Genomic DNA, 57431 nt, shown 5'->3' on the forward strand with positions numbered 1-57431 from the left:
CTACACTAATATACACCATGCTACACTAATATACACCATGCTACACTAATATACACCATGCTACACTAATATACACCATGCTACACTAATATACACCATGCTACACTAATATACACCATGCTACACTAATATACACCATGCTACACTAATATACACCATGCTACACTAATATACACCATGCTACACTAATATACACCATGTCACACTAATATACACCATACTACACTAATATACACCATACTACACTAATATACACCATGCTACACTAATATACACCATGCTACACTAATATACACCATGCTACACTAATATACACTATACTACACTAATATACACCATACTACACTAATATACACCATACTACACTAATATACACCATACTACACTAATATACACCATACTACACTAATATACACCATACCACACTAATATACACCATACCACACTAATATACACCATACTACACTAATATACACCATGCTACACTAATATACACCATGCTACACTAATATACACCATGCTACACTAATATACACCATACTACACTAATATACACCATACTACACTAATATACACCATACTACACTAATATACACCATACTAGACTAATATACACTATAGTACACTAATATACACCATACTACACTAATATACACCATACTACACTAATATACACCATACTACACTAATATACACCATACTACACTAATATACACCATGCCACACTTATATACACCATACTACGCTAATATACACCATGCTACACTAATATACACCATGCTACACTAATATACACCATGCCACACTAATATACACCATGCCACACTAATATACACCATGGTACACTAATATACACCATGGTACACTAATATACACCATGCTACACTAATATACACCATGCTACACTAATATACACCATGCTACACTAATATACACCATGCCACACTAATATACACCATACTACACTAATATACACCATGCTACACTAATATACACCATGCTACACTAATATACACCATACCACACTAATATACACCATGCCACAATAATATACACCATACTACACTAATATACACCATGCTACACTAATATACACCATACTACACTAATATACACCATGCTACACTAATATACACCATACTACACTAATATACACCATACTACACTATTATACACCATGCTACACTAATATACACCATGCTACACTAATATACACCATGCTACACTAATATACACCATGCTACACTAATATACACCATGCCACACTAACATACACCATACTACACTAATATACACCATACTACACTAACATACACCATACTACACTAATATACACCATACTACACTAATATACACCATGCTACACTAATATACACCATACTACACTAATATACACCATACTACACTAATATACACCATACTACACTAATATACACCATACTACACTAATATACACCATGCTACACTAATATACACCATACTACACTAATATACACCATACTACACTAATATACACCATACCACACTAATATACACCATGCTACACTAATATACACCATGCTACACTAATATACACCATGCTACACTAATATACACCATGCTACACTAATATACACCATGCTAGACTGTCCTCCTGATTCCATTCCCAGACAGAGCGACGGCGATGACGTCCAGCAAGAGAACAACGATCTTGGGTGGTTGTTGTTGTGGTGGTTGTGGTTGTTGTTGTGGTTGTTGTGGTTGTGGTGGTTGTGGTGGTGGTTGTTGTTGTGGTGGTTGTGGTGGTGGTTGTTGTTGTTGTGGTGGTTGTGGTGGTTGTTGTTGTGGTTCTGGTTGTTGTTGTTGTGGTTCTGGTTGTTGTTGTGGTTGTTGTGGTGGTTGTGGTTGTGGTGGTTGTGGTTCTGGTTGTTGTTGTTGTTGTGGTGGTTGTTGTGGTTGTTGTGGTTCTGGTTGTTGTTTTTGTGGTTGTTGTTATGGTTGTTGTTGTGGTGGTTGTGGTTCTGGTTGTGGTTGTTGTTGTGGTTTTGGTTGTGGTTGTTGTTGTTGTGGTTGTGGTGGTTGTTGTTGTTGTAGTTGTTGTTGTTGTGGTCCACCCACGCCACCTCGTGTGTGTGGGTGCCCACTGAACAACGATCTTGGGTGGTTGTGGTTGTGGTTGTTGTTGTGGTGGTTGTTGTTGTTGTGGTTCTGGTTGTTGTTGTGGTTGTTGTTGTGGTTCTGGTTGTTGTTGTGGTTGTTGTCGTTGTGGTGGTTGTTGTTGTGGTTCTGGTTGTGGTTGTTGTTGTGGTTGTTGTGGTTGTTGTTGTGGTTCTGGTTGTTGTGGTTGTTGTTGTGGTTGTTGTTGTGGTGGTTGTGGTTGTTGTTGTGGTTCTGGTTGTTGTGGTTCTGGTTGTGGTTGTGTTGTAGTGGTGGTTGTGGTTGTTGTGGTTGTTGTGGTTGTTGTGGTTGTTGTGGTGGTTGTGGTGTTTGTTGTGGTTCTGGTTGTTGTTGTTGTGGTTGTTGTTGTTGTTGTTGTGGTCCACCCACGCCACCTCGTGTGTGTGTGCCCAGTACTGCGTTGGCTGCGGATGTTACCGTCCAGAGTTTTCACTTTTTCTTATTCAGTTTCATTTCATTGTTTGTGGAGCCCTGTGAGCAGTTGGGCTCTTGAATGTGGTGCAAACGTGGAAAACCAAAACAAAACAAAACGCGAACGAGAAAACGCATCTTTAGGGCGACTACACGCAAACAGAAAACTCCACCGTACACCACCAACGCTGTGTACACAAATCCCAGTGGGATGCAAAGTCAAACAACAACAACAACAACCACAAGACAACTTCGATTAAGGCCATCGGTCAAACTCTTTGGTTCTATTCGGTAAAGTCACCGCCACGTAGAATGAGAATTAAAATAATAAATTGATCGAATAAAATAACGCAACAAAAATTCTCACGACGTTTCGGGCCGCAACACAAGCGGCCTTCATCAGGTGAAGGGGACGAGACTGTCTGGTAGGACAGCGCCGGGGTGAAAGTTCCCAGCAATGCAGGACAGTCTCGTCCCTTCACCTGATGAAGGCCGCTTGTGTTGCGGCCCGAAACGTCGTGAGAATATTATTGCGTTATGTTATTTTATTTTATCAATTTATTATTTTATTCTCATTCTACGTGGTGGTGGTGACTTTACCGAAAGAACCAAAGAAGATGAATCATTGCAGTCACGAAAGCTTTAAATCGAAATTTAACCGCCTCTGCGGGGAGGGATTCCACACATCCTTAAGATCTAGGAATAGGTTTTACCCTTTTAACTGGCACAAAAACTGACACCTTTATTCAAGGCATCATGTTTGCAATAACCACAACACAAGCAGTCAGAGTTGTCTTTTTTGTTTGCATTTTGACTGCTTGTGTTGTGGTTATTGCAAACACGATGCCTTGAATAAAGGTGTCAGTTTTTGTGTGCCAATTTAAAAGGGTAAAAACCTATTACTATATATCTTGTTACTGGCAAAGGAGGTCTCATAATGTTAATGCTCACCCCGAACCCTCAATACTCTGATAGTGCGCTGTTTTTGAGTTGTACGCCTTTTGGCGTCTTCTGGTCCAACACCAATGGAGACTAGGCTCTAAGAAAAGCTGTCTCGGGTGTGGACCAATCAAATTCAAGGACAGTGCATATTATCAGAGTTGTCTTTTTTGTTTGCATTCTGACTGCTTGTGTTGTGGTTATTGCAAACATGATGCCTTGAATAAAGGTGTCAGTTTTTGTGCCAGTTAAAAGGGTAAAAACCTATTACTATATCTTGTTACTGGCAAAGGAGGTCTCATAATCCTTAAGATCATTCAACAGACTCCGGGATAAGAAGGCTCAACTAATCCAGTCTCTCACCTTTCTGAAGAGATGCCGCGACTCTAAGCTGTCTCTCTCCCCCTCCTCTGTTCCGACCATGGACGAACCTCGTCCGTCTGAACGGGGCCCGTAGCTATCCGTGGTGCTAAAGTTGAGCCTTCAAGGCCGTGATCTGAACGTGGCTCTTTCACTCCAGCGCTGTCCTACCAGACAGTCTCGTCCCCTTCACCTGATGAAGGCCGCTTGTGTTGTGGCCCGAAACGTCGTGAGAATATTATCGTGTCATTTTATCCTATCAATTTATTATTTTGGCTTAACACGTAAGTAGGCTTTCGCGACCAATATTGTTCACAATAAAGGTTTTGGGGGTTTAGATCGCGTTTATTTATAAATGTGTCGTAGCCCTCCACCACCCGACACGGCCAATCAGCAAAAGAAAGTGTCACGTTGACAAAAAGACTCAAAATAGTTCACTACTTTAGCCCACTGGCAAAGACTAATTAGAGAACCCATTGAAATTGAGAGGAACAAGAAAAACTTTAATCGCTCTGACAGCTACAGGCTTAGTGCGGCCTGGAAGCGTATTATTAAATAACACACGGTACATTTAAAGAATTACTAATCTACAACTCATTACTAATCATAACCAATGACTGATTACTAATCGATTATATAATTACAATACCCCCGTCCTCCGCCTCTAATCACTGCACCTGATATGAGTTAAGCGATGACGTCACCCTGCTGCTGCTATATATAAAAACCGGGAGCAAGTGGAGAGGGCTTTACCATTCTGGCGAATTGCCCAATGATGCTGGTGATGTATTTACCAGCGAAACGTCGTACAACTCAAACTGTAAATGTTGTGGATTCACTCTTCAACACACCGGTGGTGGGCTAAAGTAGTGAATTATTTGTCTTTTGTCAACGTGACACTTTTTTTTGCTGATTGGCCGTGTCGGGTGGTGGAGGGTTACGACACATTTATAAATAAACGCGATCCTACCCCAAAAACCTTCATTGTGAATTTATTATTTTATCCGCATTCTACGTGGGCGGTGACTTTACCGAATAGAACCAAAGAGTTTGGATCCTCGCAGGCACGAAAGCTTCAAATCTAGAACCATCGGTCAAACTCCGTACTACAACGAACACGAGCATGGCCAAACCACAACAAAACGTTTTCGAAATCGCCAAAAGTAAAGCCATCAAAGCAAAGTGAGCGAGGCGCTGCTGCTACTGCTGCTGCTGCTACTCGTTACTAATGGGCACACTTGCCCCGGGGATTTTATGTCGGTGATTTCGAAAACGTTGTGTTGGCTTTGGCCACGTTTGTGTTTGTTGCAGTACGGAGTTAAGACCGATGGCCTTAATCTAAGTTGTCCTGTGGTTGTTGTGGATGTTGTGGTAGTTGTTTGACCTGCATCCCACTGAGACTTTTGCACAAAGCGTTGGTGGTGCACGGTGCTATTTTTTGTGGAATATCTTTGCTGTGTTTTTTCCTGGATTTGCTGTTTTGGCACAGTCACGCGCAGTCACTTTAAGATTTAGATTTAAAGCTTTTCGAGACTTGCAGGGATTCATATTCTCGGTTCTTTCGGTAAAGACTTTACCGAAAAACCAAGAATAATAATTTTATCGTTTTATATTTTTATTATTTTATTGTTTCCCTTCTAACGTGGTGGTGACTTTACCCAAAGAACCAAGAATAATAATTTTATTGTTTTACAATAATTTTATTGTTTTATATTTTTATTATTTTGTTTCCCTTCTAACGTGGTGGTGACTTTACCCAAAGAACCAAGAATAATAATTTTATTGTTTTATATTTTTATTATTTTATTGTTTCCCTTCTAACGTGGTGGTGACTTTACCGACAGAACCAAGAATATGAATCCCTGCAGTCACGAAAGCTTTAAATCAAAAAGAATCCATCTAACGTTCGCAAAAGAGGAAGGGGGGAGCCGAAAAAATAACGGATGCGGTCTGAAAGCCACCGTGAACGCGAACAATCGATTGAGACCCGAAATGGTTGATCGAATCCTTCCAATGATTGCTAAGCCCGGAATCCATCTTCGTATTATTTTATTGCTCCCCTTCGCCGACAGGACCAAGGAGGTCCCTTCGAGATGTTTCTCTCGTTCACGCGATTTTATTGTTTTTGTCGGCAGCGGTTCGCACCAGGTTCAAGAGCCGCGTGGCTCACAGGGGGGGGTCCGCCTCCGTGGCAGAAGGAAAGAAACGGAAACTGAGACGAGTCTGCACGGCGGAAGCTCCGTTACAGGTCGCCTGAACAAGCGGAGCGGAGACCGTGGAGGAAGGCTTCGGAAAGATTCGGCAGTAATCACCGCCAGGTGGAGTTGCCCCTCCGGGCTCGGTCGTGGGGGGGGGGGGGGGGGGGGGCCCTCGTCGGAGAACGTTCCAGACGGGAGCGTTTTGACGATGCTCCTGTTAAATTTTGATTTAAAGCTTTCGTGACTGCAGTAATTCATATTCTTAGTTTTTTTCGGTAAAGTCACGTTGAAGAGAAACAGCAAAATAATAAAATATATAATATATATAAATATATTTTATAATTTATATATTTAAAATATATATAAATATATATTTTATAATTTATATATATTTAAAATATATAATATATATTTTATAATTTATATATAAATATATATAATATATATTTTATTATTTTGTTGTTTCTCTTCAACGTGACTTTACCGAAAAAACTAAGAATATAAAGATGCTCCTGTTGTTTGTGGGGCGATTCATGCAGCCGGCCGTGCGGCTCTAGGCTTTGGTGTTACGTGTTATTTATGTGGTTTGTTGTTAAAAATTCGGTCGCAGTTCCCTTGTGATCGCTGTTAACGTTGCATTAACGGCTTTATATTTGGAGATTTCTTAAAAGTTTTTTTTTGGTTTGGCCATGTTTTTGTTTATTGTAGTACGGAGTTAGACTGATGGCCTTAATCTAAGTTGTCTTGTGGTTGTTGTTGTAGTAACGGAGTTAGACTGATGGCCTTAATCTAAGTTGTCTTGTGGTTGTTGTTGTTGTAGTAACGGAGTTAGACTGATGGCCTTAATCTAAGTTGTCTTGTGGTTGTTGTTGTAGTAACGGAGTTAGACTGATGGCCTTAATCTAAGTTGTCTTGTGGTTGTTGTTGTTGTTGTAGTAACGGAGTTAGACTGATGGCCTTAATCTAAGTTGTTGTTGTTGTAGTAACGGAGTTAGACTGATGGCCTTAATCTTAGTTGTCTTGTGGTTGTTGTTGTAGTAACGGAGTTAGACTGATGGCCTTAATCTAAGTTGTCTTGTGGTTGTTGTTGTTGTTGTAGTAACGGAGTTAGACTGATGGCCTTAATCTAAGTTGTCTTGTGGTTGTTGTAGTAACGGAGTTAGACTGATGGCCTTAATCTAAGTTGTCTTGTGGTTGTTGTTGTTGTAGTAACGGAGTTAGACTGACGGCCTTAATCTAAGTTGTCTTGTTGTTGTTGTAGTAGTAACGGAGTTAGACTGACGGCCTTAATCTAAGTTGTCTTGTTGTGGTTGTTGTTGTAGTAACGGAGTTAGACTGATGGCCTTAATCTAAGTTGTCTTGTGGTTGTTGTAGTAACGGAGTTAGACTGATGGCCTTAATCTAAAGTTGTCTTGTGGTTGTTGTTGTAGTAGTAACGGAGTTAGACTGATGGCCTTAATCTAAGTTGTCTTATGGTTGTTGTTGTAGTAGTAACGGAGTTAGACTGATGGCCTTAATCTAAGTTGTCCTGTGGTTGTTGTTGTTGTTGTTGTTGTAGTAACGGAGTTAGACTGATGGCCTTAATCTAAGTTGTCCTGTGGTTGTTGTTGTTGTAGTAACGGAGTTAGACTGATGGCCTTAATCTAAGTTGTCTTGTTGTTGTTGTTGTAGTAACGGAGTTAGACTGATGGCCTTAATCTAAGTTGTCTTGTTGTGGTTGTTGTTGTAGTAACGGAGTTAGACTGATGGCCTTAATCTAAGTTGTCTTGTGGCTGTTGTTGTTGTTGTAGTAACGGAGTTAGACTGATGGCCTTAATCTAAGTTGTCTTGTGGTTGTTGTTGTAGTACGGAGTTAGACTGACGGCCTTAATCTAAAGTTGTCTTGTTGTGGTTGTTGTAGTACGGAGTTAGACTGATGGCCTTAATCTAAGTTGTCTTGTGGTTGCTGTTGTAGTAACGGAGTTAGACTGATGGCCTTAATCTTAGTTGTCTTGTGGTTGTTGTTGTAGTAACGGAGTTAGACTGATGGCCTTAATCTAAGTTGTCTTGTGGTTGTTGTTGTTGTAGTAACGGAGTTAGACTGATGGCCTTAATCTAAGTTGTCTTGTGGTTGTTGTTGTTGTAGTAACGGAGTTAGACTGATGGCCTTAATCTAAGTTGTCTTGTTGTTGTTGTTGTAGTAACGGAGTTAGACTGACGGGCTTAATCTAAGTTGTCTTGTTGTTGTTGTTGTTGTAGTAACGGAGTTAGACTGATGGCCTTAATCTAAGTTGTCTTGTTTTTGTTTATTGTAGTACGGAGTTAGACTGACGGCCTTAATCTAAGTTGTCCTGTGGTTTCGATTTAAAGCTTTCGTGACTGCAAGGATTCATCTTCTTTGGTTCTTTCGGTAAAGTCACGTAGAATGAGGATAAAATAATAAATTAATAAAATAAAATAACACAATAATATTATCACGACGTTTCGGGCCGCAACACAAGCGGCCTTCATCAGGTGAAGGGACGAGACTGTCCTGCATTGCTGGGAACTTTCACCCCGGCGCTGTCCTACCAGACAGTCTCGTCCCCTTCACCTGATGAAGGCCGCTTGTGTTGTGGCCCGAAACGTCGTGAGAATTTTTGTTGCGTTATTTTATTCGATTAATTTATTATTTTAATTCTCATTCTACGTGGCGGTCACTTTACCGAATAGAACCAAAGAGTTTGACCGATGGCCTTAATCGAAGTTGTCTTGTGGTTGTTGTTGTTGTTGTTTGACTTTGCATCCCACTGGGATTTTTTGCACACAGCATTGGTGGTGTACCGGCGCTATTTCAGGAATATTTTGATGGTTTTTTTTTCCCATGGATTTTCTGTTCGCACAGTCAACACACAGTAGTCACTTTAAGACGTTTCTCTTGTTCGTGTTTTAGTTTTTTTTCGCGTGTTGCGGTTGCACCCGATTCAAGGGGCCCGAATGGCTCACAGGGCCCTCAAACCAAACAAGTGAAAACTATGAAACCAAACCATGAAGCGGGCAGAACTCTGCGGACCTCACCAAGCCGCCGACGTCACCATCTTGATTCCAAGTTTCCGTGGCCCGCAGAAATCCACACTCCTTTGGCTCGACGTGGGGCGGACAGACATCACATGCAGCACGCCGTTTCGGGCGAAACCCACGGGGCTCCCGTGAGCTTTTCAAAGCAGTCCGCCTCGGAAGCCGGGAGGGCACGCCCAAAACGTCGTGCCCCATTTGATTTCGGCCCGCCCACGTGACGTTACCGAAAGTACAAAAAGGAGCGGAGAACGGCAGCCTTGGACCACTGCGGGTAACAGCAACAGGGCACCCGTGCACAGATGTTCAACCAAGCGAACGGAAAACCTTCCGCGGTGAACATCGCCACTGCATGAACCGCGCAAGAAGACGAGACAGACAGCGAGGCGCAGACGCGCGGTGAGCCGTGGATGAGGAACAGAGAGAGACACGGCGAAGACTGGGAAGTTAGCGATTGAGAATCCGACACAGACAGAGACAGACACAGCGAAGACTGGAAACTTAGCGATTGAGAATCTGACACAGACAGACAAGGCGAAGACTGGGAACTTAGCGATTGAGAATCCGACACAGACAGAGAGAGACACAGCGAAGACTGGGAACTTAGCGATTGAGAATCCGACACAGACAGAGAGACACAGTGAAGACTGGGAACTTAGCGATTGAGAATCCGACACAGACAGAGAGACACAGTGAAGACTGGGAACTTAGCGATTGAGAATCCGACACAGACAGACAGAGAGAGACACAGCGAAGACTGGGAACTTAGCGACTGAGAATCCGACACAGACAGAGAGAGAGACACAGTGAAGACTGGGAACTTAGCGATTGAGAATCCGACACAGACAGACACAGCGAAGACTGGGAACTTAGCGATTGAGAATCCGACACAGACAGACAGACAGAGACACGGCGAAGACTGGGAACTTAGCGATTGAGAATCCGACACAGACAAACAGAGAGAGACAGCGAAGACTGGGAACTTAGCGATTGAGAATCCGACACAGACAGACACAGCGAAGACTGGGAACTTAGCGATTGAGAATCCGACACAGACAGACAGACAGAGACACGGCGAAGACTGGGAACTTAGCGATTGAGAATCCGACACAGACAGACAGAGACACAGCGAAGACTGGGAACTTAGCGATTGAGAATCCGACACAGACAGAGACAAGGCGAAGACTGGGAACTTAGCGATTGAGAATCCGACACAGACAGAGAGAGACACGGCGAAGACTGGGAACTTAGCGATTGAGAATCCGACACAGACAGACAGAGACACAGCGAAGACTGGGAACTTAGCGATTGAGAATCCGACACAGACAGAGAGACACAGTGAAGACTGGGAACTTAGCGATTGAGAATCCGACACAGACAGACAGAGAGAGACACAGCGAAGACTGGGAACTTAGCGATTGAGAATCCGACACAGACAGAGAGAGAGACACAGTGAAGACTGGGAACTTAGCGATTGAGAATCCGACACAGACAGACACAGCGAAGACTGGGAACTTAGCGATTGAGAATCCGACACAGACAGAGACACAGCGAAGACTGGGAACTTAGCGATTGAGAATCCGACACAGACAGACAGACAGAGACACGGCGAAGACTGGGAACTTAGCGATTGAGAATCCGACACAGACAGACAGAGACACAGCGAAGACTGGGAACTTAGCGATTGAGAATCCGACACAGACAGAGACAAGGCGAAGACTGGGAACTTAGCGATTGAGAATCCGACACAGACAGAGAGAGACACGGCCAAGACTGGGAACTTAGCGATTGAGAATCCGACACAGACAGAGAGACACAGCGAAGACTGGGAACTTAGCGATTGAGAATCCGACACAGACAGACAGAGCGAGACACAGTGAAGACTGGCAACTTAGCGATTGAGAATCCGACACAGACAGACAGAGACACAGCGAAGACTGGGAACTTAGCGATTGAGAATCCGACACAGACAGAGAGACACAGTGAAGACTGGGAACTTAGCGATTGAGAATCCGACACAGACAGAGACACAGTGAAGATTGGGAACTTAGCGATTGAGAATCCGACACAGACAGACAGAGAGAGACACAGCGAAGACTGGGAACTTAGCGATTGAGAATCCGACACAGACAGAGAGAGAGACACAGTAAAGACTGGGAACTTAGCGATTGAGAATCCGACACAGACAGACACAGCGAAGACTGGGAACTTAGCGATTGAGAATCCGACACAGACAGACAGACAGAGACACGGCGAAGACTGGGAACTTAGCGATTGAGAATCCGATACAGACAAACAGAGAGAGACAGCGAAGACTGGGAACTTAGCGATTGAGAATCCGACACAGACAGACACAGCGAAGACTGGGAACTTAGCGATTGAGAATCCGACACAGACAGACAGACAGAGACACGGCGAAGACTGGGAACTTAGCGATTGAGAATCCGACACAGACAGACAGAGACACAGCGAAGACTGGGAACTTAGCGATTGAGAATCCGACACAGACAGAGACAAGGCGAAGACTGGGAACTTAGCGATTGAGAATCCGACACAGACAGAGAGAGACACGGCGAAGACTGGGAACTTAGCGATTGAGAATCCGACACAGACAGACAGAGACACAGCGAAGACTGGGAACTTAGCGATTGAGAATCCGACACAGACAGAGAGACACAGTGAAGACTGGGAACTTAGCGATTGAGAATCCGACACAGACAGACAGAGAGAGACACAGCGAAGACTGGGAACTTAGCGATTGAGAATCCGACACAGACAGAGAGAGAGACACAGTGAAGACTGGGAACTTAGCGATTGAGAATCCGACACAGACAGACACAGCGAAGACTGGGAACTTAGCGATTGAGAATCCGACACAGACAGAGACACAGCGAAGACTGGGAACTTAGCGATTGAGAATCCGACACAGACAGACAGACAGAGACACGGCGAAGACTGGGAACTTAGCGATTGAGAATCCGACACAGACAGACAGAGACACAGCGAAGACTGGGAACTTAGCGATTGAGAATCCGACACAGACAGAGACAAGGCGAAGACTGGGAACTTAGCGATTGAGAATCCGACACAGACAGAGAGAGACACGGCCAAGACTGGGAACTTAGCGATTGAGAATCCGACACAGACAGAGAGACACAGCGAAGACTGGGAACTTAGCGATTGAGAATCCGACACAGACAGACAGAGAGAGACACAGTGAAGACTGGCAACTTAGCGATTGAGAATCCGACACAGACAGACAGAGACACAGCGAAGACTGGGAACTTAGCGATTGAGAATCCGACACAGACAGAGAGAGACACGGCCAAGACTGGGAACTTAGCGATTGAGAATCCGACACAGACAGACAGAGAGACACGGCCAAGACTGGGAAGTTAGCGATTGAGAATCCGACACAGACAGACAGACAGAGACACAGTGAAAACTGGGAACTTAGCGATTGAGAATCTGACACAAACAGACAGACAGAGACACAGCGAAGATTGGGAACTTAGCGATTGAGAATCCGACACAGACAGAGAGACACAGCGAAGACTGGGAACTTAGCGATTGAGAATCCGACACAGACAGACACAGCGAAGACTGGGAACTTAGCGATTGAGAATCCGACACAGACAGACAGATAGAGACACAGCGAAGATTGGGAACTTAGCGATTGAGAATCCGACACAGACAGACAGAGAGAGACACAGCGAAGACTGGGAACTTAGCGATTGAGAATCCGACACAGACAGAGACAAGGCGAAGACTGGGAACTTAGCGATTGAGAATCCGACACAGACAGAGAGAGACACGGCCATGACTGGGAACTTAGCGATTGAGAATCCGACACAGACAGAGAGACACAGTGAAGACTGGGAACTTAACGATTGAGAATCCGACACAGACAGAGAGAGACACGGCCAAGACTGGGAACTTAGCGATTGAGAATCCGACACAGACAGAGAGACACAGCGAAGACTGGGAACTTAGCGATTGAGAATCCGACACAGACAGACAGAGAGAGACACAGTGAAGACCGGCAACTTAGCGATTGAGAATCCGACACAGACAGACAGAGACACAGCGAAGACTGGGAACTTAGCGATTGAGAATCCGACACAGACAGAGAGACACAGTGAAGACTGGGAACTTAGCGATTGAGAATCCGACACAGACAGAGAGACACAGTGAAGACTGGGAACTTAGCGATTGAGAATCCGACACAGACAGACAGAGAGAGACACAGCGAAGACTGGGAACTTAGCGATTGAGAATCCGACACAGACAGAGAGAGAGACACAGTGAAGACTGGGAACTTAGCGATTGAGAATCCGACACAGACAGACACAGCGAAGACTGGGAACTTATCGATTGAGAATCCGACACAGACAGACAGACAGAGACACGGCGAAGACTGGGAACTTAGCGATTGAGAATCCGACACAGACAAACAGAGAGAGACAGCGAAGACTGGGAACTTAGCGATTGAGAATCCGACACAGACAGACACAGCGAAGACTGGGAACTTAGCGATTGAGAATCCGACACAGACAGACAGACAGAGACACGGCGAAGACTGGGAACTTAGCGATTGAGAATCCGACACAGACAGACAGAGACACAGCGAAGACTGGGAACTTAGCGATTGAGAATCCGACACAGACAAAGACAAGGCGAAGACTGGGAACTTAGCGATTGAGAATCCGACACAGACAGAGAGAGACACGGCGAAGACTGGGAACTTAGCGATTGAGAATCCGACACAGACAGACAGAGACACGGCCAAGACTGGGAACTTAGCGATTGAGAATCCGACACAGACAGAGAGACACAGCGAAGACTGGGAACTTAGCGATTGAGAATCCGACACAGACAGACAGAGAGAGACACAGTGAAGACTGGCAACTTAGCGATTGAGAATCCGACACAGACAGACAGAGACACAGCGAAGACTGGGAACTTAGCGATTGAGAATCCGACACAGACAGAGAGAGACACGGCCAAGACTGGGAACTTAGCGATTGAGAATCCGACACAGACAGACAGAGAGACACGGCCAAGACTGGGAAGTTAGCGATTGAGAATCCGACACAGACAGACAGACAGAGACACAGTGAAAACTGGGAACTTAGCGATTGAGAATCTGACACAAACAGACAGACAGAGACACAGCGAAGATTGGGAACTTAGCGATTGAGAATCCGACACAGACAGAGAGACACAGCGAAGACTGGGAACTTAGCGATTGAGAATCCGACACAGACAGACACAGCGAAGACTGGGAACTTAGCGATTGAGAATCCGACACAGACAGACAGACAGAGACACAGCGAAGATTGGGAACTTAGCGATTGAGAATCCGACACAGACAGACAGAGAGAGACACAGCAAAGACTGGGAACTTAGCGATTGAGAATCCGACACAGACAGAGACAAGGCGAAGACTGGGAACTTAGCGATTGAGAATCCGACACAGACAGAGAGAGACACGGCCAAGATTGGGAACTTAGCGATTGAGAATCCGACACAGACAGAGAGACACAGTGAAGACTGGGAACTTAGCGATTGAGAATCCGACACAGACAGAGAGAGACACGGCCAAGACTGGGAACTTAGCGATTGAGAATCCGACACAGACAGAGAGACACAGCGAAGACTGGGAACTTAGCGATTGAGAATCCGACACAGACAGACAGAGAGAGACACAGTGAAGACTGGCAACTTAGCGATTGAGAATTCCACACAGACAGACAGAGACACAGCGAAGACTGGGAACTTAGCGATTGAGAATCCGACACAGACAGAGAGACACAGTGAAGACTGGGAACTTAGCGATTGAGAATCCGACACAGACAGAGAGACACAGTGAAGACTGGGAACTTAGCGATTGAGAATCCGACACAGACAGAGAGAGAGACACAGTGAAGACTGGGAACTTAGCGATTGAGAATCCGACACAGACAGAGAGAGAGACACAGTGAAGACTGGGAACTTAGCGATTGAGAATCCGACACAGACAGACACAGCGAAGACTGGGAACTTAGCGATTGAGAATCCGACACAGACAGACAGACAGAGACACGGCGAAGACTGGGAACTTAGCGATTGAGAATCCGACACAGACAAACAGAGAGAGACAGCGAAGACTGGGAACTTAGCGATTGAGAATCCGACACAGACAGACACAGCGAAGACTGGGAACTTAGCGATTGAGAATCCGACACAGACAGACAGACAGAGACACGGCGAAGACTGGGAACTTAGCGATTGAGAATCCGACACAGACAGAGACACAGCGAAGACTGGGAACTTAGCGATTGAGAATCCGACACAGACAGAGACAAGGCGAAGACTGGGAACTTAGCGATTGAGAATCCGACACAGACAGAGAGACACAGTGAAGACTGGGAACTTAGCGATTGAGAATCCGACACAGACAGACAGAGAGAGACACAGCGAAGACTGGGAACTTAGCGATTGAGAATCCGACACAGACAGAGAGAGAGACACAGTGAAGACTGGGAACTTAGCGATTGAGAATCCGACACAGACAGACACAGCGAAGACTGGGAACTTAGCGATTGAGAATCCGACACAGACAGAGACACAGCGAAGACTGGGAACTTAGCGATTGAGAATCCGACACAGACAGACAGAGACACGGCGAAGACTGGGAACTTAGCGATTGAGAATCCGACACAGACAGACAGAGACACAGCGAAGACTGGGAACTTAGCGATTGAGAATCCGACACAGACAGAGACAAGGCGAAGACTGGGAACATAGCGATTGAGAATCCGACACAGACAGAGAGAGACACGGCCAAGACTGGGAACTTAGCGATTGAGAATCCGACACAGACAGAGAGACACAGTGAAGACTGGGAACTTAGCGATTGAGAATCCGACACAGACAGAGAGAGACACGGCCAAGACTGGGAACTTAGCGATTGAGAATCCGACACAGACAGAGAGACACAGCGAAGACTGGGAACTTAGCGATTGAGAATCCGACACAGACAGACAGAGAGAGACACAGTGAAGACTGGCAACTTAGCGATTGAGAATCCGACACAGACAGACAGAGACACAGCGAAGACTGGGAACTTAGCGATTGAGAATCCGACACAGACAGAGAGAGACACGGCCAAGACTGGGAACTTAGCGATTGAGAATCCGACACAGACAGACAGAGAGACACGGCCAAGACTGGGAAGTTAGCGATTGAGAATCCGACACAGACAGACAGACAGAGACACAGTGAAAACTGGGAACTTAGCGATTGAGAATCTGACACAAACAGACAGACAGAGACACAGCGAAGATTGGGAACTTAGCGATTGAGAATCCGACACAGACAGAGAGACACAGCGAAGACTGGGAACTTAGCGATTGAGAATCCGACACAGACAGACACAGCGAAGACTGGGAACTTAGCGATTGAGAATCCGACACAGACAGACAGACAGAGACACAGCGAAGATTGGGAACTTAGCGATTGAGAATCCGACACAGACAGACAGAGTGAGACACAGCGAAGACTGGGAACTTAGCGATTGAGAATCCGACACAGACAGAGAGAGACACAGCGAAGACTGGGAACTTAGCGATTGAGAATCCGACACAGTCAGACAGAGAGAGACACGGCCAAGACTGGGAACTTAGCGATTGAGAATCCGACACAGACAGACAGAGAGACACGGCCAAGACTGGGAAGTTAGCGATTGAGAATCCGACACAGACAGACAGACAGAGACACAGTGAAAACTGGGAACTTAGCGATTGAGAATCTGACACAAACAGACAGACAGAGACACAGCGAAGATTGGGAACTTAGCGATTGAGAATCCGACACAGACAGACAGAGAGAGACACGGCCAAGACTGGGAACTTTGCGATTGAGAATCCGACACAGACAGACAGAGAGAGACACGGCGAAGACTGGGAACTTAGCGATTGAGAATCCGACACAGACAGACAGAGAGAGACACAGCGAAGACTGGGAACTTAGCGATTGAGAATCTGACACAGACAGAGAGAGACACAGCGAAGACTGGGAACTTAGCGATTGAGAATCCGACACAGACAGACAGACAGAGACACAGTGAAAACTGGGAACTTAGCGATTGAGAATCTGACACAAACAGACAGATAGAGACACAGCGAAGATTGGGAACTTAGCGATTGAGAATCCGACACAGACAAACAGAGAGAGACACGGCCAAGACTGGGAACTTTGCGATTGAGAATCCGACACAGACAGACAGAGAGAGACACGGCGAAGACTGGGAACTTAGCGATTGAGAATCCGACACAGACAGACAGAGACACAGCGAAGACTGGGAACTTAGCGATTGAGAATCCGACACAGACAGAGACACAGCGAAGACTGGGAACTTAGCGATTGAGAATCCGACACAGACAGACACAGCGAAGACTGGGAACTTAGCGATTGAGAATCCGACACAGACAGACAGACAGAGACACAGCGAAGATTGGGAACTTAGCGATTGAGAATCCGACACAGACAGACAGAGAGAGACACAGCGAAGACTGGGAACTTAGCGATTGAGAATCCGACACAGACAGAGAGAGACACAGCGAAGACTGGGAACTTAGCGATTGAGAATCCGACACAGTCAGACAGAGAGAGACACGGCCAAGACTGGGAACTTAGCGATTGAGAATCCGACACAGACAGACAGAGAGACACGGCCAAGACTGGGAAGTTAGCGATTGAGAATCCGACACAGACAGACAGACAGAGACACAGTGAAAACTGGGAACTTAGCGATTGAGAATCTGACACAAACAGACAGACAGAGACACAGCGAAGATTGGGAACTTAGCGATTGAGAATCCGACACAGACAGACAGAGAGAGACACGGCCAAGACTGGGAACTTTGCGATTGAGAATCCGACACAGACAGACAGAGAGAGACACGGCGAAGACTGGGAACTTAGCGATTGAGAATCCGACACAGACAGACAGAGAGAGACACAGCGAAGACTGGGAACTTAGCGATTGAGAATCTGACACAGACAGAGAGAGACACAGCGAAGACTGGGAACTTAGCGATTGAGAATCTGACACAGACAGACAGAGAGAGACACGGCGAAGACTGGGAACTTAGCGATTGAGAATCCGACACAGACAGACAGACAGAGACACAGTGAAAACTGGGAACTTAGCGATTGAGAATCTGACACAAACAGACAGACAGAGACACAGCGAAGATTGGGAACTTAGCGATTGAGAATCCGACACAGACAGACAGAGAGAGACACGGCCAAGACTGGGAACTTTGCGATTGAGAATCCGACACAGACAGACAGAGAGAGACACGGTGAAGACTGGGAACTTAGCGATTGAGAATCCGACACAGACAGACAGAGACACAGCGAAGACTGGGAACTTAGCGATTGAGAATCCGACACAGACAGAGACACAGCGAAGACTGGGAACTTAGCGATTGAGAATCCGACACAGACAGACAGACAGAGACATGGCGAAGACTGGGAACATAGCGATTGAGAATCCGACACAGACAGACAGAGACACAGCGAAGACTGGGAACTTAGCGATTGAGAATCCGACACAGACAGAGACAAGGCGAAGACTGGGAACTTAGCGATTGAGAATCCGACACAGACAGAGAGAGACACGGCCAAGACTGGGAACTTAGCGATTGAGAATCCGACACAGACAGAGAGACACAGTGAAGACTGGGAACTTAGCGATTGAGAATCCGACACAGACAGAGAGAGACACGGCCAAGACTGGGAACTTAGCGATTGAGAATCCGACACAGACAGAGAGACACAGCGAAGACTGGGAACTTAGCGATTGAGAATCCGACACAGACAGACAGAGAGAGACACAGTGAAGACTGGCAACTTAGCGATTGAGAATCCGACACAGACAGACAGAGACACAGCGAAGACTGGGAACTTAGCGATTGAGAATCCGACACAGACAGAGAGAGACACGGCCAAGACTGGGAACTTAGCGATTGAGAATCCGACACAGACAGACAGAGAGACACGGCCAAGACTGGGAAGTTAGCGATTGAGAATCCGACACAGACAGACAGACAGAGACACAGTGAAAACTGAGAACTTAGCGATTGAGAATCTGACACAAACAGACAGACAGAGACACAGCGAAGATTGGGAACTTAGCGATTGAGAATCCGACACAGACAGACAGAGAGAGACACGGCCAAGACTGGGAACTTTGCGATTGAGAATCCGACACAGACAGACAGAGAGAGACACGGCGAAGACTGGGAACTTAGCGATTGAGAATCCGACACAGACAGACAGAGAGAGACACAGCGAAGACTGGGAACTTAGCGATTGAGAATCTGACACAGACAGAGAGAGACACAGCGAAGACTGGGAACTTAGCGATTGAGAATCTGACACAGACAGACAGAGAGAGACACGGCGAAGACTGGGAACTTAGCGATTGAGAATCCGACACAGACAGACAGACAGAGACACAGTGAAAACTGGGAACTTAGCGATTGAGAATCTGACACAAACAGACAGACAGAGACACAGCGAAGATTGGGAACTTAGCGATTGAGAATCCGACACAGACAGACAGAGAGAGACACGGCCAAGACTGGGAACTTTGCGATTGAGAATCCGACACAGACAGACAGAGAGAGACACGGCGAAGACTGGGAACTTAGCGATTGAGAATCCGACACAGACAGACAGAGACACAGCGAAGACTGGGAACTTAGCGATTGAGAATCCGACACAGACAGAGACACAGCGAAGACTGGGAACTTAGCGATTGAGAATCCGACACAGACAGACAGACAGAGACATGGCGAAGACTGGGAACATAGCGATTGAGAATCCGACACAGACAGACAGAGACACAGCGAAGACTGGGAACTTAGCGATTGAGAATCCGACACAGACAGAGACAAGGCGAAGACTGGGAACTTAGCGATTGAGAATCCGACACAGACAGAGAGAGACACGGCCAAGACTGGGAACTTAGCGATTGAGAATCCGACACAGACAGAGAGACACAGTGAAGACTGGGAACTTAGCGATTGAGAATCCGACACAGACAGAGAGAGACACGGCCAAGACTGGGAACTTAGCGATTGAGAATCCGACACAGACAGAGAGACACAGCGAAGACTGGGAACTTAGCGATTGAGAATCCGACACAGACAGACAGAGAGAGACACAGTGAAGACTGGCAACTTAGCGATTGAGAATCCGACACAGACAGACAGAGACACAGCGAAGACTGGGAACTTAGCGATTGAGAATCCGACACAGACAGAGAGAGACACGGCCAAGACTGGGAACTTAGCGATTGAGAATCCGACACAGACAGACAGAGAGACACGGCCAAGACTGGGAAGTTAGCGATTGAGAATCCGACACAGACAGACAGACAGAGACACAGTGAAAACTGGGAACTTAGCGATTGAGAATCTGACACAAACAGACAGAGACACAGCGAAGATTGGGAACTTAGCGATTGAGAATCCGACACAGACAGAGAGACACAGCGAAGACTGGGAACTTAGCGATTGAGAATCCGACACAGACAGACACAGCGAAGACTGGGAACTTAGCGATTGAGAATCCGACACAGACAGACAGACAGAGACACAGCGAAGATTGGGAACTTAGCGATTGAGAATCCGACACAGACAGACAGAGAGAGACACAGCGAAGACTGGGAACTTAGCGATTGAGAATCTGACACAGACAGACAGAGAGAGACACGGCGAAGACTGGGAACTTAGCGATTGAGAATCCGACACAGACAGACAGACAGAGACACAGTGAAAACTGGGAACTTAGCGATTGAGAATCTGACACAAACAGACAGATAGAGACACAGCGAAGATTGGGAACTTAGCGATTGAGAATCCGACACAGACAAACAGAGAGAGACACGGCCAAGACTGGGAACTTTGCGATTGAGAATCCGACACAGACAGACAGAGAGAGACACGGCGAAGACTGGGAACTTAGCGATTGAGAATCCGACACAGACAGACAGAGACACAGCGAAGACTGGGAACTTAGCAATTGAGAATCCGACACAGACAGAGACACAGCGAAGACTGGGAACTTAGCGATTGAGAATCCGACACAGACAGACACAGCGAAGACTGGGAACTTAGCGATTGAGAATCCGACACAGACAGACAGACAGAGACACAGCGAAGATTGGGAACTTAGCGATTGAGAATCCGACACAGACAGACAGAGAGAGACACAGCGAAGACTGGGAACTTAGCGATTGAGAATCCGACACAGACAGAGAGAGACACAGCGAAGACTGGGAACTTAGCGATTGAGAATCCGACACAGTCAGACAGAGAGAGACACGGCCAAGACTGGGAACTTAGCGATTGAGAATCCGACACAGACAGACAGAGAGACACGGCCAAGACTGGGAAGTTAGCGATTGAGAATCCGACACAGACAGACAGACAGAGACACAGTGAAAACTGGGAACTTAGCGATTGAGAATCTGACACAAACAGACAGACAGAGACACAGCGAAGATTGGGAACTTAGCGATTGAGAATCCGACACAGACAGACAGAGAGAGACACGGCCAAGACTGGGAACTTTGCGATTGAGAATCCGACACAGACAGACAGAGAGAGACACGGCGAAGACTGGGAACTTAGCGATTGAGAATCCGACACAGACAGACAGAGAGAGACACAGCGAAGACTGGGAACTTAGCGATTGAGAATCTGACACAGACAGAGAGAGACACAGCGAAGACTGGGAACTTAGCGATTGAGAATCTGACACAGACAGACAGAGAGAGACACGGCGAAGACTGGGAACTTAGCGATTGAGAATCCGACACAGACAGACAGACAGAGACACAGTGAAAACTGGGAACTTAGCGATTGAGAATCTGACACAAACAGACAGACAGAGACACAGCGAAGATTGGGAACTTAGCGATTGAGAATCCGACACAGACAGACAGAGAGAGACACGGCCAAGACTGGGAACTTTGCGATTGAGAATCCGACACAGACAGACAGAGAGAGACACGGCGAAGACTGGGAACTTAGCGATTGAGAATCCGACACAGACAGACAGAGACACAGCGAAGACTGGGAACTTAGCGATTGAGAATCCGACACAGACAGAGACACAGCGAAGACTGGGAACTTAGCGATTGAGAATCCGACACAGACAGACAGACAGAGACATGGCGAAGACTGGGAACATAGCGATTGAGAATCCGACACAGACAGACAGAGACACAGCGAAGACTGGGAACTTAGCGATTGAGAATCCGACACAGACAGAGACAAGGCGAAGACTGGGAACTTAGCGATTGAGAATCCGACACAGACAGAGAGAGACACGGCCAAGACTGGGAACTTAGCGATTGAGAATCCGACACAGACAGAGAGACACAGTGAAGACTGGGAACTTAGCGATTGAGAATCCGACACAGACAGAGAGAGACACGGCCAAGACTGGGAACTTAGCGATTGAGAATCCGACACAGACAGAGAGACACAGCGAAGACTGGGAACTTAGCGATTGAGAATCCGACACAGACAGACAGAGAGAGACACAGTGAAGACTGGCAACTTAGCGATTGAGAATCCGACACAGACAGACAGAGACACAGCGAAGACTGGGAACTTAGCGATTGAGAATCCGACACAGACAGAGAGAGACACGGCCAAGACTGGGAACTTAGCGATTGAGAATCCGACACAGACAGACAGAGAGACACGGCCAAGACTGGGAAGTTAGCGATTGAGAATCCGACACAGACAGACAGACAGAGACACAGTGAAAACTGGGAACTTAGCGATTGAGAATCTGACACAAACAGACAGACAGAGACACAGCGAAGATTGGGAACTTAGCGATTGAGAATCCGACACAGACAGACAGAGAGAGACACGGCCAAGACTGGGAACTTTGCGATTGAGAATCCGACACAGACAGACAGAGAGAGACACGGCGAAGACTGGGAACTTAGCGATTGAGAATCCGACACAGACAGACAGAGACACAGCGAAGACTGGGAACTTAGCGATTGAGAATCCGACACAGACAGAGACACAGCGAAGACTGGGAACTTAGCGATTGAGAATCCGACACAGACAGACAGACAGAGACATGGCGAAGACTGGGAACATAGCGATTGAGAATCCGACACAGACAGACAGAGACACAGCGAAGACTGGGAACTTAGCGATTGAGAATCCGACACAGACAGAGACAAGGCGAAGACTGGGAACTTAGCGATTGAGAATCCGACACAGACAGAGAGAGACACGGCCAAGACTGGGAACTTAGCGATTGAGAATCCGACACAGACAGAGAGACACAGTGAAGACTGGGAACTTAGCGATTGAGAATCCGACACAGACAGAGAGAGACACGGCCAAGACTGGGAACTTAGCGATTGAGAATCCGACACAGACAGAGAGACACAGCGAAGACTGGGAACTTAGCGATTGAGAATCCGACACAGACAGACAGAGAGAGACACAGTGAAGACTGGCAACTTAGCGATTGAGAATCCGACACAGACAGACAGAGACACAGCGAAGACTGGGAACTTAGCGATTGAGAATCCGACACAGACAGAGAGAGACACGGCCAAGACTGGGAACTTAGCGATTGAGAATCCGACACAGACAGACAGAGAGACACGGCCAAGACTGGGAAGTTAGCGATTGAGAATCCGACACAGACAGACAGACAGAGACACAGTGAAAACTGGGAACTTAGCGATTGAGAATCTGACACAAACAGACAGAGACACAGCGAAGATTGGGAACTTAGCGATTGAGAATCCGACACAGACAGAGAGACACAGCGAAGACTGGGAACTTAGCGATTGAGAATCCGACACAGACAGACACAGCGAAGACTGGGAACTTAGCGATTGAGAATCCGACACAGACAGACAGACAGAGACACAGCGAAGATTGGGAACTTAGCGATTGAGAATCCGACACAGACAGACAGAGAGAGACACAGCGAAGACTGGGAACTTAGCGATTGAGAATCCGACACAGACAGAGAGAGACACAGCGAAGACTGGGAACTTAGCGATTGAGAATCCGACACAGTCAGACAGAGAGAGACACGGCCAAGACTGGGAACTTAGCGATTGAGAATCCGACACAGACAGACAGAGAGACACGGCCAAGACTGGGAAGTTAGCGATTGAGAATCCGACACAGACAGACAGACAGAGACACAGTGAAAACTGGGAACTTAGCGATTGAGAATCTGACACAAACAGACAGACAGAGACACAGCGAAGATTGGGAACTTAGCGATTGAGAATCCGACACAGACAGACAGAGAGAGACACGGCCAAGACTGGGAACTTTGCGATTGAGAATCCGACACAGACAGACAGAGAGAGACACGGCGAAGACTGGGAACTTAGCGATTGAGAATCCGACACAGACAGACAGAGAGAGACACAGCGAAGACTGGGAACTTAGCGATTGAGAATCTGACACAGACAGAGAGAGACACAGCGAAGACTGGGAACTTAGCGATTGAGAATCTGACACAGACAGACAGAGAGAGACACGGCGAAGACTGGGAACTTAGCGATTGAGAATCCGACACAGACAGACAGACAGAGACACAGTGAAAACTGGGAACTTAGCGATTGAGAATCTGACACAAACAGACAGACAGAGACACAGCGAAGATTGGGAACTTAGCGATTGAGAATCCGACACAGACAGACAGAGAGAGACACGGCCAAGACTGGGAACTTTGCGATTGAGAATCCGACACAGACAGACAGAGAGAGACACGGCGAAGACTGGGAACTTAGCGATTGAGAATCCGACACAGACAGACAGAGAGAGACACAGCGAAGACTGGGAACTTAGCGATTGAGAATCTGACACAGACAGAGAGAGACACAGCGAAGACTGGGAACTTAGCGATTGAGAATCTGACACAGACAGACAGAGAGAGACACGGCGAAGACTGGGAACTTAGCGATTGAGAATCCGACACAGACAGACAGAGAGAGACACAGCGAAGACTGGGAACTTAGCGATTGAGAATCCGACACAGACAGACAGAGAGAGACACGGCGAAGACTGGGAACTTAGCGATTGAGAATCCGACACAGACAGAGAGACACGGCCAAGACTGGGAACTTAGCGATTGAGAATCCGACACAGACAAACAGAGACACAGTGAAGACTGGGAACTTAGCGATTGAGAATCCGACACAGACAGACAGAGACACAGCGAAGACTGGGAACTTAGCGATTGAGAATCCGACACAGACAGACAGAGAGAGACACAGCAAAGACTGGGAACTTAGCGATTGAGAATCTGACACAGACAGAGAGAGAAAGTGAAGACTGGGAACTTAGCGATTGAGAATCCGACACAGACAGACAGAGAGAGACACAGCAAAGACTGGGAACTTAGCGATTGAGAATCCGACACAGACAGAGAGACAGAGACAGACACAGCGAAGACTGGGAACTTAGCGATTGAGAATCCGACACAGACAGACAGAGAGACAGCGAAGACTGGGAACTTAGCGATTGAGAATTCGACACATACAGAGAGAGACACAGCCAAGACTGGGAACTTAGCGATTGAGAATCCGACACAGACAGACAGACACAGCGAAGACTGGGAACTTAGCGATTGAGAATCCGACACAGACAGACAGAGAGAGACACAGCGAAGACTGGGAACTTAGCGATTGAGAATCCGACACAGACAGACAGAGAGAGACACAGCGAAGACTGGGAACTTAGCGATTGAGAATCCGACACAGACAGACAGAGCGAAGACTGGGAACTTAGCGATTGAGAATCAGACACAGACAGAGAGACACGGCGAAGACTGGGAACTTAGCAATTGAGAATCCGACACAGACAGAGAGAGACACGGTGAAGATTGGGAACTTAGCGATTGAGAATCCGACACAGACAGACAGAGAGAGACACGGCGAAGACTGGGAACTTAGCAATTGAGAATCCGACACAGACAGAGACACAGCGAAGACTGGGAACTTAGCGATTGAGAATCCGACACAGACAGACAGACACAGCGAAGACTGAGAACTTAGCGATTGAGAATCCGACACAGACAGACAGAGACACAGCGATAACTGGGAACTTAGTGATTGAGAATCCGACACAGACAGACAGAGAGAGACACAGGGAAGACTGGGAACTTAGCGATTGAGAATCCGACACAGTCAGACAGAGAGGACACAGCGAAGACTGGGAACTTAGCGATTGAGAATCCGACACAGACAGAGAGAGACACAGCGAAGACTGGGAACTTAGCGATTGAGAATCTGTCACAGACAGACAGAGACACAGTGAAGACTGGGAACTTAGCGATTGCGAATCCGACACAGACAGAGACACAGCGAAGACTGGGAACTTAGCGATTGAGAATCCGACACAGACAGAGACACAGCGAAGACTGGGAACTTAGCGATTGAGAATCCGACACAGACAGACAGAGAGACACAGTGAAGACTGGGAACTTATTGATTGAGAATCCGACACAGACAGACAGAGAGAGACACAGCGAAGACTGGGAACTTAGCGATTGAGAATCCGACACAGACAGACAGAGACACAGTGAAGACTGGGAACTTAGCGATTGAGAATCCGACACAGACAGAGAGACAGACACAGTGAAGACTGGGAACTTAGCGATTGAGAATCCGACACAGACAGATAGAGAGACAGAAACAGACACAGCGAAGACTGATAACTTAGCAATTGAGAATCCGACACAGACAGAGACACAGCGAAGACTGGGAAATTAGCGATTGAGAATCCGACACAGACAGAGAGACACAGTGAAGACTGGGAACTTAGTGATTGAGAATCCGACACAGACAGACAGAGAGAGACACAGCGAAGACTGGGAACTTAGCGATTGAGAATCCGACACAGACAGACAGAGACACAGTGAAGACTGGGAACTTAGCGATTGAGAATCCGACACAGACAGAGAGACAGAGACAGACACAGTGAAGACTGGGAACTTAGCGATTGAGAATCCGACACAGACAGATAGAGAGACAGAAACAGACACAGCGAAGACTGATAACTTAGCAATTGAGAATCCGACACAGACAGAGACACAGCGAAGACTGGGAACTTAGCGATTGAGAATCCGACACAGACAGAGAGACACAGTGAAGACTGGGAACTTAGTGATTGAGAATCCGACACAGACAGACAGAGACACAGCGAAGACTGGGAACTTAGCGATTGAGAATCTGACACAGACAGACAGAGACACAGTGAAGACTGGGAACTTAGCGATTGAGAATCCGACACAGACAGACAGACAGAGACACAGCGAAGACTGGGAATTTAGCGATTGAGAATCCGACACAGACAGAGACACAGCGAAGACTGGGAACTTAGCGATTGAGAATCTGACACAGACAGAGACAAGGCGAAGACTGGGAACTTAGCGATTGAGAATCCGACATAGACAGACAGAGACAGACACAGCGAAGACTGGGAACTTAGCGATTGAGAATCCGACACAGACAGACAGACAGAGACACAGCGAAGACTGGGAACTTAGCGATTGAGAATCCGACACAGACAGAGACACAGCAAAGACTGGGAACTTAGCGATTGAGAATCCGACACACACAGACAGAGAGACAGAGAGAGACACAGTGAAGACTGGGAACTTAGCGATTGAGAATCCGACACAGACAGAGACACAGTGAAGACTGGGAACTTAGCGATTGAGAATCCGACACAGACAGAGACACAGTGAAGACTGGGAACTTATCGATTTAGAATCCGACACAGACAGAGAGAGACAGCGAAGACTGGGAACTTAGCGATTGAGAATCTGACACAGACAGACAGAGAGAGACACGGCGAAGACTGGGAACTTAGCGATTGAGAATCCGACACAGACAGACAGACAGAGACACAGCGAAGACTGGGAACTTAGCGATTGAGAATCCGACACAGACAGAGAGAGACACAGCGAAGACTGGGAAGTTAGCGATTGAGAATCCGACACAGACAGAGAGACAGAGACAGACACAGCGAAGACTGGGAACTTAGCGATTGAGAATCCGACACAGACAGAGACACGGCGAAGACTGGGAACTTATCGATTTAGAATCCGACACAGACAGAGAGAGACACGGCGAAGACTGGGAACTTAGCGATTGAGAATCCGACACAGACAGACAGAGAGACACAGCGAAGACTGGGAACTTAGCGATTGAGAATCTGACACAGAGAGAGACACAGCGAAGACTGGGAACTTAGCGATTGAGAATCCGACACAGACAGAGACAGACACAGTGAAGACTGGGAACTTAGCGATTGAGAATCCGACACAGACAGACAGAGAGAGACACAGCGAAGACTGGGAACTTAGCGATTGAGAATCCGACACAGACAGACAGAGAGAGACACAGCGAAGACTGGGAACTTAGCGATTGAGAATCCGACACAGACAGACAGAGAGACACAGTGAAGACTGGGAACTTAGCGATTGAGAATCCGACACAGACAGATAGAGAGACAGAAACAGACACAGCGAAGACTGATAACTTAGCGATTGAGAATCTGACACAGACAGAGACAAGGCGAAGACTGGGAACTTAGCGATTGAGAATCCGACACAGACAGACAGAGAGAGACACGGCAAAGACTGGGAACTTAGCGATTGAGAATCCGACACAGACAGACAGAGAGAGACACAGCGAAGACTGGGAACTTAGCGATTGAGAATCCGACACAGACAGACAGAGAGACAGCGAAGACTGGGAACTTAGCAATTGAGAATCCGACACAGACAGAGAGACACAGCGATGACTGGGAACTTAGCGATTGAGAATCCGACACACACAGACAGAGAGAGACACGGCAAAGACTGGGAACTTAGCGATTGAGAATCCGACACAGACAGACAGAGAGACACGGCGAAGACTGAGAACTTAGCGATTGAGAATCCGACATAGACAGAGACACAGCGAAGACTGGGAACTTAGCGATTGAGAATCCGACACAGACAGAGACACAGCGAAGACTGGGAACTTAGCGATTGAGAATCCGACACAGACAGAGAGACACAGTGAAGACTGGGAACTTAGTGATTGAGAATCCGACACAGACAGACAGAGACACAGCGAAGACTGGGAACTTAGCGATTGAGAATCCGACACAGACAGACAGAGACACAGTGAAGACTGGGAACTTAGCGATTGAGAATCCGACACAGACAGACAGAGACACAGCGAAGACTGGGAATTTAGCGATTGAGAATCCGACACAGACAGAGACACAGCGAAGACTGGGAACTTAGCGATTGAGAATCTGACACAGACAGAGACAAGGCGAAGACTGGGAACTTAGCGATTGAGAATCCGACATAGACAGACAGAGACAGACACAGCGAAGACTGGGAACTTAGCGATTGAGAATCCGACACAGACAGACAGACAGAGACACAGCGAAGACTGGGAACTTAGCGATTGAGAATCCGACACAGACAGAGACACAGCAAAGACTGGGAACTTAGCGATTGAGAATCCGACACACACAGACAGAGAGACAGAGAGAGACACAGTGAAGACTGGGAACTTAGCGATTGAGAATCCGACACAGACAGAGACACAGTGAAGACTGGGAACTTAGCGATTGAGAATCCGACACAGACAGAGACACAGTGAAGACTGGGAACTTATCGATTTAGAATCCGACACAGACAGAGAGAGACAGCGAAGACTGGGAACTTAGCGATTGAGAATCTGACACAGACAGACAGAGAGAGACACGGCGAAGACTGGGAACTTAGCGATTGAGAATCCGACACAGACAGACAGACAGAGACACAGCGAAGACTGGGAACTTAGCGATTGAGAATCCGACACAGACAGAGAGAGACACAGCGAAGACTGGGAAGTTAGCGATTGAGAATCCGACACAGACAGAGAGACAGAGACAGACACAGTGAAGACTGGGAACTTAGCGATTGAGAATCCGACACAGACAGAGACACAGTGAAGACTGGGAACTTAGCGATTGAGAATCCGACACAGACAGAGACACAGTGAAGACTGGGAACTTATCGATTTAGAATCCGACACAGACAGAGAGAGACAGCGAAGACTGGGAACTTAGCGATTGAGAATCTGACACAGACAGACAGAGAGAGACACGGCGAAGACTGGGAACTTAGCGATTGAGAATCCGACACAGACAGACAGACAGAGACACAGCGAAGACTGGGAACTTAGCGATTGAGAATCCGACACAGACAGAGAGAGACACAGCGAAGACTGGGAAGTTAGCGATTGAGAATCCGACACAGACAGAGAGACAGAGACAGACACAGCGAAGACTGGGAACTTAGCGATTGAGAATCCGACACAGACAGAGAGAGACACGGCGAAGACTGGGAACTTAGCGATTGAGAATCCGACACAGACAGACAGAGAGACACAGCGAAGACTGGGAACTTAGCGATTGAGAATCTGACACAGAGAGAGACACAGCGAAGACTGGGAACTTAGCGATTGAGAATCCGACACAGACAGAGACAGACACAGTGAAGACTGGGAACTTAGCGATTGAGAATCCGACACAGACAGACAGAGAGAGACACAGCGAAGACTGGGAACTTAGCGATTGAGAATCCGACACAGACAGACAGAGAGAGACACAGCGAAGACTGGGAACTTAGCGATTGAGAATCCGACACAGACAGACAGAGAGACACAGTGAAGACTGGGAACTTAGCGATTGAGAATCCGACACAGACAGATAGAGAGACAGAAACAGACACAGCGAAGACTGATAACTTAGCGATTGAGAATCTGACACAGACAGAGACAAGGCGAAGACTGGGAACTTAGCGATTGAGAATCCGACACAGACAGACAGAGAGAGACACGGCAAAGACTGGGAACTTAGCGATTGAGAATCCGACACAGACAGACAGAGAGAGACACAGCGAAGACTGGGAACTTAGCGATTGAGAATCCGACACAGACAGACAGAGAGACAGCGAAGACTGGGAACTTAGCAATTGAGAATCCGACACAGACAGAGAGACACAGCGATGACTGGGAACTTAGCGATTGAGAATCCGACACACACAGACAGAGAGAGACACGGCAAAGACTGGGAACTTAGCGATTGAGAATCCGACACAGACAGACAGAGAGACACGGCGAAGACTGAGAACTTAGCGATTGAGAATCCGACATAGACAGAGACACAGCGAAGACTGGGAACTTAGCGATTGAGAATCCGACACAGACAGAGACACAGCGAAGACTGGGAACTTAGCGATTGAGAATCCGACACAGACAGAGAGACACAGTGAAGACTGGGAACTTAGTGATTGAGAATCCGACACAGACAGACAGAGACACAGCGAAGACTGGGAACTTAGCGATTGAGAATCCGACACAGACAGACAGAGACACAGTGAAGACTGGGAACTTAGCGATTGAGAATCCGACACAGACAGACAGACAGAGACACAGCGAAGACTGGGAATTTAGCGATTGAGAATCCGACACAGACAGAGACACAGCGAAGACTGGGAACTTAGCGATTGAGAATCTGACACAGACAGAGACAAGGCGAAGACTGGGAACTTAGCGATTGAGAATCCGACATAGACAGACAGAGACAGACACAGCGAAGACTGGGAACTTAGCGATTGAGAATCCGACACAGACAGACAGACAGAGACACAGCGAAGACTGGGAACTTAGCGATTGAGAATCCGACACAGACAGAGACACAGCAAAGACTGGGAACTTAGCGATTGAGAATCCGACACACACAGACAGAGAGACAGAGAGAGACACAGTGAAGACTGGGAACTTAGCGATTGAGAATCCGACACAGACAGAGACACAGTGAAGACTGGGAACTTAGCGATTGAGAATCCGACACAGACAGAGACACAGTGAAGACTGGGAACTTATCGATTTAGAATCCGACACAGACAGAGAGAGACAGCGAAGACTGGGAACTTAGCGATTGAGAATCTGACACAGACAGACAGAGAGAGACACGGCGAAGACTGGGAACTTAGCGATTGAGAATCCGACACAGACAGACAGACAGAGACACAGCGAAGACTGGGAACTTAGCGATTGAGAATCCGACACAGACAGAGAGAGACACAGCGAAGACTGGGAAGTTAGCGATTGAGAATCCGACACAGACAGAGAGACAGAGACAGACACAGCGAAGACTGGGAACTTAGCGATTGAGAATCCGACACAGACAGAGACACGGCGAAGACTGGGAACTTATCGATTTAGAATCCGACACAGACAGAGAGAGACACGGCGAAGACTGGGAACTTAGCGATTGAGAATCCGACACAGACAGACAGAGAGACACAGCGAAGACTGGGAACTTAGCGATTGAGAATCTGACACAGAGAGAGACACAGCGAAGACTGGGAACTTAGCGATTGAGAATCCGACACAGACAGAGACAGACACAGTGAAGACTGGGAACTTAGCGATTGAGAATCCGACACAGACAGACAGAGAGAGACACAGCGAAGACTGGGAACTTAGCGATTGAGAATCCGACACAGACAGACAGAGAGAGACACAGCGAAGACTGGGAACTTAGCGATTGAGAATCCGACACAGACAGACAGAGAGACACAGTGAAGACTGGGAACTTAGCGATTGAGAATCCGACACAGACAGATAGAGAGACAGAAACAGACACAGCGAAGACTGATAACTTAGCGATTGAGAATCTGACACAGACAGAGACAAGGCGAAGACTGGGAACTTAGCGATTGAGAATCCGACACAGACAGACAGAGAGAGACACGGCAAAGACTGGGAACTTAGCGATTGAGAATCCGACACAGACAGACAGAGAGAGACACAGCGAAGACTGGGAACTTAGCGATTGAGAATCCGACACAGACAGACAGAGAGACAGCGAAGACTGGGAACTTAGCAATTGAGAATCCGACACAGACAGAGAGACACAGCGATGACTGGGAACTTAGCGATTGAGAATCCGACACACACAGACAGAGAGAGACACGGCAAAGACTGGGAACTTAGCGATTGAGAATCCGACACAGACAGACAGAGAGACACGGCGAAGACTGAGAACTTAGCGATTGAGAATCCGACATAGACAGAGACACAGCGAAGACTGGGAACTTAGCGATTGAGAATCCGACACAGACAGAGAGAGAGACACAGTGAAGACTGGGAACTTAGCGATTGAGAATCCGACACAGACAGACAGAGAGAGACACAGCGAAGACTGGGAACTTAGCGATTGAGAATCCGACACAGACAGAGAGACAGAGACACAGCGAAGACTGGGAACTTAGCGATTGAGAATCTGACACAGACAGAGACAAGGCGAAGACTGGGAACTTAGCGATTGAGAATCCGACACAGACAGAGAGACAGAGACACGGCGAAGACTGGGAACTTAGCGATTGAGAATCCGACACAGACAGACAGAGAGACACAGTGAAGACTGGGAACTTAGCGATTGAGAATCCGACACAGACAGACAGAGACACAGCGAAGACTGGGAACTTAGCGATTGAGAATCCGACACAGACAGACAGAGACACAGCGAAGACTGGGAACTTAGCGATTGAGAATCCGACACAGACAGAGAGACACAGCCAAGACTGGGAACTTAGCGATTGAGAATCCGACACAGACAGACAGACAGAGACACAGCGAAGACTGGGAACTTAGCGATTGAGAATCCGACACAGACAGAGACACGGCGAAGACTGGGAACTTAGCGATTGAGAATCCGACACAGACAGACAGAGAGAGACACAGCGAAGACTGGGAACTTAGCGATTGAGAATCCGACACAGACAGACAGAGAGACAGCGAAGACTGGGAACTTAGCAATTGAGAATCCGACACAGACAGAGAGACACAGCGATGACTGGGAACTTAGCGATTGAGAATCCGACACACACAGACAGAGAGAGACACGGCAAAGACTGGGAACTTAGCGATTGAGAATCCGACACAGACAGACAGAGAGACACGGCGAAGACTGAGAACTTAGCGATTGAGAATCCGACATAGACAGAGACACAGCGAAGACTGGGAACTTAGCGATTGAGAATCCGACACAGACAGAGAGAGAGACACAGTGAAGACTGGGAACTTAGCGATTGAGAATCCGACACAGACAGACAGAGAGAGACACAGCGAAGACTGGGAACTTAGCGATTGAGAATCCGACACAGACAGAGAGACAGAGACACAGCGAAGACTGGGAACTTAGCGATTGAGAATCTGACACAGACAGAGACAAGGCGAAGACTGGGAACTTAGCGATTGAGAATCCGACACAGACAGAGAGACAGAGACACGGCGAAGACTGGGAACTTAGCGATTGAGAATCCGACACAGACAGACAGAGAGACACAGTGAAGACTGGGAACTTAGCGATTGAGAATCCGACACAGACAGACAGAGACACAGCGAAGACTGGGAACTTAGCGATTGAGAATCCGACACAGACAGACAGAGACACAGCGAAGACTGGGAACTTAGCGATTGAGAATCCGACACAGACAGAGAGACACAGCCAAGACTGGGAACTTAGCGATTGAGAATCCGACACAGACAGACAGACAGAGACACAGCGAAGACTGGGAACTTAGCGATTGAGAATCCGACACAGACAGAGACACGGCGAAGACTGGGAACTTAGCGATTGAGAATCCAACACAGACAGACAGAGAGAGACACAGTGAAGACTGGGAACTTAGCGATTGAGAATCCGACACAGACAGACAGAGAGACACAGTGAAGACTGGGAACTTAGCGATTGAGAATCCGACACAGACAGACAGAGAGAGACACAGCGAAGACTGGGAACTTAGCGATTGAGAATCCGACACATACAGACAGAGAGAGACACAGCGAAGACTGGGAACTTAGCGATTGAGAATCCGACACATACAGACAGAGACACGGCGAAGACTGGGAACTTAGCGATTGAGAATCCGACACAGACAGACAGAGAGAGACACAGCGAAGACTGGGAACTTAGCGATTGAGAATCCGACACAGACAGACAGAGAGACACAGCGAAGACTGGGAACTTAGCGATTGAGAATCCGACACAGACAAGAGACACAGCGAAGACTGGGAACTTAGCGATTGAGAATCCGACACAGACAGACAGAGAGAGACACGGCGAAGACTGGGATCTTAGCGATTGAGAATCCGACACAGACAGACAGAGACACAGCGAAGACTGGGAACTTAGCGATTGAGAATCCGACACAGACAGACAGAGAGAGACACGGCGAAGACTGGGAACTTAGCGATTGAGAATCCGACACAGACAGACAGAGAGAGACACACAGAAGCGTGGTGAGCGATGGACGAGGAACAGAGAGAGGGGGACACACACAGAAGCGTGGTGAGATTGAGCGATGCGAGAATACTGAAGGGATCAGCGGCCCAGCGAGCTGGTGGCCACCTTTGTCCCAGGGCGGATTTCCGGGTCAGCGGCGGTCGCAGGGAACGGTTTGACCCCGATCCGGAACGGAGTTCTGTCCGCTTCGGGAGGAGCGCGAGGGAGCTGCAGACGGCCAGGCGGGGGGGCGTGGATTCAATCTTTTATTTCTCCTCTCTGTTAAAGGCCTCGGAGGGCGTCATCGGCACCACCACCGCTACCATCACCCACCGCCACCATCACCCATCGCCACCACCGCCATCGCCATCACCACTGCCATCGCCACCACCACCCATCGCCACCACCGCCATCGCCACCATCGCCACCACTACCATCGCCACCATCGCCACCACCACCAACACCACCATCACCACCATCGCCATCGCCACCATCGCCACCACTACCATCGCCACCACTACCATCGCCACCACCGCCATCGCCACCACCACCAACACCACCATCGCCACCATCGCCACCATCGCCATCGCCACCATCGCCACCATCGCCACCACCGCCATCGCCACCATCGCCACCACCACCATCGCCACCATCGCCACCACTACCATCGCCACCACCACCATCACCACCATCGCCACCATCGCCACCACCACCGCCACCACCACCACCACCACCTCCTCCATTCTCTCCGGCCACCAAAGTGTTGCCGGTCACGGAAGCCAAACGTACCGAACGTGAAGAGCTGTTGAGACCACCCCCCCTGTACTCAGAGTCACTCATAGTCACTCATAGTCATAGTCACTCATAGTCACTCATAGTCACTCATAGTCACCCATAGAAACCCACAGACTCATAGTCACTCATAGAAACTCAGAGACTCAGAGACTTACAGAGACCCACAGAGACCCACAAAGACTTAGACACCCACAGAGACTCACAGAGATTCATAGTCACTCATAGAGACGCACAGAGACCCATAGAGACTCAGTGACTCACAGAAACCCATAGAGACCCATAGAGACTCAGTGACTCACAGAGACCCATAGAGACTCAGTGACTCACAGAGACCCATAGAGACTCACAGAGACCCATAGAGACTCAGTGACTCACAGAGACCCATAGAGACCCATAGAGACTCAGAGACTCACAGAGACCCATAGAGACTCAGTGACTCACAGAGACCCATAGAGACTCACAGAGACCCATAGAGACTCAGAGACTCACAGAGACCCATAGAGACTCAGAGACTCACAGAGACCCATAGAGACTCACAGAGACCCATAGAGACTCAGTGACTCACAGAGACCCATAGAGACCCATAGAGACTCAGAGACTCACAGAGACCCATAGAGACTCAGTGACTCACAGAGACCCATAGAGACTCACAGAGACCCATAGAGACTCAGAGACTCACAGAGACCCATAGAGACTCAGAGACTCACAGAGACCCATAGAGACTCACAGAGACCCATAGAGACTCAGTGACTCACAGAGACCCATAGAGACCCATAGAGACTCAGAGACTCACAGAGACCCATAGAGACTCAGTGACTCACAGAGACCCATAGAGACTCAGTGACTCACAGAGACCCATAGAGACTCACAGAGACCCATAGAGACCCATAGAGACTCAGAGACTCAGAGACCCATAGAGACTCAGTGACTCACAGAGACCCATAGAGACTCACAGAGACCCATAGAGACTCAGTGACTCACAGAGACCCATAGAGACTCAGAGACTCACAGAGACCCATAGAGACTCAGAGACTCACAGAGACCCATAGAGACTCACAGAGACCCATAGAGACTCAGTGACTCACAGAGACCCATAGAGACCCATAGAGACTCAGAGACTCACAGAGACCCATAGAGACTCAGTGACTCACAGAGACCCATAGAGACTCAGTGACTCACAGAGACCCATAGAGACTCACAGAGACCCATAGAGACCCATAGAGACTCAGAGACTCACAGAGACCCATAGAGACTCAGTGACTCACAGAGACCCATAGAGACTCACAGAGACCCATAGAGACTCAGTGACTCACAGAGACCCATAGAGACCCATAGAGACTCAGAGACTCACAGAGACCCATAGAGACTCAGTGACTCACAGAGACCCATAGAGACTCACAGAGACCCATAGAGACCCATAGAGACTCAGAGACTCACAGAGACCCATAGAGACTCAGTGACTCACAGAGACCCATAGAGACTCACAGAGACCCATAGAGACTCAGTGACTCACAGAGACCCATAGAGACTCAGAAACTCACAGAGACCCATAGAGACTCAGAGACTCACAGAGACCCATAGAGACTCACAGAGACCCATAGAGACTCAGTGACTCACAGAGACCCATAGAGACCCATAGAGACTCAGAGACTCACAGAGACCCATAGAGACTCAGTGACTCACAGAGACCCATAGAGACTCAGTGACTCACAGAGACCCATAGAGACTCACAGAGACCCATAGAGACCCATAGAGACTCAGAGACTCACAGAGACCCATAGAGACTCAGTGACTCACAGAGACCCATAGAGACTCAGTGACTCACAGAGACCCATAGAGACTCACAGAGACCCATAGAGACTCAGTGACTCACAGAGACCCATAGAGACTCAGAGACTCACAGAGACCCATAGAGACTCAGTGACTCACAGAGACCCATAGAGACTCACAGAGACCCATAGAGACTCAGTGACTCACAGAGACCCATAGAGACCCATAGAGACACCCGTACTCATAGAGACCCACGGAGATTCAGAGACTCGTACAGAACCACAGAGATTCATAGATGCAGCGAGCCACTCATCGAGACCCACACTAAAACTAAACTAAGTTCATGTCTTGATTTAAAGCTTTCGTGTCTGCAGGGATTAATATTATTGGTTCTTTGAGTAAAGTCACCACCACGTTTAGAAGGGGAAACAATAAAATAAAAAGAATATAAAACAATAAAATAATTGTAAAACATTAAAATTATTATTCATGGTTCTTTCGGTAAAGTCACCACCGCGTTAGATAGGGAAACAATAAAATAATAAAAATATAAAACAATAAAATTATTATTCTTGGTTCTTTCGGCAAAGTCACCGCCGCGTTAGAAGGGGAAACAATAAAATAATAAAAATATAAAACAATAAAATTCTCACGACGTTTCGCCTGCAACACAAGAAGCAATCATCATCAGGTGGTGAAAACCACGGCAAGAACAATTTGAAAAAAGTGGCGGGGTTTCATTAAAGAAGTAGGTTTTATTAAACTGCTGGTAGTTTTTATTTTATTTTATTCACTTTAATAAAATAAAAAATAGTAACTACTAGTAGTTTTAATTTAAAAAAACACTAGAAGTAGTTTTATAAGAGTAAATAAACTAAAAACGACTAATAGTAGGCCCCTAAAGAGACCCACAGGTACCCATAGAGACCCATAGAGACCCACAGGTACCCATAGAGACCCACAGGTACCCATAGAGACCCACAGGTACCCATAGAGACCCATAGAGACCCACAGGTACCCATAAAGATCCACAGGTACCCATAGAGACCCACAGGTACCCACAAAGACCCATAGAGACGCACAGAGACCCACAGGTACCCATAGAGATCCACAGGATACCCATAGAGACCCACAGGTACCCATAGAGACCCAAAGGTACCCATAGAGACCCACAGGTGCCCATAGAGACCCATAGAGAGACCCACAGGTACCCACAGAGACCCATAGAGACCCACAGAGACCCACAGGGACCCACAGAGACCCACAGGTACCCATAGAGACCCACAGGTACCCATAGAGACCCACAGGTACCCATAGAGCCCCATAGAGAGACCCACAGGTACCCACAGAGACCCACAGGTACCCATAGAGACCCACAGGGACCCACAGAGACCCACAGGTACCCATAGAGACCCACAGGGACCCACAGAGACCCACAGGTACCCAGAGACCCACAGGGACCCACAGGTACCCATAGAGACCCATAAAGAGACCCATAAAGACCCACAGGTACCCACAGGTACCCAGAGACCCACAGGTACCCATAGAGACATGGAGGGGGGAGGGGGAACGGAGGAGTTGGAGTCAAATCCACTCAACCACTCCAGAGATACAGCGGCAGCATCGTCAGGGTCAACCTCCTGTACACCAGGCGAGGTGGTCAACATATCAACGTCTAGCCCACGACCTCCTGTACACCAGGCGAGGTGGTCAACATCTCAACATTGAACCCACGACTCTCCTGTACACCAGGCGAGGTAGTCAACATCTCAGCATTGAACCCACGACCTCCTGTACACCAGGCGAGGTAGTCAACATCTCAGCATTGAACCCACGACCTCCTGTACACCAGGCGAGGTAGTCAACATCTCAACATTGAACCCACGACCTCCTGTACACCAGGCGAGGTAGTCAACATCTCAGCATTGAACCCACGACCTCCTGTAGACCAGGCGAGGTAGTCAACATCTCAGCATTGAACCCACGACCTCCTGTAGACCAGGCGAGGTAGTCAACATCTCTCCTGGCTACCGAGCCAGGAGAACCGCCACCACCTCCATCACATTTCTCCTTCACCGCCACCATCATCATCGCCATCATCATCACCAACATCATCATCACCATCATCATCATCACCATCATCATCACCGCCATCGCCATCATCACCGCCACCATCATCACCGCCATCTTCTTCTGTCTCGTGTCCCCCTCCTCCCCCTTTGACTCCTCCTCCGTGACTCCTCCCCCTTTGTCTCCTCCTCCGTGGCTCCTCCCCCTTTGTCTCCACCATGGCTCCTCCCCCTTTGTCTCCTCCTCCGTGGCTCCTCCCCCTTTCTCTCCTCCGTGGCTCCTCCCCCTTTGTTTCCTCCGTGGCTCCTCCCCCTTCGTCTCCTCCGTGGCTCCTCCTCCTCCGTGGCTTCTCCCCCATTGCTTTCCTCCGTGGCTCCTCCTCCCTTGGCTCCTCCTCCGTGGCTCCTCCTCCTCCGTGGCTCCTCCCCCATTGTCTCCTCCGTGGCTCCTCCTCCTCCTCCTCCTCCGTGTCTCATTTCCGGTCCGCCCCTCCTTGTGGTGCCAACGTGGATCAACGTCGCCCGCCGCTACCGCAGCCGCCACCTCCTTCCTCCTCCTCCTCCTCTCCTTCCTCCTCCTCCTCTCCTTCCTCCTCCTCTCCTTCCCCTCCTTCCTCTCCTTCATCTCCGCTGTCTCCGCTGTCTCCGATGTCTCCATCGTCTCCATCGTCTTCCTCCTCCTCCTCCTCTTCCTCCTCCTCCTCCGTCTCTCCTCGTCCTGCGGCCTCTCCGTCAGCGGCAGTCCGGCTCCCCTCGGCATCCGCCACTTTCCTCAGCTCCTCCTCCTTCTCCTCCTCCTCCTCCTTCACCTCCTTCTCCTCCTTCTCCTCCTCCTTCTCCTCCTTCACCTCCTTCTCCTTCATCTCCACCTCCTCCTTCACCTCCCCACCCCCCACCTCGCCGACGCCGACGGCGTGGCGCTTGCGGTGCCGCGCTAGCGCCCTCGCGTGCCCGAAGCCCTTGCCGCACTCGCCGCAGCGGAAGGGCCGGTCGGGCGCGTGCACGGCCCCGTGGCGCCGCAGGTGGGACGACGCGGCGAAGGCGCGGCCGCACTCGGCGCAGCCGAAGGGCCGGTCGCCCGTGTGGGTCCGCTGGTGCCGCTTGAGGTTGCCCAGCTGGGTGAAGGCGCGGCCGCAGGCGGCGCACTTGAAGGGCTGCTCGCTGGTGTGCGTGCGCTGGTGCCGCTGCAGGCTGCCCAGCTGCGTGAACTCCTTCCAGCAGACGGTGCACACGAAGGGCCGCTCGCCCGTGTGCACGCGCAGGTGGATGCGCATGTGCGCCTTCCGGCGGGTGCCGTACGGGCAGCGGCCGCACTGGTGCCACTTGGTCGCGGTGGCACCGACGCCGACGGCGGCACCACCGGCAACGCTGGCACCGGAGGAGGCGGCGGTGCCGGTGGCGGTGCCGGGAGGGCGGCGACGGCGCTCCATGGCGGGGACGCTGGACGTCGCTGGGGGGGGGGGAAGGGTTGGCGGGAAGGGGCGGGGAGGGGGGGGGACGTTGTAGCGGGAACTGTGGGGAGGAGGGGGGGGGACGTTGTAGCGGGAACGGTGGGAGGGGGGGGACGTTGTAGCGGGAACGGTGGGGAGGGGGGGGACGTTGTAGCGGGAACTGTGGGGAGGGGGGGGACGTTGTAGCGGGAACGGTGGGGAGGGGGGGGACGTTGTAGCGGGAACGGTGGGGAGGGGGAGGTGGGGACGTTGTAGCGGGAACGGTGGGAGGGGGGGGACGTTGTAGCGGGAACGGTGGGGAGGGGGGGGACGTTGTAGCGGGAACGGTGGGAGTGGGGGGACGTTGTAGCGGGAACGGTGGGAGGGGGGGGACGTTGTAGCGGGAACGGTGTGGAGGGGGACGTTGTAGCGGGAACGGTGGGAGGGGGGGGACGTTGTAGCGGGAACGGTGGGAGGGGGGGGGGACGTTGTAGCGGGAACGGTGGGGAGGGGAGGGACGTTGTAGCGGGAACGGTGGGGAGGGGGGGGACGTTGTAGCGGGAACGGTGGGAGGGGGGGGGACGTTGTAGCGGGAACGGTGGGAGGGGGGGGGACGTTGTAGCGGGAACGGTGGGGAGGGGGGGGACGTTGTAGCGGGAACGGTGGGGAGGGGGGGGACGTTGTAGCGGGAACGGCGGGAGGGGAGGGACGTTGTAGCGGGAACGGTGGGGAGGGGGGGGACGTTGTAGCGGGAACGGTGGGGAGGGGGGGGACGTTGTAGCGGGAACGGTGGGAGTGGGGGGACGTTGTAGCGGGAACGGTGGGAGGGGGGGGACGTTGTAGCGGGAACGGTGGGGAGGGGGGGGACGTTGTAGCGGGAACGGTCCTACGCGGAAATACGAGGAGGAGGGGGGGGAGGAAGAAGATTTCCGGTGTTTTTATCCCAAGGAAGTTGCGGTGAACACTCAGACGCACGCCGGCGGCATTGGACACGAGCCGCCGTGCGGGCGGCCGGATCGGCTCTGCTGCGAGCATCAACGACGGGAATCGAGCGTTCTACCCTTGCTGGCAGCAATGAGACGGGGGTTGCGTTGAGATGTTCAATCGTCAAATGGATTATAGCTCTTGCAAGGAATCAACTACTGCATTAACTACTACACTACACACTACACTACTATGCCCGGCCGTCTTTTTCTCCCTCAGTGCTACACAGACTGTCAATCACCCACTCGTTCATTCACCAACTCATTAATTCAACCAACAACCACCATTCAACACTAAGTGGTGGTGACGTCACCACGACGCTTGTGCCAGGCCATGTGCACCCTGAGGCCACGTGAAGTGTCGAACGCCCGCTGGCAGGAGGTCACGGGGCAGACCCAGGTGCCACGGGTCGACTGACTGAGATGACTGGCTGATGCACCACCTGTGCCCCCTACTGTGCCAACCTGCTGTGCTTTAGCCACCCGGCGCTCCGCTCGTTGTTGTGAGCGTCGCTCCTCCGCCCTCCGTTGTTGTTGGAGGGCGACTACCTCCAACTGCCCAGTAGCGTCCTTCACGAGCCTCCTCCACAGAGGCCGATCTTGACACCGCTGGTACCGGTCATCGGCAAGTCCACTCAGCTCCACGTCCTCCTGTACCACATCACTCCATCTCTTCTCTAGCCCGTGCCGCGCCCGTTTAGCCCCCTCGATCCGGCCAAACAAAAGCTGTTTTGGCATGCGGTGGCTGGGCATGCAGGCGACATTACCCAGCCAACGCAGCCTTGCCTGCCGGAGGAGCTCACAGATGGACAGATATTTCAAGGATTTGTGAGCTCCTCACACAATCCAGCCTGGTTAAACCCAGGATGGATCGTAGGCAGGCCAGCCTAAATGTTTACAATCGGCGAAGATGCTCCATTAGGGGGGTCCACGTTTCGCAAGCGTAGAGAAGGGAGGGAATGACCGTGGCCGAGAAGACCTGAAGCTTAGTGCGGAGCGACAGACCAGGTAGCTTCCACACAGCGTTACGCAGCCGATGAAAAGATATTGCCGCTCGACTGATTCGGAGTGAGACCTCTGCTGTCAAACCGGAGCCGGTCATGAGCACACTGCCCAGGTATGGGAAACTCTCCACTCTCTCCACAACTGCCCCATTACCGATTGGGAGTTGTGGGGGTGGAGTGTCCGATGGTACAAACTACCCAGGCAGGTGTTTAGTTTTGGTGGGGCTGATGGTAAGGCCCCACCTCTTAGTGGCACGCTCCAGTCTCAGCAGCAGCGTCTCCAACTCCTCCTCTGAATGAGCAGCTATTACCAAATCAGCATACATAACGTGGTTGAGCAATGGGGAGCCATCCCTTGACCGCACCCGGGCATCGATTAGCCTCCCATTATATCTGTACCAGATGGAGATTCCCCCGGTACAGCTATTGAAGGCTTCACGAACTACGTGGTCAAAATAGATGTTAAATAATGTGGGAGCCAGAGGACATCCCTGTCGCACCCCAAGGTGTACAGGGAATGGCTCCGACTCCCGGCCAAGTAGTCTTACCCGGGCCCGCTCACCATCATGAAGGTCCTTAATGATCGTGAGCAGAGGGTCAGGTACTCCAAAAGCACGAAGAACGACCCAGAGCCCAGGCCTACTGATGGTATCATATGCCTTGACCAGGTCAATAAAGCAGAGATGTAGGTCTTGTACAATTAATTAACTACCACTAAGCTACGATGTAAAAAAAGCACACCACACACACACCACCCATACACACCACACACACCCCACACACACCACACACACACACCACACACACACACACCACACACACCACACACACACACCACACACACACCACACAGCACACACACACCACACACACACACACACACACACACACACACCACACACACACCACACACACACCACACACACCACACACACACCACACACACACCCCACACACACACCACACACACACACCACACACACATCCCACACACACACCACACACACCACACACACACCACACACACATCCCACACACCACATCCCACACACCACACACACATCCCACACACACACACACAACACACACAACACACACACCACACCACACACACACCACACACACACCACACACACATCCCACACACCACACACACCCTACACACCCTACAAACACCACACACACACCACACACACACCCAAACACACCACATACAGACCACACACACCACACCACACATACTTACACCACACACACCACACACACACCACACACACACTACACCCCACACACACACCACACGCACCACACACACACCACACACATCCCACACACCCCAAACACACCACATACAGACCACAAACACACACACCACACACACACACCACACATACACTTACACCACACACACCACACACACACACTACACCCCACACACACACCACACACACATCCCACACACACACCACACACACACACCACACATACACTTACACCACACACACACACCACACACACACCACACACACACACTACACCCCACACACACACCACACACACATCCCACACCCCACACACACACAACACACAAACACACCACACACACATCCCACACACCACACACACACCACACATCCCACACACCACACACACACCACACATCCCACACACACCACACACAAACACACCACACACACATCCCACACACACACCACACATCCCACACACCACACACACACATCCCACACACCACACACACCACACACACCACACACACACCACACACACCACACACACCACACACACACCACGCACGACAATGCGACTCCTGGCACAGAGGGGAGAGAGAGAGGGGGTAGAGAGATGGTGGTGTGTGGTGTATCTGTGTGTGTATCTGTGTGTGTGTATCTGTGTGTGTGTGTGTATCTGTGTGTGTGTGTATCTGTGTGTGTGTGTATCTGTGTGTGTATCTGTGTGTGTGTATCTGTGTGTGTGTCTGTGTGTGTGTATCTGTGTATGTGTGTATCTGTGTGTGTATCTGTGTGTGTGTATCTGTGTGTGTGTGTATCTGTGTGTGTGTGTGTATCTGTGTGTGTGTATCTGTGTGTGTGTTTCTGTGTGTGTGTTTCTGTGTGTGTGTCTGTGTGTGTGTCTGTGTGTGTATCTGTGTGTGTGTCTGTGTGTGTGTATCTGTGTGTGTGTATCTGTGTATGTGTGTTTATCTGTGTATCTGTGTGTATCTGTGTGTGTGTATCTGTGTGTGTATCTGTGTGTGTGTATATCTGTGTGTGAATCTGTGTGTATCTGTGTGTGTGTGTGTATCTGTGTGTGTGTGTGTATCTGTGTATGCATCTGTGTGTGCATATTGTGTGTGTATCTGTGTGTGTATCTGTGTATATGTACCTGTGTGTATGTATCTGTGTGTGTATCTGTGTGTGTGTCTATGTGTGTGTCTGTGTGTGTGTATCTGTGTGTGTGTGTCTGTGTGGGTGTCTGTGTGTGTATCTGTGTGTGTGTGGTGTGTGTATCTGTGTGTATCTGTGTGTGTATCTGTGTGGTATGTGTTTGTGTGTGTGGTGAATGTGTGTGGTGTGTAGGTGTGTGGTGTGTATCTGTGTGTGTATCTGTGTGGTATGTGTTTGTGTGGTGAATGTGTGTGGTGAATGTGTGTGGTGAATGTGTGTGGTGTGCCTGTGTGTGGTGTGTCTGTGTGTGTGTGGTGTGTGTGTGTAGGTGTCTGTGTGTATCTGTGTGTGTATCTGTGTGTGTATCTGTGTGTGTATCTGTGCAGTGTGTGTGTATCTGTGTGTGTAGGTGTGTGTGTGTAGGTGTGTGTGGTGTCTGTGTGTAGGTGTTTGTAGGTGTGTGCCTGTGTGTGTCTGTGTGTGTCTGTGTGACTGTGTGTGTGTCTGTGTGTGTGTAGGTGTGTGTGTGTTGTGTATCTGTGTGTGTGTAGGTGTGTGTGGTGTCTGTGTGTAGGTGTAGGTGTGTGTAGGTGTGTCTGTGTGTGTGTAGGTGTCTGTGTGTGTGTGGTGTGTGTTTGTGTGTGTGTGTGTGTAGGTGTGTCTGTGTGTGTGGTGTCTGTGTGTAGGTATAGGTGTGTGTAGGTGTAGGTGTGTGTAGGTGTCTGTGTGTAGGTGTCTGTGTGTGTAGGTGTGTAGGTGTGTGTGTAGGTGTGTGTGGTGTCTTTGTGTAGGTGTGTGTGGTGTCTGTGTGTAGGTGTGTGTAGGTGTGTAGGTGTATATTTGTGTGTAGGTGTGTGTCTGTGTGTGTAGGTGTGTGTGTAGGTGTGTGGTGTCTGTGTGTAGGTGTGTGTAGGTGTGTTTGTGTGTGTGTAGGTATTGTGTAGGTGTGTAGGTGTGTGTCTGTGTGTGGTGTGTTTAGGTGTCTGTGTGTATCTGTGTGTGTATCTGTGTGTGTATCTGTGTGGTGTGTGTGTATCTGTGTGTAGGTGTGTGTGTGGTGTGTGTGGTGTCTGTGTGTAGGTGTTTGTAGGTGTGTGTCTGTGTGTGTGGTGTGTGTTTGTGTGTGTAGGTGTGTCTGTGTGTATAGGTGTGTGTGTGTAGGCGTGTGTCTATAGGTGTGTGTAGGTGTGTGTGGTGTCTGTGTGTAGGTGTGTGTAGGTGTGTGTCTGTGTGTGTGTGGTGTGTGTTTGTGTGTCTGTGGTGTGTGTGGTGCGTGTTTGTGTGTTTGTGTGTGTGTAGGTGTGTCTGTGTGTGTAGGTGTGTGTGTAGGTGTGTGTGGTGTCTGTGTGTAGGTGTAGGTGTGTGTAGGTGTGTGTGTAGGTGTGTCTGTGTGTAGGTGTCTGTGTGTGTAGGTGTGTGTGTAGGTGTGTGTGGTGTCTGTGTGTAGGTGTAGGTGTGTGTGTTGTAGGTGTGTGTGTGTAGGTGTGTGTGGTGTCTGTGTTTAGGTGTGTGTGTAGGTGTGTAGGTGTGTGTGTGTAGGTGTGTGTCTGTGTGTGTGTAGGTGTGTGTGGTGTCTGTGTGTAGGTGTGTGTAGGTGTGTGTGTGTGTGTGGGTATTGTGTAGGTGTGTGTCTGTGTGTGTGTAGGTGTGTGTCTGTGTGTGTGTAGGTGTTTGTAGGTGTGTGTGTTTGTGTGTCTGTGTGTGTCTGTGTGACTGTGTGTGTGTAGGTGTGTGTGTTGTAGGTGTGTGTGTGTGTAGGTGTGTGTGGTGCCTGTGTTTAGGTGTGTGTGTAGGTGTGTGTGTAGGTGTGTGTCTGTGTGTGTGTGTAGGTGTGTGTGGTGTCTGTGTGTAGGTGTGTGTAGGTGTGTGTGTAGGTGTGTGTAGGTGTCTGTGTGTAGGTGTGTGTGGTGTCCGTGTGTAGGTGTGTGTAGGTGTGTGTTTGCATGTGTGTGTGTGGGTATTGTGTAGGTGTGTGTCTGTGTGTGTGTGTAGGTGTGTGTAGCTGTTTGTAGGTGTGTGTTTGTGTGTCTGTGTGTGCCTGTGTGTGTCTGTGTGACTGTGTGTGTGTGTAGCTGTGTGTGTGTGTAGCTGTGTGTGTAGGTGTGTGTGTAGCTGTGTGTGTGTAGGTGTGTGTAGCTGTGTGTAACTGTGTGTGGTGTGTGTGTGTGTAGCTGTGTGTGTGTAGCTGTGTGTGTGTGTGTAGCTGTGTGTGTGTAGCTGTGTGTAAGTGTAGGTGTGTGTGTAGCTGTGTGTGTGTAGGTGTGTGTAGATGTGTGTGTAGCTGTGTGTGGTGTGTGTGTAGCTGTGTGTGTGTGTGTAGCTGTGTGTGTAGCTGTGTGTGTCTGTGTGTGTCTGTGTGTGTGTGTAGGTGTGTGTGTAGCTGTGTCTGTGTGTATAGCTGTGTGTGTGTAGGGGTGTAGGTGTGAGCTGTGTGTGTGTGTAGCTGTGTGTGTAGCTGTGTGTGTGTAGCTGTGTGTGTGTAGCTGTGTGTGTGTGTAGGTGTGTCTGTGTGTGTAGCTGTGTGTGTAGCTGTGTGTGTAGCTGTGTGTGTGTGTGTAGCTGTGTGTGTGTAGTTGTCTGTGTGTGTAGCTGTGTGTGTGTGTGTGTAGCTGTGTGTGTGTAGCTGTGTGTGTGTAGCTGTGTGTGTGTGTGTGTAGCTGTGTGTGTGTGTAGCTGTGTGTGTAGCTGTGTGTGTAGCTGTGTGTGTAGCTGTGTCTGTAGCTGTGTGTGTAGCTGTGTGTGTGTAGGTGTGTATCTGTGTATGTGTGTGTGTAGCTGTGTGTGTGTAGCTGTGTGTGTAGGTGTGTGTGTGTGTAGCTGTCTGTGTGTGTAGCTGTCTGTGTGTATGTAGCTGTGTGTGTGTAGGTGTGTGTGTGTAGGTGTGTGTAGCTGTGTCTAGGTGTGTAGCTGTGTGTGTCTGTGTGTGTAGCTGTGTGTGCAGCTGTGTGTGTAGCTGTGTGTGTAGGTGTGTGTGTACGTGTGTCTGTGTGTAGCTGTGTGTGTGTAGGTGTGTGTGTGTAGCTGTGTGTGTAGCTGTGTGTGTAGGTGTGTGTAGGTGTGTAGCTGTGTGTGTAGCTGTGTCTGTGTGTAGCTGTGTGTGTGTAGGTGTGTGTGTGTGTGTAGCTGTGTGTAAGTGTGTGTGTGTAGCTGTGTGTGTAGGTGTGTGTGTAGCTGTGTGTGTGTAGGTGTGTCTGTGTGTAGGTGTGTGTGTGTAGCTGTGTGTAGGTGTATGTAGGTGTGTGTGTGTAGCTGTGTGTGTGTGTAGCTGTGTGTGTGTAGCTGTGTGTGTAGCTGTGTGTGTGTAGCTGTGTGTAGCTGTGTGTGTGTGTAGGTGTGTGTGTAGCTGTGTGTGTGTGTGTAGCTGTGTGTGTGTGTAGCGGGGTGTGTAGCTGTGTGTGTGTAGCTGTGTGTGTAGCTGTTTGTGTGTGTAGCTGTGTGTGTGTGTAGGTGTGTAGGTGTGTCTGTGTGTAGCTGTGTGTGTGTATGTGTGTCTGTGTGTGTAGCTGTGTGTGTGTAGCTGTGTGTGTAGGTGTAGGTGTGTGTGTAGGTGTGTGTGTGTACCTGTGTGTGTGTAGCTGTGTGTGTGTGTAGCTGTGTGTGTAGCTGTGTGTAGGTGTAGGTGTGTCTATGTGTGTGTGTAGCTGTGTGTGTAGGTGTGTGTGTAGGTGTGTCTGTGTGTGTGTGTCTGTGTATGTCTGTGTAGGTGTGTATGTGTGTGTGTAGCTGTGTGTGTAGCTGTGTGTAGGTGTAGGTGTCTGTGTGTGTGTGTGTGTAGGGGTAGCTGTGTGTCTGTGTGTGTGTATGTGTGTGTAGCTGTGTGTGTGTGTGTATCTGTGTGTGTGTAGGTGTGTGTCTGTGTGTGTATCTGTGTGTGTGTATCTGTGTGTGTGTATGTGTGTATGTGTGTGTGTATGTGTGTGTGTAGCTGTGTGTGTGTCTGTGTGTGTGTATGTAGGTGTGTATGTGTGTGTATCTGTGTGTGTGTGTAGCTGTGTATGTGTGTGTGTGTATGTGTCTGTGTGTGTATGTGTGTGTGTCTGTGTGTGTGTCTGTGTGTGTCTGTGTGTGTGTCTGTGTGTGTAGCTGTGTGTGTAGCTGTGTGTGTGTAGCTGTGTATGTGTAGGTGTGTGTGTGTGTCTGTGTGTGTGTCTGTGTGTGTAGGTGTGTGTGTGTCTGTGTGTGTAGGTGTGTGTGTAGTGTGTATGTAGCTGTATGTGTGTGTGTCTGTGTGTGTAGGTGTAGCTGTGTGTGTGTAGGTGTAGCTGTGTGTGTGTAGCTGTGTGTGTAGCTGTGTAGGTGTGTATGTGTGTGTGTAGCTGTGAAGGTGTGTACTATGTAGCTGTGTGTGTGTATGTGTGTGTATAGGTGTGTGTGTATATGTGTGTACTCTGTGTGTGTGTACTGTGTATCTGTGTGTGTAGGTGTCTGTCTGTGTGTGTGTGTAGGTGTGTGTGTGGGTGTGTGTGTGTGTGTGTAGCTGTGTGTAGGTGTGTATGTGTGTGTAGCTGTGTAGGTGTGTACTATGTAGCTGTATGTATGTGTGTACTGTGTGTGTAGGTGTAGGTGTCTGTCTGTGTGTGTAGGTGTAGGTGTGTAGCTGTATATGTGTATGTATGTGTGTGTACTGTGTGTGTGTGTGTACTGTGTATCTGTGTGTATGTGTGTGTGTACTGTGTGTGTGTACTGTGTGTCTGTGTGTGTATGTCTGTGTGTGTGTGTATGTGTGTGTAGCTGTGTGTATGTGTGTACTGTGTGTGTGTGTATGTGTGTGTACTGTGTGTATGTGTGTACTGTGTGTCTCTGTCTGTGTGTGTCTCTGTGTGTATAGGTGTGTGTACTGTGTGTATGTGTGTTTGTGTACTGTGTGTCTGTGTATATGTGTACTGTGTGTGTGTACTGTGTGTACTGTGTGTCTGTGTATGTGTGTACTGTGTGTACTGTGTGTATGTGTGTTTGTGTACTGTGTGTATGTGTGTTTGTGTACTGTGTGTATGTGTGTTTGTGTACTGTGTGTATGTGTGTTTGTGTACTGTGTGTGTGTACTGTGTGTTTGTGTACTGTGTGTGTGTACTGTGTGTTTGTGTGTGTATGTGTATGTGTGTACTGTGTGTTTGTGTGACTCAGGCCCAGTCGTTCACCTGCCCACCGCCTGCCCTCTGCGTTTCTTTATCCTCTGCCTGGAAACAGCCTCGTGACGTCACTTCACAGCTTCCGGTTGACAGAAAACATCATCGCACTGGCTAGGCAGCTGTGACGTCACGATGCGCAATTATCAACGTCATGTATTCTGATTCCTCCGTTGACTACGTCACCACGCACACTGCACGTATCTCCCGCCCCATCTGCTAGTGACGTCACCACGTAGCCTACACCCCCTACCTGTTGACGTCACCACGTTGCACGCACGAAACAGTTAAATGACGTCACCACATAGCCCACACCCCCATCCCGGTGACGTCACCACGTACCCTCAGCTTGTCACAACGCACCCGCCCGTCCTCTACTAGCGACGTCACCACGTATACTACTGACGTCACCACGTACACTCCCCCTCCTCCGTGACGTCACCACGCACCAACCTCCCTCCCCCCACACCGGTGACGTCACGCGACAGCCCAGGCGGCGAGAACTCGCGGTGAGGCCTTGACCACTCAGAACCTTCACCAACAACCACAACTACAACATCTACACCTTCACCAACCACAACATCAACAACCACAACAACAACATCTACACCTACACCAACAACAACAACATCAACCACAACAACTACACCTTCACCAACCACAACATCAACAACCACAACAACAACATCTACACCTACACCAACAACAACAACATCAACCACAACAACTACACCTTCACCAACCACAACATCAACAACCACAACAACAACATCTACACCTACACCAACAACAACAACATCAACCACAACAACTACACCTTCACCAACCACAACATCAACAACCACAACAACAACATCTACACCTACACCAACAACAACAACATCAACCACAACAACTACACCTTCACCAACAACAACAACATCAACCATAACAACAACAACATCTACACCTACACCAACAACAACAACATCAACCACAACAACAACAACTACACCTTCACCAACAACAACAACATCAACCATAACAACAACAACATCTACACCTACACCAACAACAACAACATCAACCACAACAACAACAACTACACCTTCACCAACAACCACAACATCAACCATAACAACATATACACCTTCACCAACCACAACATCAACAACCACAACAACAACATCTACACCTACACCAACAACATCAACACCAACAACAACATCAACCATAACAACAACTACACCTTCACCAACAACTACACCTTCACCAACAACAACATCAACACCTTCACCAACAACAACATCAACACCAACAACAACATCAACCACAACAACAACATCTACACCAACAACAACATCAACATCTACACCTACACCAACAACAACAACATCAACAACCACATCTACACCTACACCAACAACAACCACAACAACCACAACTACACCTACACCACCAACAACCACAACAACACCCACAATAACATCAACCACAACAACATCTACACCTACACCAACAACAACTACACCTTCACCAACAACTACACCTTCACCAACAACATCAACAACATCTACACCTACACCAACAACAACAACAACATCAACACCTACACCAACAACAACATCAACACCTTCACCAACAACAACATCAACCACAACAACAACACCTTCACCACTAACAACAACATCAACCACATCAACAACAACAACATCTACACCTACACCTTCACCAACAACATCAACCACAACAACAACTACAACAACAACATCAACCACAACAACAACAACTACATCTTCACCAACAACAACAACTACACCTACACCAACAACAACATCAACCACAACAACAACATCAACAACAACATCAACCACAACAACAACATCAACACCTAAACCAACAACAACAACCACAACAACAACACCTACACCACCTACACCACCTACACCACCACCTACACCACCACCTCCACCACCTATACCACCTACACCACCTCCACCACCTACACCACCACCTACACTACCACCACCTCCACCACCTACAGCACCACCACCTACACCACCTACACCACCACCTACACCACCTACACCACCACCACCTACACCACTACCTACACCACCTACACCAACACCTACACCACCTACACCACCACCTACACCACCACCACCTACACCACCACCTACAGCACCACCACCTACAGCACCACCACCTACACCACCACCTACACCACCACCACCTACCCCACCACCACCACCTACACCACCACCACCACCACCTACACACCACCACCTACACCACCACCACCTACAGCACCACCACCTACACCACCACCACCTACAGCACCACCACCTACACCACCACCACCTACACATCACCACCTACACCACCACCACCACCTACACCACCATCACCTACACCACCTACACTACCACCACCTACACCACCACCTACAGCACCACCTACACCACCTACAGCACCACCACCTACACCACGACCACCTACACCACCTACACCACCACCTACACCACCACCTACACCACCTACAGCACCACCACCTACACCACCACCTACACCACATACACCACCTACACCACCACCTACACCACCACCAACAACACCACCTACACCACCTACAGCACCACCTACACCACCACCACCTACACCACCACCTACACCACCACCACCTACACCACCACCTACACACCACCACCTACACCACCACCACCTACACCACCACCACCACCTACACACCACCACCTACACCACCACCACCTACACCACCTACAGCACCACCACCTACACCACCACCACCTACACACCACCACCTACACCACCACCACCTACACCACCATCACCTACACCACCTACACTACCACCACCTACACCACCACCTACAGCACCACCACCTACACCACCTACAGCACCACCACCTACACCACGACCACCTACACCACCTACACCACCACCTACACCACCACCTACACCACCTACAGCACCACCACCTACACCACCACCTACACCACCACCTACACCACCAACAACACCACCTACACCACCTACAGCACCACCTACACCACCACCTACAGCACCACCACCTACACCACCACCTATACCACCACCACCTACACCACCACCTACACACCACCACCTACACCACCACCACCTACACCACCTACACACCACCACCTACACCACCACCACCTACACCACCTACAGCACCACCACCTACACCACCACCACCTACACACCACCACCTACACCACCACCACCTACACCACCATCACCTACACCACCTACACTACCACCACCTACACCACCACCTACAGCACCACCACCTACACCACCTACAGCACCACCACCTACACCACGACCACCTACACCACCTACACCACCACCTACACCACCACCTACACCAACTACAGCACCAGCACCTACACCACCACCTACACCACCTACACCACCTACACCACCACCAACAACACCACCTACAGCACCACCTACACCACCACCTACAGCACCACCACCTACACCACCACCTACACCACCACCACCTACACCACCACCTACACACCACCACCTACACCACCACCTACACCATCTACACCACCACCGACACCACCTACACCACCTACAGCACTACCACCTACACCACCACCACCTACACCACCTACAGCACCACCACCTACACCACCTACACCACCTACACCACCATCTACACCACCTACACCACCACCTACACCACCACCACCTACACCACCTACAGCACCACCACCTACACCACCTACACCACCACCTTAACCACTACCTACACCACCTACAGCACCACCACCTACAGCACCACCACCTACAGCACCACCACCTACACCACCACCTACACCACCACCTACACCACCACCACCTACACACCACCACCTACACTACCACCACCTACACCACCACCTACACCACCACCACCTACACCAACACCACCTACACCACCTACACTACCACCACCTACACCACCACCACCACCTACACCACCACCACCTACAGCACCACCACCTACACCACGACCACCTACACCACCACCTACACCACCACCATCTACACCACCTACAGCACCACCACCTACACCACCTACACCAGCACCTACACCACCTACAGCACCACCACCTACAGCACCACCACCTACACCACCACCTACACCACCACCTACACCACCTACACCACCACCACCTACACACCACCACCGACACCACCACCACCTACACCACCATCTCCACCACCTATATCACCTACACCACCACCACCACCTACACCACCTACACCACCACCTACACCACCACCACCTACACCACCTACACCACCACCACCTACACCACCACCTACACACCACCACCTACACCACCACCACCTACACCACCTACACTACCACCACCTACACCACCACCACCTACACCACCACCTACACCACCACCTACACCACCTACACCACCTACACCACCACCTACACCACCACCACCTACACACCACCACCGACACCACCACCACCTACACCACCTCCACCACCTATATCACCTACACCACCACCACCACCTACACCACCACCATATACACCACCACCACCTACCCCACCTACACCACCACCACCTACACCACCACCTACACACCACCACCTACACACCACCACCACCTACACCACCTACACCACCACCTACACCACCACCTACACCACCTACACCACCACCACCTACACGCCACCACCACCACCTACACCACCACCTACACCACCTACACCACCGACACCACCCAGGCCCGCTCACCATCATGAAGGTCCTTAATGATCGTGAGCAGAGGGTCAGGGACTCCAAAAGCACGAAGAACAACCCAGAGCCCAGGCCTACTGATGGTATCATAGGCCTTGACCAGGTCAATAAAACAGAGATGTAGGTCTTGCTGGAATTCCCTACACCTCTGCTGTAGCAGACGGACAGAAAATATGGCATCTGTGCAGGACCGCCCTTTCCTGAAACCGCATTGGGGCTCCGCAAGCCTCTCCTCAGCGTGCCTGGCAAGGCGATGTTGAATAATCCTTGCCAGGACCTTTCCCGGCACACTGAGGAGTGAGATGCCCCTGTAGTTGTTACAGTCTGTGCCGTCCCCCTTCTTAAAGAGGGGGACCACCAGGGCATCCTTCCAATCATGCGGAACCCGTCCAGTGGTCCAGACTGTTGTTATGATGTCATGTAGGGCAGTCTGTGCACAAACGCCACCCTCAGCATTTCGCTTGGGAGATCATCTCTGCCTGCTGCCTTTCCTGGTCTCAGACTCCGGATCGCCTTCAGTACTTCCTCAACAGATGGCACTTCAGCCAGTCACTCACATGGGGTGATTTCTTCCAATATTTGAGGCACCGCAGCCTCAGCAGGGTCATCCCCACTTTGTGCCACGATGTTTCCCATGTCGAGGAATTTCCCCTCCCCCAGGACCTCACAGAAATGCTCAGCAAATCTGCAAACTTGTTCCTGGGGATCGGAGATTGGATCACCGTCCTTTCCCCTAATGATGGTAATAGGTGTGGCGCTGCAGGTTACTTTTTTGATGGAGTTAAATAGAGATTTGTGATCACGGGCCACTGAGGCAGACTCCATCTCCTCAGCAACCCGCGACCACCACCCATCCTTGCAGCGCCTCACGGCTCTCCGAACCTCCGAGCGAAGGCTGCGGTAAGCCTCCTCATTCTCTGACGTGGGATGCTGTAGCCGATGAGAGTGGGCCTGTCGCTTTTTCTCAACTATCCTGAACACCTCCTCTGTCAGCTAGGGTCTCTGGGGAGGTCTGGACCACGTACCCAAAGCAGCCATTGCAGCTGCATTAGTCACAGTCCTAATCCTCGCCCATTTACCCTCGACATCAGGAGGAGTGGGGGCCGATGCCAACCCCAGCCGCAAGCGATGATGAAATTCTCGCTTGCAACTTCCATCAGCTAGCTGAGACCAGGCCACCTTAGGTTGGAATGGAGTCCTGAGTGTACACCCACCACCGGAGTGGAAGAATGGCAGGCGCATCTTACAGATGACAAGTCGATGGTCAGAGGACAGATTGGCTCCACGGTAGGTCCTGGTGTCAAGGACATGGGCTCGCATCCGCTGGTCCATCACTATGTAATTCAGCAGATGTTCTTGCTTGGACCCGGCATGCATCCATGATGTTGTGTGGATGCGCCGATGCCGGAACAGCGTGCTGGTAATTACAAGCCCATGGGCTGCACAAAAATTAGCAGCCTCCTACCATTGTTATTGAGCTGATCTGGCCCATGCCTTCCAATCCCTCCAGACCAGGTGCCAGCATCATGACCAACTCGGGCATTGAAGTCACCCAA

At 49.4% G+C, this 57431-nt stretch overlaps 1 protein-coding gene across 2 annotated transcripts; it reads right to left on the reverse strand.

The window, feature by feature from the left end:
- Positions 1-35757: 35757 nt before the first annotated feature.
- On the reverse strand, positions 35758-51211 carry LOC142906966 (uncharacterized). Of its 2 annotated transcripts, none has more exons than XM_076055812.1 (2): positions 51104-51211; positions 35758-42459 (listed from the first exon to the last, which is right to left on the reverse strand). In XM_076055812.1, exon 2 carries the CDS (start codon positions 41571-41573, stop codon positions 40656-40658), a length of 918 nt encoding a protein of 305 aa, XP_075911927.1. In that variant the 5' UTR covers positions 41574-42459; positions 51104-51211; the 3' UTR covers positions 35758-40655. The 2 variants fall into 2 exon arrangements, with proteins under 2 accessions (XP_075911927.1, XP_075911928.1); XM_076055813.1 differs by having other exon boundaries at positions 35758-41593; positions 51104-51210.
- Between the last annotated feature and the right edge of the window lie 6220 nt (positions 51212-57431).

This window comes from Petromyzon marinus, chromosome 73 (genome assembly GCF_048934315.1).
Source record: "Petromyzon marinus isolate PM22_M1 ecotype Great Lakes invasive population chromosome 73, UKy_Petmar_22M1.pri1.0, whole genome shotgun sequence".
Classification (NCBI taxonomy): domain Eukaryota; kingdom Metazoa; phylum Chordata; class Hyperoartia; order Petromyzontiformes; family Petromyzontidae; genus Petromyzon; species Petromyzon marinus.

Coding starts and splice junctions, on each gene's coding strand:
- LOC142906966 (XM_076055812.1), bottom strand. CDS start 41,573: ATGGAGCGCCGTCGCCGCCCTCCCGGCACCGCCACCGGCACCGCCGCC.